This window comes from Strongylocentrotus purpuratus, unplaced genomic scaffold, assembly GCF_000002235.5.
Source record: "Strongylocentrotus purpuratus isolate Spur 01 unplaced genomic scaffold, Spur_5.0 spur5_scaffold_17, whole genome shotgun sequence".
Lineage (NCBI taxonomy): Eukaryota > Metazoa > Echinodermata > Echinoidea > Camarodonta > Strongylocentrotidae > Strongylocentrotus > Strongylocentrotus purpuratus.
In genome coordinates, this window is record NW_022145602.1 from 6,358,769 (window position 1) to 6,417,901 (window position 59,133).

General features: G+C 37.4%; 2 protein-coding genes across 3 annotated transcripts; both read right to left on the reverse strand.

The window, feature by feature from the left end:
• Window positions 1–3,669: 3,669 nt before the first annotated feature.
• On the reverse strand, window positions 3,670–25,631 carry LOC763839 (solute carrier family 28 member 3). Its single transcript, XM_030988571.1, has 12 exons — window positions 25,469–25,631; window positions 16,433–16,588; window positions 14,483–14,575; window positions 12,538–12,821; window positions 11,725–11,866; window positions 10,423–10,614; window positions 9,833–9,994; window positions 8,157–8,413; window positions 7,541–7,709; window positions 6,903–7,079; window positions 5,764–5,944; window positions 3,670–5,358 (listed from the first exon to the last, which is right to left on the reverse strand). The coding sequence occupies exons 1-12, from the start codon at window positions 25,469–25,471 to the stop codon at window positions 5,285–5,287; spliced, it is 1,890 nt and encodes a 629-aa protein (XP_030844431.1). The 5' UTR covers window positions 25,472–25,631; the 3' UTR covers window positions 3,670–5,284.
• Window positions 25,632–30,202: 4,571 nt separating this feature from the next.
• On the reverse strand, window positions 30,203–51,760 carry LOC574602 (solute carrier family 28 member 3). 2 transcript variants are annotated; one of them, XM_001178521.4, is made up of 11 exons: window positions 51,515–51,760; window positions 41,086–41,232; window positions 40,422–40,705; window positions 38,756–38,897; window positions 38,072–38,263; window positions 37,292–37,453; window positions 36,573–36,829; window positions 36,171–36,339; window positions 35,297–35,470; window positions 33,988–34,168; window positions 30,203–33,395 (listed from the first exon to the last, which is right to left on the reverse strand). In XM_001178521.4, the coding sequence occupies exons 1-11, from the start codon at window positions 51,674–51,676 to the stop codon at window positions 33,277–33,279; spliced, it is 1,989 nt and encodes a 662-aa protein (XP_001178521.2). In that variant the 5' UTR covers window positions 51,677–51,760; the 3' UTR covers window positions 30,203–33,276. The 2 variants fall into 2 exon arrangements, with proteins under 2 accessions (XP_001178521.2, XP_003730931.1); XM_003730883.3 differs by lacking the exon at window positions 51,515–51,760 and adding an exon at window positions 44,547–44,987.
• Between the last annotated feature and the right edge of the window lie 7,373 nt (window positions 51,761–59,133).

Sequence of the window (59,133 nt, forward strand, 5' to 3'; positions counted from 1 at the left end):
TTCAAAACAAATTATACATCTCAAAGGCTAATGGAGCCAAACCCTACCAACTCCTTGTACCAGCTTGTTTTGAAAATGAAAGATGGTTTGGAAGGAAACTTGGGGTCTCAACTGATGGATGGAATTCATGGATATTTTTTTATATGAGAATGTAAATGAACAAGGAATATGTGTAACAGGCAAGTCCAGGGGGCTGTTTCACAAAGATTCTAAGTCAAACTTAACTCAAAGTTGGACTTAAATATTATAGAGAGCCATTTGTAGTCTGAAATATATTTTTAAGTATTTTAGACTTTTCATAAATTCCACATCTAGAACATGTAATCTCCCATGATTATAAAAAATATGAATGATTTGAATCAACATTTGATGCCATTTAAAATGAATGTTAAAAAATATTTTCATAGATACTAACGGCTTTCCATAATACACCAGTTTACGGTTATGTGCGCCATTTTAAACAAAGCCAATGACCTAGAGGTCATGTATTTACGCGTAAATTAAGGTTGCGCCCATGCAAATTATGATGATATCACTGCCTACGGGCAGCGTTTTGCGCGCACATCATCATTTGCATGGGCGCAATCTTAATTTACGCATAAATACCACTGACCTCGGGTCATTGGCTTTGTTTCAGGGCCAATGACCCGAGGTCAACTGTCTGCGCATGCGCACTGATACAACCGTAAACCGGTGTATTGTTAAGTCCAACTTAGAGTTAAGTTCGACTTAGGATCTTTGTGAAACACCCACTGGTATTGTGCATGGTAGATACACCATCAGCTGGCCCTCTACAGTCAAGATGCACACAAACATTACTGCGGAATGTCCTTTAAAACAATCATCAAATAAGTCTAAGACATCCATGGCCCCGTCCTTTAAAAAGCTACAATTGATTTGAATCAATTGCAACTCTTTATAATACAGGGCCCTGGTTGGTCATTTATGGGACGAAACACCCAGGGACCCATTTCACAAAGCTGTTTTTCAATGACAAATTACAAAATTCAGTGACAAATTTGCTGATAACCAATCAGAAGCAAGGATTTCAGTTGCTTATAACACAAATTGTCATTTGTCACTGATGACAAGTTTTGTGAAACGCCCCCCTGGACTTGCCTGGAATCCTTCAATGACACTGCCTATTTGTGATATTAAGAGTAAATTATGAATGTCTTTCTTGTGCTATTTTATTGCATAAAAGTTATACCTGAATGTACTTAATTATCAAAACTCTTTGCATGACAGAGAATGAAATATATATTAAATAGTAAGACAGTAAATAAATAGAATAAAATTAAGGAGTAATGGTAAATGAATTACTGATGTGTATTATCGAAACTCTTTGCATTACAGTGAATGAAATGTATATTAAAAAGCATGACAGTAAATAAATAGAATACAATTAAGGAGTAATGGTAAATTAAATACTGATGTGTATTTATGATGTTCTAATGTTAGGCAAGTCTATGTGTAGGTTATCAGCATGAAAATGTATTTTACAAGTACATGTACTTTACTATTGCTAGTAGTGTAATGTCTGAATTAACCAACTTTTAATCATATTGCCTGCATGAGTGTAAACGTGCGATGACAATCATCAATTTTGAATTTTAATTTTAGGTACATTATTGTCTAGAAATGTCATTATACATGTATAATATATTAAACATCATGATATAGTACGGATTCCTAAATTGAAGATGTTAGAGGATTTATTGTTTGAAACCTTAAGCCTGGTCACAAATGCCATTACGAACGCCGTACGACAATTTTTAGACAATGGAAATTCAGGAAGACAATGAAAAAAACGGAGATTCGTACGAAATAATCGTTCGAAACCTTTGTGACCGTAGCTTTACTGACCCAAACATAGAATGGCAAACAATTACAATTTTGGTCAAAAATATTTGAATTTATTGTGCATTTTTAGTTGAAAAGCAGTGTTTTGTCAGTAAATTCTTTACAAAGTGAGAAGAAATTGTTATCAATATAGTATCATAACAATATCATTCACCAGAAATAATCATTGATGAAAATGTAATAATTGTACTATTTGATAATAGAGGATTTATGTAGAGGATTATGCACAAGATTAAAGCACATTTAGTGACAATCAAATCAGTTGGAAATCATGTACTAGATCCTTAAAATATTAATTGTTATCATGCCACAGGGCTAATCCCTATCGTGCCAAGCCCCAAATCCCCCAGTGCCAAGTTTATTTTGAGATAATCTGATTAACGCGATGGTTCTATGAATAGCGCGTGCGAAACACACAGCACAGTCAGTGAGCATGAACAATAACTGCTATTACGAATGCATGCATGCATGCACAAGGCAGCGAAGCAATGGTTTGCTCGCATGTACAAAGCACTTTAACAGTAGCATGCGTGCAGCCTTGTGGTAGGCTATGAGTTAAAAGTAGCTTTATATGAATTCCTGTTATTATTTAATATCTTTCAGCCTTTGACATATGCTCCGATAACGTCGGCTCACCTCAATATCAGTGCGATCCGTTTGCAAATTCTATTTCATATCCTATTCTGCGTGAAACTATATTTTTGGTTAAAACTATATTTTATGTAATCTGTTAATCCTAATGATATTGCTATTCTACAATCTGCTGTACTAAAAAATTGTGTGGCCTGTGCGATTCGTTTGCAAATTCTATTTTATATCATATTCTGTGTGAAACTATATTTTGTGTTAAACTATATTTTATGTAATCTGTTAATCCTAACGATATTGCTATTCTATAATCTGCTGTACTAAAAAATTGTGTGGCCTGTGTGTGCATTATAAAAGCTAAAAAAAACTGCTCTCAGCACTGTTTATTTTTGTGGTGTTAAAATCATGTATTTTAATCCTTGTATAATAAGCAAAAGGATGTGTAAATATTAAATCGACGATTGTAACATATTGGTAAGGGATTGGAGATTAAAGCTCATGAATGATAGTATGGGCTGATGGAGATTATGAAAGTTCAGAATTTATGAGGTAAGACATTGACAGTTACTAGTGTATTTCTGGTCTGTATATGTATATACATGTTAACATTGGAACATATCATGTATCAGAATTAAATTAAACAATCAGTGCTCAAAATAATTAGTTTTATTCTGTTTCATTCCTTTGTTTGTGTGTACTTTCCTTGTTGTGTTTAAAAAAAAAAAAATCCTGTTTCTTGGCAGCACACAATGGATCATTCTAATGTTTCTATTTTTGTTCACTCCCTCTCTTCTCCCTCTCTCTCTCTCTCTCTCTCTTCTATATTTTCTTCTCCCTCGCTCTTGTCTTCTCTCTCTCTCTCTCTCTCTCTCTCTCTATCTTCTCTTCTCCCTCGCTCTTCTTGTCTCTCTCTCTCTCTATCTCTCCCTCTCTATCTATCTTCTCTTCTCCCTCGCTCTTCTTATCTCTCTCTCTCTCTCTCCCTCTCTATCTTCTCTTCTCCCTCGCTCTTCTTATCTCTCTCTCTCTCTCTCTCTCTCTCTCTCTTCTATCTTCTTTTCTCCCTCTCGCTCTCTTTTTCTCACCTGCTCACTTATATTAATTTTCCCATTTTCCCATTTTTTCCTTTCCTTACATCTTTTCCCTTAATCTTTTTGGGGATGAATATTCATTGCATATTACTTTCTAACATATTACTTTCCCAACATTGATAACATTTTTTTTACAGAATATATTCCATCATTTAATTGTTTAAAATATCACATTATACAAACATAAATTGCCATTGCGTTGCACAAACCTTGTTCATCTAATTTATTATGGTTGCTTATTCCTCATAAATTTAGAAAATACAAATTAGAAACTCCTCTACTCAAAGCAAGCAGTTTGGTTCGATTATCCCATGATCTATTTGCATTTGCCCAGTGTTTATCTCAGTAACTATGGTTACTGAGATAAACATCGGGTATTCTTTGGTATTGTTTTCCTCCAAATTGTGTTGCAATGTTCTATTAACCACAGTCTCACTTTCGACATGATTTTGATTCAAAGAAACTCAAAAATTTGCAAGAGAGAACAAAACGTAGTTCATAAACAATAATATAGATCGTTAACAACAAAAAAGAAGAACGGGAGTAAAGAGAAATGCCCGAAAATTGCTTACCTACAAAACGAATTTGGGACTGATGTCGGACCTCTTAATTGACCAAAATGGGATCCCCCAACAAAACAACGATTATAAACCCTTAAAAAAAAAACTTGTTGTGTTTTTCTTTCTCAAAAGAAACGGCCCATAGCCCCCTCCCCCGAATCTCCATTTGCGCATTTTATTTATAAACTGAGGGCAACAAAATGTATTACTTTTTTGTTTACATTCTCCAGGGCACGAAACCTTGCGAATGGTAATTTTTAAAAAAAAACTTACAAAATTTGGAATGTAATAGTAAAAGATGAAGGGGAAAAAAGATGTCTTCTTATAATAAATAACGATCTGCAAATGACATTCTCTGATTACAGATGGAAGCTCGCAGGATTATAAAGTATAAACCATGATCATCAAACATCTAGTTCCAATGAATCAATATCACCACTTATGCACAAAGTCTTTATAATATAATATATATATATTTGGTTGTTGTTGCTTGGAACACATTTCGTTTGTAAAACATGATGATTGCATCTCTTCATAAATACAGTCCTACACAGAGCTATCTGTACACAGAGTTTGGCCAACTTGGTTTCACTGGGTCACAACATAGCGTATATTCTGTTATTTTGTGCTTGCCCAACAAAGCAGTAGTCGTCATATTGTATCCAACTCTGTGTATAGATAGCTCCGGTCCTACATATATTTTGGCAGTGACAATTTTGTGTAGGCGGACAGGCAGTGAGTTGCAATATTGCGCACTTCCTTTAAGGCAGTTAGGTGGATAAGAATGATGTTTGTCGTTTTTTAATAATTACTCTAAATTTTCCTCAACCCAACGCTATTATGTATAACATTATAATGCAAAACATTAGTATTAGCATTATTATTAATACTCCTCTTTTCTTTTCTCTCTCTCTCTCTCTCTCTCTCTCTCTCTCCCTCTCTCTCTCTGTACTTCCTCATACACTTGGCAGAAACACAGGATCATCATTATGATACCACATTTCGTTATATGTATTCACATTTTATATCTACACGAGTACTTGGAAGTAATATATAGTACTTAAAAATACTAGTATTAGAGCAGTACACTTAACACTTAACTTCACTTCAAAGTACACAAAGGGTCAAAGTTCATGAGGTACTATTTGGCGCCAAACGGAAGTGGACTTGAATTTTCATTGGCTAGTAGATGGTTGTCATGGGGATGGGAGTAGTGACGTTCCCTGATACAACCTCTTCTGGTACAAACAATATTCCTGCAGGAGATAGAAAAATGATGAATGAGAAGGTGTTACTTTTTGACAAATTGGAAAGTTTGATAGAGGATCTTTCTATAATATTCTCTTTCATTGTTTTATTTATTTATTTTTCGTTTGTTTATATTTTTGTGTTTAGGGTAGGACTAGGATTGTAGGGGTGCTACTTAGCTGTACGTAATATATTTATTTCTACATGAATGTTGTTGTTGTTTTTTGTCCTATTTATGTCGTTGCTAGTTTGCTTGCTTGTGGAAGAATTCAATCTACAGAGACTCCCATCTCCGCCCCCCCCCCCCCCCGTCCCCGTCCCCGTCCCCGTCCCCTCCTCCTCAATTCCAAATTATCTAGTGACACTGGTAATTATTGTCTCTTTTTAATTCCAATATTGAATACTGAACATACCTGCTATACAAGCTGTCATGAAGCAGGCAGTTGTCCCTGCTATTAATGCCCTGATTACCACGGCTGCTAGGTCGGGTTTCCTGCTGGGTGCTAGGGGCGCTAACCCTCCCAGCTGAACACCTATTGATGAAATGTTGGCGAAACCGCAGAGGGCGTATGTTGCGATGACCTCAGACCGTTCCTGTAGAAGATATCAACAGGACAAATTGTTACACGTTACAACCAGGAGGGGGGGATACACGGGGGCTCGGGGCGAATTAGCCCCCGAAAGTCATAAAAAGAGCCCCCAAAATTGGCATAGAGTTCAATGCAAAACAAATTAAAGAGTGTTGTTTTCATGCAAGCAAGCTTGAAAAGTAGCCCCCGAAATATTTTGTTTAATAATTTTCCCTGCTGGGAAGTGTCGTAACCACGTTGTCCTGGGGGTGGGAGAGGGAGAACTTGAAGGAACGTGCCCCATTCAATTGAGGGTAAAAAAGGGAGTATGTATGAAAGAGAAATAAAGAAAAGAGGACATTTCATTTGTTATGTAAAGCGCTTAGAAACTGTATTTGTATACCAGCGCTTTACAAATCTTAGATATTATATCATTACTATTATTAAAGGGAGAAAGGGTGAAAAGATCATTAAAACTAACCGTTCCGATCCCTTCCTTAACTCACTAACCCCCTCCCCCTAATCAAAAGCCTTAGTAATCCACTTTTCATCCGTTAGCATGATTTTTTTTTTTTTTTAAATTTATATAAAAAATTACAAAAAAACAAAGGTGGGGTTTTCCTCAAAAATGCACACATAAAACAAAAAATGAAGTTTTATTACCCCCCCCCCCCTCCCTGCATATGCGTATAGCTATGGGCGTAACTACATCACAGGCATGATATCCCTTCGCTCAAACATCAATTTAAGTTTCCAGTTTCAATATTATAAAAATTTAAAAAATATAGGAAATATGAATCACCACTTTATGCCTTTTAAAATAACTATTACAAAATATTTCCAAAGATACTAACGGCTTTCCATAATATTGAAGTCCAACTTAGAGATAAGTTCAACTTAAGATCTCTGTGACCCCCCCCCCCCCCCCCCCCCCCCCCCCCCCCAGGATGGTGAGAAGGATCTATCCGGCTATCCGGTCTTACCGATAGCGTTGGTCCGGCACCGGTCTCCCTGTTGTCAATAAACGTAGCAAGTTTATCGTAAGCAACGAACTCGTTGACGAACGTCTTGATGCCGATGAGTTCGGCGACGAGCCGGCAGTCGGCCCACTCGACACCCATGATGAAAGCAACTGGCATGAAGACGTATGAGCAGATCAACTGAGAGAGAGAGAGAGGGAGAGAGTGCGCTTTCATTAATGATATAATTTAACGTTATGATTATGCCATATTGAGAAATAAAATAATTGATTGATGTAATTTTGTATCCGCGCTCACTCCAAACAAACTTTTTACACCTCAACCGATAGGGATCTCAGCAAAATGTATTTATGCGGCCCGTTACCCGGGGCAACGGCAACCTTAAAAAAAAACTATTGACCGGTAGGCGAGCATGCGGGCATCTTTAAAAAAGCTATTGACCGGTAGGCGGGCATGGCTAAAATCACGATTCCAATTTCGACCAATCAGATGACTAGATTTATTCAACATACTAAAGAGAGGTATATGATTTTTGTTAAATTTAAAAATAATGTTTAATTCATTTATTTACTTATGTATTTATTTATTTATTCATTATTATTTATAAATTATCATCATTCATTTAAATTACATTTACTCACTTCAAAGGTAAGTTCAGGATATCCCACTAAACCTCCGAAATAGCTGAGAAGTGCATTGACCAGAGCGAGAAGGGAGATGAAGGCGACGAGGTTGGCAGCAATGTTGAGTACTAGAGGAATAGCAGTAGATGCCCCGGATGCCGCGGCTTCTATAAAGTTTCTCTCGGTCCTGTAAAAGGTGATATCATCATTGACAGTTGTTATAAAGCGGATGCAAATTGTGGGTTCAAAAAACATAAGGGGGGGGGGAATACTTCTTATTGATTATTAATCCCTTTTCTCGAGCAGGACTTCATGACGATTCCATAAGCACTTGAGACACGTGCTCCCCCCCCCCCCCCCCCCCCCCCCAGCCACCAATTTATTTCTTCAGTATTAATATTTTCTTATGTCTGTTTGGTTGTTTGTTGTGACTGTGTGTATGTTTGTTTTTCGGGGGTTTCCATTGTGCTCTCTCTCTCTCTCTCTCTCTCTCACACTCTCTCTTCTCTCTCGCTCTCTCTCTCTCTCTCTCTCTTTCTCCCTCCCAACGGGAGTTAATTCTGCAGTGCTTCAACCCCCCGACCTATCCCATTTTGTTGTTGTAAATACCTGCAAGTTAACATATATATCTCACCCTTTCTCAATGACCAAGTTGTCTGAATTCGCCGTCTTGGATTTTTCAGTCTCCGGATAGAAGAGCTTTGACACCGCCAGAGCTGCAGGCGCGGACATGACCGAGGCGGAGACCAGATGAGCCGCGCTTATACCGCTCAGTACGTACGCACCCAGTACGCTACCGGCGATGGTCGCGAAGCCTCCGGTCATGACCGCGTGTATTTCTGACCGCGTCATGTCTTTCAAGAACGGCCGAATGAGCAATGGTGCTTCGGTCTGAATATGAAAAGGAAATTTTTGCGGTTTCATGAGAATGTTGATAATGAATGACAATATGATATCGGAAATAGCAGTTGTCGAAAATATCCACTGCTACCCCAAAAGTTGAAATAAAGTTCGTTTTAACTTTTTTCATACAATGAGTGTGATAATATGATTTATTCTCGATAGAGAAAGGTCATTATTATCTTTTCAGAACTTTACTCATCAAAAAACTATGATTAATATTGTCACAGTCATTTCATGAAAAGAAGTGGGCAACATTATCGTTTAGTAGCAGTTTATATTACAAAACCACCACCACAACAAAAGAGTATAACACCCAAAGTCAATCGAGCGAACAGAACGGGTCGATGAACTCGAATGATTTTGTGTCCGAAAATCATGACTGATGATCCTTGTCAAAAACCACAAGCGTAGAGACCTCGGCCTCAGAATTACAGTCATGTGAACACCACTGTCACCGTTGCACAGAAGGACAGGGGCGTATCCCGAAATATATGAACATGGGGAGGGGTAGGCCAAATTTTACCTAGACCATACCGGCGGGGCAAGGAAGGAATGGAACTGGGTTGCAGCACTAATGGGCCTTAGAAGAAAGCCCAAACAAAGGTTGTAGGCTTTGACTTTAGGGGTTCCTCTCTTCAAATTGTTTTTAATCACCCATGCGTGAAATATGCATCATTATGAGTTGCATCAAATGAAAGAGGAGGATCTCAGAGCTTTACAAATTATGTGTCATTAATTAATTATAATTGTGATTAAGTTATGATAAAACATCGATAATTATACGTCTCGTTTTTTTTCTGGGACGCACTATACCAGAACGGCATATTAGTATTTGTTTGTATGTTTGATTGTTTCACCTGATTGCTAAGAAAGCACGAGTATGCTTGTAAAGCAATTAGGGGACCGACGAATTTACGTCTTCTCTGAGGGACTTGGTAATGAGGATTTAAGCCTTACCAAAGAGCACGAGCGCATTGACCTGGTTTCGAACCCAGAGGACTTCCCGGTTACAACTGATTTAATAGCAATTTCTTAACAATGCAAAATCTGAGATGCATGGCCATACGTGTTATCAGCGTCTGTGATATGATGTAATATTGAGACCCTAAAAAATTACACTTCAAAATGATCATGAATTGCCTCAAGAAAGTAAAAATATTTAAGTGACCGGTTTTACCATACTCATTTTTCATAATAAGATGTAGTGTAATACCGTTTGAAAAACGCTTTTTGAAAGTTCGAATTCCAATCATAAATATCTTGACAATCAGATGAGCAATCGGTTTGTAAACGTCATGGGGTTCCTAACTGACCTAAAGGTTTATAATTATGATTGCAGCATGAGATAAATCCAGGATTTTGTTTCAGGATCTGAGACAAAGATACCCAATCCATCTAAGTGTTTACCTGTCCGATGAAGATGTTACCAGCGGCGTTGAGCGACTCCGAGGCGGAGGTCTTCATCGTTCGCTGCATCACCCATGCCAGCTTCCTGATCACGAACTGCATGGCGCCGATGTAGTAGAGGATCGAGATGGCACTGCTGAAGTAGATGATGATCGGTAGAACCTGATCATAAGGAATGGATGAAGGAAAGGAAGTTTGTAAAGACGTTGTTGATTATCAATTTTAGTGCCCATTTTTTGGCTTCCAAAATGTTTCTTCCAATAAAATGTCATGATGGGAGGGATTGTCGAGGGTACATTGTACTCACTTACTGTCCCTTCCCCCTCTCTTTCTCTCTTTCTCTTCCTCTATCGTTCTCTCTCTCTCTCTCTCTCTCTCTCCATCTTTCTCTCTCTTTCTCCCTTTCCCCCTCTCTCTCTCTCTCTCTCCTATCTTTTTTCTCCCTCTCTTTCTCTCCATCTGTCTTTCTCTCTCTCTCTCTCTCTCTCTCTCTCTCTTTCTCTCTCTCTCTTTCTGTCTTTCTTTCTTTCTTTCCCTTTGTCGTTTAAAATATTGAAATTAAATCAAACAAACTAACTAATTCAACTTACAGCAAAAGCAAAATAATGTTCGTTGTAATTCTCTCCGAAGAGGAATAAGGAGCCGGCCCTTGAGAAGCCAAGGAAGGCCTGGACCACGTTACCGATCCACTGGAAGAGTACGTAGCCGGGGTAGGTCCGCAGGATCAGGATCCCAAAGATGAATTGCAGGACCAGGCCCCAAATCACAGGCCTCCATTTTACCTAATTAAGTATAGGGCATTCAAAGAAAACAAGAGCAAGAAGCCACTATTATCATAATTATTATTGCAATTACTAAAATGTTTAAACGATAGATTAATGTTAAATTCAAGACTTCTTTTGAAAACAACATAAAGTAATCAGTAATCAGGTTATTGACCAACACTTTGGGACTGCTCTATTTGTGAAGGAAAAGTCGTAATATTGTAGTGATAAGTCAAGATTTTGTTAATAAATGCCATAATTAATTAAAGCAGTTTTATCGCGCATCTAGATTGGCACGGATTTCTCGTTCATTTTTGTTCAGCATCTTCTTGTGTTCATCACATTTCTAAATTAAATTTTGTTTGATATTTGTCCCTTACATTACATCATAGACGTACAGACTTTTTTAGGGAGGGAGGGGGGGGGGGGGCTGACGACTCGTTCTTTTCCCAGTTTCCAAACACACCAACTTCTTTCGGTTTCCTAAATTTGGCGAATAAATGGGAGTTTTCACCCTCGGTGCTGATGCTGACATCCACTATTGGTGCTCTGTGTAGTCATTTGTATTGCTTTTTAAGGAGTCATACTCTTTCTAGATACTTATAGAGAAGACAAGCATCACTTTGTCAACTGCATTCGGTAATAAATTGCCCAATGGGAAGGTAAGTACACTGTTGCCTATAAACAGAAAAAGTTTCAATAATATTTTGTTATCTCTCTTCATGAAATGATTGTGACAATAATGGTTTATTTGTGATAGATAAAGTTTGTGATCTCAGGACTTAATTGATCAAACTCTAAGGAAACAACTTTTCCTACATCATGTAGTATCTAGATGGGCATGGCTGGTATTTAAAGTGGGCAAGAAAAATTATGACGGAAGCTTGTCTGCATCAAATTTCCATTAAAGGCCCACTGCACTATTTGTAGCTACTTGCGCCCTCTATATAAAAAAATGCCTAATCGGTGACCATTGGTCCCCCATGATCCTCTTTTTCTTATGTTAACTGAGAGCTGAGGTGATGAGATAACCACCTGTCCAGTGACCTTGCAGGGCGGTCTAATCCCTCCTGTAAACTAGTACTGATAAGCTTTAAGGTTTACTTATTCATTTCGCTGGTGTCTTACCTTCTCTGGATACTTGGAGAAGACATACAGGAGGACAGTGAAGATGACGAGACCGCCGAAAGACACCAGTTGGATGGGATTTTCCCGTGTTAAGAAGAAGAGGATGACGCCGAACCCTACAACTGCTAGGACCGCCAGAATCCTGCAAAAATCATTCAAGAAAGGTCAATTTCACTGTTATCACCACCCTTTTTTGCCCTTTTACAATCACATTTTTATTTTAGAAGGTCCCTTTGTTCTAAGCCCTAGAGACTTCGGTAGTAAGCGCTTTATAAGTAACGTTTTTTTTTTATTCATTTTTTTATAAGTTGCCACGGGCCATTGTTCTATCCTCTTCTAGTTTTCCTTTTCAAAAGTTTTGTTTCCATCATATCATTTTTATTTTATTAATTTAATTTTATGTCATAACTTTTTTGTTAAATGTCATTCATTCCAATACCGTTCATTGTTCATGTCATTTCAAAGGTATCTTAGGGCAAAAAAATCTTAAACTCTTCTTACGTGACAACAAATTATAACAGTAGTCTAGGTGAACACCCTCTCCCCCCCCCCCCCCCCCCAGGGATGTTTAGATATTATATCGGCATATTTAACACTCTTTCAGCAGATTAAAAACGGTGTAAACATATGAATATGTGAGTTGTTTTGGGGGCTTTTTTGCTTTTAGGGTCGAAACATACTTTTCATCACCCCCCCCCCCCCCCCTTCACTCTCTCTCTCTCTCTCTCACTACGTCCGAAAATTAGGAAGCTGCATGGCTACGCCAATGACCAAAAAATGTCATCTAAAACAAATTTGATGTCAATAAATTACCACTTTGTCTTCTCTACTCCTCGGACTGCCATCTGCCACATAGGGTAGAGGCATTTCTCGAAGATGACGTCACCCTTCGTATTCCTGACGAGGGCGTACGTGGCGCCCAAGGCCGCGAGTGAGGTAAAGATGAGAACGACGAAAGCCTCTTCGAAGTCGTAGATGCACGCGTAGATGAGGTAGGCGGCGAAGAGAAGCAGAAAGACCGTTTTGATGACGTTGACGATGACGGTTTTGTTCTTTGTGAGTTCGAGAGAGACCTTATCGGTGACCCGGTAAATATGCTGTGGGAAGGAATCATGGAACAAACAAAGCGATCAGTTTTGAAATCGTATTTTCGTATTGTTGTTATCACTGATGTTGTCGTTAATGTTGTTTGTTTTGACGATGATGATGGTGGTGATTAAACAAGGCGATCACAAAGGAAGAACGTGTTTATCGCTACAAGTAGAAGTTCAACATTGGAAATGAAAACTACGAGATGAATAAGAGTATTTTGAAGCAAAACGTAAGCCAAAACGAAAATGACAACATAATTCCCTTTCTCTATATTTGTTTATTGGAATGAACATTTTAAGATCCGCCTGCCAATTACATCATGTAGAAACTAACGTAAAGCTTAACTGAAAGAATGATTATTATAACCGATAAACCTCATGAGTACATGTATTTTACTCCTTTAGAAACAACTACTACCTTTTAATAGGAGCTTGAAATTTAGAAAGGTAGAGCGAGGGTGTGGCGGGTGTAGGGTGAAGTTTAAAGTTGGTTGATGGATTGGCAAGAGGTAAGAACGTAGAAAGGGTTAGATCGTCATGGCAGTTCCGATCTGTAATGTTGGTTGATTGGTAGGTTCGGTTGGGTCCTCGATTGGTTGGTTGGGCTGTCTGATCGGCGGGTTGGGCGTTGGCGAACTTTAAGGCTGGGTTGACGGATTGGTGGTAGTTGATTGGTAGGTGATTACGGATCGGTAGATGATTGATGATTGGTAGTTGATTAAGGACAGGCTATGAAGCCTCGGATCTGTCCTCCAAAACACATCAAAATAGTCTGGTCACACTTCTGTACTGCGATGTTAGTTGAACGCCACCACCCGATGTGCAAAACCTGTTAGAAATACAGTCCCGTACCGTGCACCCCTCCCCTCTAAGCTACTTTCCTTACTATGCCTTCAAATGATTGTATCCTTTCAAAATACCAAAGAGTGACAGTTTCCGTGGGGGTGTTTCATCAACTAAAATTGATTTCGATTTCTTAAAACTGATACTTGTGAACTATTTTATCAAATCGATTTTATTTATTACATGAAACCGCTCCTCAAATCAAAATCAATTATAGGCCCTTAAAATCGATCGGATCGATTTTGTGATCGATTAAGGGTTTAGTGACATACCCCCATGATCTGCTTGATGATTATACTAATGAAAACTATGTTACGACATCAGGAATGTTGGTCAACAGCGACGATTTAACACCAAACGTATAATATTAATAATATTAGATATTGATATAGCGCACATATCCACTATGCATGGTGCTCAAGGCGCTCCAACTATTACCCCGGCTATATAGGCAGCCGATTTCGGCGCTCGCAGCATTCAAGGAATTCTTTCCTACCGGTACCCATTTAACACCTGGGTGGAGAGTGGCAAATGTAGATGAATATCTTGCCAACGGACATTAGTGCCGTGGCGGGACTCAAACCGCGGACCCTGTGATCCACAGTCCAACGACTTATCCACTAGACCACAACACCTCTATACCCATGACCTTTTCCTTTTCATGACCTGAGAAAAATAGACCTACATTATTTGATGGACTAAAATAAAATAATCAAAATTAAACAACAATGAGACCCTCTTAATTGTCCCTCACACTAAGCGTTACATTTCGGATGAGAATGGTCAGCAGTGTTCAGATACTTTATGGGAAACAGAAAGTTTACCTTCCACAATGTCATCTGAAAATTTACATTCTCTTCATGGTCATTTGACTTGCCATCTTCTATGTCGAGGTCCAGTTTGCTCTTCTTCGTCTCCTGCAGGCAAATATTTAAAAAATAATAAGATATAGAAATTAGAAAACAGGACGAAACATCGAAAATAATATCGCTAGATATATTCGTTTGTCTCGCAATGTATGGTCAACAACAAGGTATCTAAAATATCACAACGTTTCGTGCGCCGCTGCAACACTTCGTCAGGTGATAAATATATTGTAAGCAAGCGTGCTTTATACTCTACTTGTTGACCATACATTGCGAGACAAACGAATATCACTAGCGATATTATTTTCGATACTTCATCCGCACTGAGTAATAGCATTAGGATGAAACATTGTGGTTGCAATTTAATTATACTGGTATAATGATGAGGTAAAAGGGAAATTCCCTAAACAGTAACTAACTGGACATTGTTTAAATCCACCCTTGAGTCTGAATGGAAACAACCAAGGCCTGTATTTTCGAGGTATCACAATCGTTGGACCTGATTGATGGAGAATTTCTCAGCCACCAACATTGATAAGTCACCCAATCATGAAGATAGGAGTCCAAGGGCGCTGTTGGGGGCTGCGATCCACCCCCACCTCCCACCCCCCTCCCCCTGAGAATCTTGAAATACCAATATTCATTAAGGCAACCGCCACCTAATATCAGGCAGCGGGAGATGCCGAAATATTTCATTTTCAATGTGTATTTTGATGACAGAATGCCATTTTATACCATTAACCATATTTGGTTGATCACAAAATTTAGAAACTGAGACCTTCTTCAAAGTAAAAATCTCCTAAGCCTACGATAATAAACATCTCACGAATAAAGGTACTGCATTGTATTTCATGATAACCCTAAAAGAAAAAAATCCAAAAGCTTCAATCATTTAAATGTATTCGTAAAATGGAAAATTGAAGATCTTAAAATGCCCTCGTTTCCTTACAAAGTGCCCTTATAAATAGAGCCGTGCGAAATCAGGAAATGCAGGATATAATTATAAGTGAGTTCAGCTGCAGAAATCATTTCTTTTGAAACGAGTGAAGTTCAAATAACAGGGTTGCTCAAAACAAACATTCCATTTCCAAGGCCCTTGTGATTAATTATCCTTGTTTTAAAAGGGAAATGTAATTATCCGGGCTTTATTTTCCTTTAGAGTAGCCGATTGACGATCTAAGCTTACACCGCGAATGGAATTCTAACCAAAAAAAAGCAGCAAGTATATTTTTTTCTTCCATTCAGTTGTGAAATGACACATCCGTATTAAAACATTTGCGAGCTCACTCCTTGGTCTAATTTCAGGACCCAAATGCAAATTATTTACAACGGAGAAGAAATATTTTCATGGAATATAACAAAGGAATGAATCATAACGATTCTAGAGGTTACGTACCTTTAAATGAAAAGACATTTAGTTATTATTCTCATGATTTGAAACTGACTAAACGTTTAGTATTTTCGTGATAGATTATTCTAAACTGAAAAAAAGGACACTGATGAAAAACATTGGATAACTTCAGTTCCATGCACAAATAGTATCTATGAGCATATTTAATATATCACGAACGCTTTTTTGGGGGTTCTTTTCTTTAACTTATTCTGCTTCTAATTCTTCTTTTTCTTTTTCTACTACTTCTTCTTCTTCTTCTTCTTCTTCTTCTTCTTCTTCTTCTTCTTCTTCTTCTTCTCCTTCTTCTTTGTCTTCTTTTCCTTCTTCTTCTCCTTCTTCTTCTTCTTCTTCTTCTTCTTCTTCTTCTTCTTCTTCTTCTTCTTCTTCTTCTTCTTCTTCTTTTTCTTTTTCTTCTTCGTCTTCTTCTTCTTCTTCTTCTTTTGATAAATCAATTACAATCATGGCAATACGAAAATAGTATCTAAGCTCATTTCATTGTATTCATTGATTCTTACCGGTTCGATCACGTCTTCGACTTCCTTTGATTCCGGTTCCTTGGCCGAGATGCCGTTGAAAGCGCCTCCGTTTTCCTTCATTGTGCCGACGTCGAGAGCGTCGAAGCCTTCGTTGTCGAAGGTTTGAGTATTGGTTGAACCGTCGTCCGCTTTTACCTGATAAAAATAACAACAATTGAAAAAATGCTCTGAAAAGAAATTTCTTTTTTGTCGTACCAGTGATTTTATATCCTTTGCAAGTGGTGAACTATTACGTTTTATTTGAAGTCTTATGTTTAATATTTCAACTCAAAGACGTAAGTAGCTTGCACCTACTTCAAATATTATTTTTTATTTTTTTAAGCAAAGAAGTCTGAAAAATATGTTTGGGACCTTACCAACACTATCAGAAGGCTTTAAAGCCCGTCTGCACTAGTTTGGCCAGGGGGATTATACCTCCCTGCAAGGTATATCTCATCAAATCAGCTCTCAATTAACATAAGAAAAAGGGGATCATGGGGGACCAACAGGCACCGATTGGAAATTATTTGCTGTATAGAGGGCGCAAGTAGCTACTAGTAGTGCAGTGGGGACTTAAATAAACGATTCAAAAAGAGATCACGTAGACCTAATATTGTTAGACCCCTTTACACCCAATGTTTTACTTGTCATAATCGTATGTACCCAGGAAAGTTTTTTTTCCTAAAGAGGCACTGACATTAATCCCATAGGCAGCCCTTTTATACACACGGGTGGAGAGGAACAAACCTGGATGAATCCCCTCGTCCAAGGGCAATAAGGGTATAAGCAGCGCATCGAACCCGGGACCTCTCACATAAGTCTATATAGTCTTCAACAATACACCACAGTGCCCCACTTATGTGATATCTAGCTATTGCCTAATATCATTTGAAACCTTTATAGAGAATGATAGCTTTGCGACATTGAGGACAATCATACCAAACTTGGAAAGTAAACTTGATAATAATTGTTTCCTCCCCATGTCACTTTTCAACTGCGTGCCTACTCGAACGGATCACACAGTTAACTTTTCACCTCTGAATACGAATAATAGACATTAAGTAAACTTCACACTATCTGAAATTAACGTCTTACGTCAAAGGAAACAAGGACAGTTAATGTCACTTTTGTAATTTCAGCTCATCGTTTCAGGCAATTAAAAGTCCACTCTGGGTCACCATATAAACACATATTGTAAAGAGGAAACAGATCTAGGGACTCTTGGAGACAGTCCACCCTTGACACTGCTGTCTGAAATTAACGTCTTACGTCAAACAAAACAAGGACAATTAAATGTCACTTTTGTGATTTCAGGGCAGGGCAGGACACCGTTTCAGGCAATTAAAAGTCCACTCTGGGTGACCATATAAACACAGTATTGCAAAGAGGAAACAGATACCGGGACTCTTGGAGACAGTTCTGACTCCGATTCTAAGTTCAATTTGAATTTAATTATTGTGGGAAATGGGACGAAAGTATTTAAATGGTCACGCAAAAAAAAGGGTTACTCTAAGGTCATATGCGTGCTTGGTCGCAGTGACCTTGTGAATGAAGCGTCACTTTCATGAAATGATGGAGTGAAGGATTAACAACATAATGTAGAGGTGTCGTAGTCGAGTGGTTTAAGCACTCAAAGGTCAAAGGTCGTGGGTTCGATCCCCGACACGGCACTAGCGTCTTTTGGCAAGGCAGTATTCTACATTCGCCACTCTATACCCACTCCATAAAGGGGACCTGGTAGGAAAACGACATCCTTTGTGTTAGTAATTATCATATGCCCTCATGGTGACCATTATGGTAGGAATGCTCCCCAGGGAGTGGAGTGGAGATGGTGCACATTTTGCGTGAATGAATGCGATGAGCGGGATAGCAATGTCTGTAAAGCGCTTACAGACGTCATTAAGTATTAAGTGCTATATTAAATTCAGATTAAATTCAGATTATGATTAGTATCAATAATTCATTAGATTAGACAGCATACGTGTACACCTGCAAGACAATGCAAAGTATTGAGAAAAGTTATAGAAGTTGTTTCAAATACTAGACGCAAATCTTTATATACAGGATTTCAAATTTTTCTCCAAAACATTGTCTGCATTTAAACAAATTTTCATGGTATAAAGCATTGACGTTTTGGTTCAATATGACTAAGGGCTGATGTCACCGGCCTGAATATGAAATTTCCCCAAGTTTTCCTTAGATATTTTAAAACTTTTATGAGACAGAAAATACACAATACAGAGTAATGACAATGTAATTCTTGAAGAAGAAAAAATATTATAAAAGACCTCCTCGCTCCCCGAATAATTAATGGCTATATTGCCTGAATAATGAGGATGTAGTTTCATATTCTCAGTCCCCCCCCCCCCCCCGGGGTAAAAGCAACTTCTTGTGAGGATCTTTTTTTTTTTTTTTTTTTTCCTCATTACCAGAGGATTTGCAAGTAGGCCTATATACATATTTCGTTTTACGTATCTTTCAGTTTTTCAGTTTATTTCATATTTCACATTCACATCACATTAAATAAATCATTAGCACTTAGCAATAAGAATGACAAGAATTGTTCTTTCAATAGGCGTACAAATAATTATATACAGTAATATCAGGTCATGAAAGTAATAATACATTCGAAATAACATACGGAGATATAAATGCAATTGCATGGTATCTAAACTGAGATGAGACAAATATATTTGTAGTAAAATATGGGGGAATCTAGTAAAAAGCTGAGCTTGTAAACTATAGATTCCCTTGTATTACGTACGTACTTAAGCAATGAATAAAGCAATTGTATCAATTTTTCATTTGATACATACTCAATTTGTCATTGAATACACCACGTATTATTTAATGGTAATCGAACCGTGAATAAACAAAAGGTATCAATGTTTTATTTGATGCGGGTTTAGTTCAAAATTTATCCAGGCAAGTTATCCAAGCTGAATTTGATATGACTTTAATTAAAGGGCTGAATGGATGTTGAGGTGCAAAATAGATCGAGTTAGCATATCAAGAGATGAACAATATAGAATCAGATTTCGGCCTATGATCCGAAAAGGGGTAAACTCTACAACTAGTCCGAATGAAAGGTTTTCTTTTCAAAAAAGCATAGACGCAGTATTCAACACAATAGCAGCTATTTGTACAGTGCGTCCCAGAAAAAAAAACGAAACCGAGAATTATCGATGTTTTATCATAAGTTAGTCACATTTATAATTAATAAATGACACATATTTTGAAAGCTTAGCTTCCCTTCTTTCATTTGATGCAACTCATAATGATGCATATTTCACGCATAAGTGATTAAAATCAATTTGAAGAGAGGAAACCAAAAAGTCTTTCGTCTTCGGCTGATTGTCAACGAAACGGAATTAAGTCTTTTGTTAATTCCGTTTGTTGCTACGGCAGACAACCAGTGAAAACGAACTCGTTTAATTAAATTATGGAAATGCAAGCACTACTTTAAACAACAGAACTTTGTTATTCCTAGCTCATTTTTCCTGATTGAGGTGTCATATGAAAGGGCAGAAACTCAACTTTCTGGAAATGTGATTTTCTCTTTGAAATTTAGATACCGCCCGCCAAATGACCTTTTGGTTTCCTCTCTTCAAATTGATTTTAATCACCTATGCGTGACATATGCATTAATATAAGTTGCATCAAATGAAAGAGGAGGATCTAAGCTTTACAGATATGTGTTATTTATTATTTATAACTGTGATTAAGTTATGATAAAACATCGATAATTCTCGGTTTCGTTTTTTTTCTGGGACGCACTGTATAATGTGCGAACGTGACGATTGCGTATTGCGTAATCCTGCATGGTTTCTGTGGGACATACAATAGGATATAGGATGTTGAAATTGCCCTTGAGTGGATTTTTCAAAATAGGTGCGATCTTGGTTTTTTTTTTTCGTTTCCTTTTCATGAATAGTACAATAATTATGTCAGAATGTAATATAGTAAGGGGGCGAAAAACCTCAAAAAGTGAAGCTTTTGGGGATCGCCAAAAACTAATTAGCATAGAAAATGTTTAAGAACCACATTACATGAATACGTTATAGGACGGTGATGGTAGGAACGAAAGTGTAGCCAAACATGAAAACCCGAGAAAAAAAAGGTATTTGAGGAGCTGATTCAAATTAAGAGGTAAATTGGTTGAAATAAATGTTCGTCTATACATCACTTCTGAACATGAGGAAGTTAAAAGGAAATCCGACCTTGATAGCAAAATGCTCTACAAGAAAGAATGCAGATCTTTTTTTTTTTTAGAATGGTGAAAGTTTTAATGAAATCGGACTAAAAATGAGAAAGTTCTGAATTGTTGAAAGTTTTGATCACTGTAGGTACGGGCTCTTCAAATTGGCTGAATCGCTGAATCGCTAACGTCTCTGTGATGTAATGGCGGACAACTAATTTCCCATTTGTTCCAAATCACAAAATGACAAAAAAAATGCATTAACAAAACAGATATGGCTCGATAAGGTCTATTCAGTAGATAGGACCTATAACAAATGCTATCCATAATATATTTCGGGTAATGCCCCAAGGAAGAAAGTACTTAGGAAAAAACACAAATTGATAATATTGTTTGTGCATGACAAACGGGAGAGTTATCAGCGACTACGTCACAATCCACTTACCAAACTGCCAATTTGAGATTCGCAAAGACTTAGTGATCTTATATTTCAAGCATTCATAACTTTCTTATTATTGGTCCGATTTATTTCAGACTTTCGCCATTCTGTGTATCCTATTGTTCTGCTTCCATACAAATGAACTTATTACAACGATTGGGTCGCCCTTAAAGGTAGTATGTCCCATTTGCAGGCCAACAAATGAAACGGTTAAATTCCAACGGCATTTGAAAGATAATACTAATTTAGAACTTCCTTGAAAATGTCTTTAGGTGGGAAAATAACAACTAGTAGTTGTCAAATCGACTTAGGAGCTATAGAGCCAATAAGTAATAGTCTTGATTTTCAGACCATTGTACTGAATTGTCATACTTTTTATGCTGCGCAAAGATTCAATCAGTTTAAGTTTGGCCATCCCAAGAAGCGGGTTATTGATGTACCAAATGCTCATGTACCTTTATACAGCTCATTTTATGTATGTTATTATCAATGAAGAAAAAAAGCCAGTCAGTCACTCAGAGTCTGATGGTGAAGTCTAGCAAGTAAACAGGTTTCCTTGCATAATTTGAATGTTAGGACACTGCTAACATTTAAATTTCACAGATAGGACATACATGACATATTCATGATTCCTGCAAAGTTCTACAGAATTTGAGGTTGGCTGCAAAAGGGACATAGTATCTTAAAATGATTAACACTTTAAACACAGCGTAACGTGCTAAATGGTTAGATTTGAACCCAAGAAATCGAGGCCAAATAATGTCTAACAGGCTCCTAGCTTCCTTAGTCAGGAAACAAGGCAAACTTCAGATTAAACGTTGATATATATATTAACCTTCCCAACCTTCCCAACCTTATCAAGTTTAAAGACAACGACTACCCCCCCCCCCCCCCCAACCAAACAAATTCATTGGAGTATTTAATGAAAACAACGACGACCGCCAACGTAATATCGTCTGCGTTACTAGGGACTTTTAGATTTGCGTGGACTGATACGTGTGACGTCCATTCAAGGCAGTGCATGAAAAGGACGTCGATCGTAGTAACCCACGTTGTCGTTGTGCAAATCTAAAAGTCCCTATTATGAACAGACGAACCCGTCATTATCTGTCGCCCATAAAGTTGGAATACTTTTTTTTCTTACCTCTAATTCATAGAATGATTGGGGTTTTCAGTGTAGTTATGTGTGCGGGGGGGGGGGGGGGCGAAATGAGATAAGTTTGTTAGAAGAACGTGTCTGAGAGTGTGTAAGAGCAAAGGGCCTGCTTGCTCATCCTTTGACCCACTCTAGTGTCACCTCCCAACCTATAATCATAATCTCATTTGCCCCTTTTCTCTGTCTTTTATCTTTTGTCTGTTATCGCCTTAGTCATGTTCATTATGAATTTGTTATATATATCATACTTTGTGCAAATATCAAACCACATTTGAATGTAACTATTATTGCCAATGTATTTGACACATACACCTGTAATTCAGTCATTTGGCTGCAAAGTGCAATCATAATAAAACCTTTTCAATCAATCAATCAAACATGGTTTATTCTTGATAGATATATCCCTAGATCTCGATTAACTGATAAGCCCCGTTAGATTAATCAATAAACTTCTGAGAGGATATAAACTTTATCTATCAAGAAATAGATCTTATTGTAACAACCATTTCATAGACAGAGGTACACCAACACCTAATATTCCAACTTAAGGGCAACATTGTCAGCGTACACAGTTTAAAACTAAATTATTCATACCCTTACCAATTTTTGCATTTTTGAAGTATATGCTAACAATTGATTTGTTCTGCATGATTTACATCTCTGAAGTTTACATCAAAAAGTATTCAACAAATGCCCTGATTCAACCGCTCCACCTTTCATTGTTGAGTTACGAAAAAACACAAAAACATCAAATTTACAATGGGTTTGAATAATTTAGTTGTTTATTGTATATACAGATTAATGTATGGATTCGACGGATCATAATCATGATGATACCGATAACGAAATAAATCAGTGCTGTATTTATTGTTCTTCCATTTATTCCTCTATCTTTCTCTTTCTCTGATTAATACCTGTCTCTACTTGTTTGATTCCCTTTAAATTTTCCACTCAGTAGGCGGTGTCACACAGAGGCCAAAAAAATTCGGATTTTAGTTATCCTCTTAATTGCTGTCTGTCATCAATAATATTTATCCCATTAAAAATCCTCTAACGAAGCAAGAAAATTCTCCCTTGAAAGGATTTTTCGAGGTTTTTTTTTAATGGATTTTTCTGTGTGACACCGCCTAGTGTGAAAATCTAGTACTGTGTACGAATGACTACCGTGTGATTACATTTACTCAAAGCATTTGTTACTCAGCATGCACATTGTACCCAACAGATTATTTATTTTTATTAAGTGGTCAGATACAAAGATAAAGGGTGTCATAAAAGGTACCTTTCAATACGAATGGATTAGATGTTTGTCTCCCTTTGTTTTAGTCTTTTCGAGAGTACATGCAGTGAGGTATAGGTAGTATAGGGACGCGACGGGTGCAGTGTAGTGGTTCAAGAAGTGCTGTTGTTTGTAGCTTTGTCTTTCAGTCAAAATTTACTATTGGCGCCTATTTTGTTTCAATTGGGAAAAACAGTCTAATCATAGACTACCGTCTAAGATAGTGAATCCTAGCTTGGAAACGATTTGCCTCTGTGCTTTCGCGGGGAATGAGAAGAGGAGGAAGAAGAAGAAGAAGAAGAAGAAGAAGAAGAAGAAGAAGAAGAAGAAGAAGAAGAAGAAGATAACGAAGAAGAAGAAAAAGAAGTCATGCAAATAGTATGATATAACATAGGTAAATATAATATAATGACATTCAGTAGAGAAATTGATATAAAAGGAGTAAAAAGAAGAAGCAGAAAAAGAAGAAGAGAAAAAAAGGAAGGAAAGAAAGAGAGAAACATGGTTGATAGTAAAAGAAGTGTTTACAATCGCTTTTTATTTTTCTAAAAAAAACAGCGATAAACATTTAACATACAAGTTTTAATACAAGTCAGTAATGAAAACCGTCTCTGGCCAGTGTAACAGATTTAGATAACTTTTTTTTAATTAATAAAATAGGCTTGTCAATAAAGCTTTAAAATGAATTATATTTACATAGTAAATAGAGTTCCTCATTATTATACACTGTATTTACGTCCAATGTCCAAACAAAATCTACCAATATATGAATTATGTCTGATAATTCTTAATATATCTGAGCTTTGGTCTGCACAGTGCATGGGCTTTAAATAAAACAAACTAACAATGGGTCACAAAATGGCTTGTCGCCAAACGCGTACATTTTAACGAATTCATCGGAAACTAAAATCTTTTACCCAAACAGTATTAGTTGTAGAATAATTAGCTTTGACACACACACGTGGTTTGGTTTTCAGAAATACTTTGAACTATGACCGCTAAATGGCAATGCTCTCTTCCACTTTTCGATGATTTGGAACAAATTAAAGAACATAAATAATTACCATACAAATAAACCGTGATGAATTATTAATGATTGAAAGTGATAACAAGTGATAAGGGAGAACATGATATCGTAATTTTCAATTTTCCAATTCAATTAAGTTTTGGTTATTATCATTATATTAACACAATATATGACAAAGTCCGAAGATTAACATTGTCATATTTACAGTAAACTACAACAACAAGAAATAACATCAAACAAGATTATAAAAATGAACATAGTTCAATAATAACTACAAACAGAAAGGGCGTGACAAATGTCATTAAAAACATAATATTAAATAGCAACTATTACCTTTAATGATAATTGATAGATTTCACGAGATTATTGATACAGCGAATCCCAGTAGTTCACATATTACTTGCGTTAATGAAACAAGGGTCTGGGCTCTGTATCATGAAACTTGTTACCAATAACAAGTTACCATGACTGTTATAAGCTACTGAAATCGTGGTATTTGATTGGCTGAGAGCAAATTTGTCATAGAAATTTAGCATGTGTTATTGATAACAATTTTTATGAAACAGGGCCTAGGTTTGGTCTGGTTTGTTTTTATTTTCCGATGAAAAAACACAATATAGATATTTTCTACTGCGGTATGAGCATCACTATCGCGATGGAAACCGGCGCATTATAAGTGTTCAAAGTATTACATAGCCTAATGATAAGTATGTTCAAAGGACCACAGTAAGAAGGTATTTAGGCCTACCTAAATAAATCTTAAAAATGAGTGAAACATATGAAAGTCAAATGAAATAAGCAATTACTTAGTATATAATTTGAATTATACACCCCCCCCCCCCCCCATATATGCACACACACAAACATGCACACACTTTAGCACTTAACACCTTATTGTATAGACTGGGTATGCTATCTGAGACATGTAAAATGCACTTACCATGATTTAATCCTTCGCAGAATTCTCTTAAAAGTATGAAATGGAAACTGCTCAGAAGATGAGAGCTAGCGGTAGTCAGTCAGGTCTACAAAGAGTGAGTGAACTGCCACTTTTTGACATTTCCTGTCAGAATCTGTCCAAAACTTCAAAGCAATCAACAACGTTCTCAGCTCCCTGCCAAAGTCCGAAATGTTTCTAAGAGTTGGACTCGTTTCCTAAAGTACTATAGGGCCTGACGATCAGTTTCAACACGCGCGCGTTCGGTAAAACCAAAACAATTACAAATCTAGTTCGTCTATTTGTTTTACGCTATGTAAGAGGTGATAAAATCAACCTCTTTTGCACACAGTCGCTTAAGGTATGTTTTCATTAGCTCGAGATTTGCCAAATAGCCCGCTATTTTTGATTTGGGAAATGAGCCTGAAGTTACAAATCGCGCCTCATTAGCTCGAGACCCCGGCCTCGAGACTCGATATCGGAACTCGAGCTCGAGAAATTAGCTTGAGATATTTTGCTCAGCGTTTGCGCATAATAAGATGCAAGTCTTCGGCCTGGTGAGGACGCACCGGACAAATAGCGGAAAATTTTGCAAACTAGCCAAAGATATCTTGGGATGATTAGCTCGACCAAATATCCCGCTAATTGCAACTGAGGTCTGATGAAGACGTAAATTAACTGGATAATTTGCGATCGGGTTAGTTAAAAAAGCGGGTTATTTGGCAATCTCGAGCTGATGATAAGTTACCACAGAAATATATACACGAAGGAGCAGGAATGTGTGAGAAATTTGCAAATAACACATTTCGTCTGAGCACTTGCAAAGACCGAACATGTTCAAAATTAGACGTGCTAATAAACATTTCTTTTCGTGTACGATGAAGTTACATTCGCGCATGGTATCGTGCGATGATTCCGTTGGGCTTAGCTTTTGTAAATTGAAGCAATTTTGAAAAAATAAGGAGCTAAACATTTTTTTAAAAATTCCTGTTACAAAGATTTTAGGCCTACATGCACTTTAAATTGATCGAAAAGCCAAAGGCCTATTCACAATTGGGAAAATAACGTACATTGCTCCGACACTTGGTTATGGCATTAACCTTATTCTGAGCATAGCAATTATGTATTATATCATTTCTTTCGAACAGAGACATACAGTTACCTGATTGAAGATCATAATGTATCTTATTGAAGAAATAAGGAGCTAAACATTCGATTTGTTTCTTCTTTTTTTTCTTACAAAGATTGTACATGTATACTTTAAATTGGTCGAAAAGCTAAAGGCCTATTCACAATTGGGAAAATCATATTGTGTTTTTTCCTGACATTTGTCATGTCGTTAACCTTACAGTCTGAGCAAAGTATATTGTATATAATTTCTTTTCGAACAGAGACATACAGAAGATCTTAATGCATTTCTAGAAAATACATACACTTTTAGAGGGAGGGAGAGAGAGAGAGAGGGAAAGAGATGGAGAAAGAGAGAGGGAGAGGGGGAGAGAGAGAGAGAAAGAGAAAGGGAAAGGGAGAGAGAGAGAGAGAGAGAGAGAGAGAGAGAGAGAGAGAGAAAGCATGCTAACGCTCACGTAATTCTTAGACTAGTCGAAGCTCAGCTACGAGTGAAAAAAGGTGAATCTTTGTGAATAACAACCCCTCTTTTAAAAAAAAAATTACACAGCCTATGTATGTAATTGCTAGGGGCTTTGCTAGAGGGTGTGATGTGAGAGACCACGCCCTCTCCCACCCTCACCCCCATTCCTTCAATTATTTTCACTCGGCGAAATCTGAATTCTCCTTCAACTTCAAGGCTTCTAGTCAGATCTCAAAAATTATGATTTACTTATTGTTGTTTTATTTGACTATTTTGATATTGTGAATCATTCTACTTAATCATCCATAATTTTGATTTAATTTTTTTTTTTTTTTTTTTTTAAATCGATTCTCTATTCTTTTCTTGAATACTGCTGTTGCTATACGGCTGAATTGTACTGTCAAAATGGTTCCCCCCCCCCTTTTTTTTTAAATTTCAAAATGGCCCTGCGATGCCTATCTGGTAAGTAATGAATTTAATTGCGGGGTAGCCTATATATTTGAGCTGTTTTCCTGTTGTTGTCTCTGTATACAACTGCTCTTGATAAGTGGGATATGAGGTGAGGTTTATATCCGGCCTGCTTTAAGTTTTTGCCAAAATCAGTCTGTCCTAATGGTCTCATGCGAAAAATAAATAGTATCTGGGATATCTGATAGCACTGTTTAATGGTGCTGGGGGTGGCTTTGGGGAGGAGGTGCTTCTTTCATTTATTTAAGTGCCTAGCGAAAATTTGGTGGGGGGGGGGGGGCTTAATGAAATTTGGGGATGGCTTGAGCCTCTACCCCCCCCCTCCTCCTCTCAGAACCGCTAGTGATCTTATATACTATTTTGTTCAGCCTATACTATAGTAAGTGATCACAAAGCCCCCCCCCCCCCTCCCCCGCTTATTCGGCCTTGAGTCGCCACTAACAGTACTACTTTCTCAAATTGGGCCCCCTTCCTCGCCGCCGGCTGGATGTGCCCCTGCTAATGACTTTATATATTAATGATATTATATTGGTTAGAACAATATTAATGTATGAAAATCCTGTTTTTACGTGTTTTTCTTTTTCATTAATAAAATCTCTACATACAATGAATAACTAAAATATCATGTTGGTTATTAATTATAGATAATCGTGATGCGTGGGTAAACTTAAAGGGAAATGGACAAAACATTTGCGTGTAAAATGACCTTGCACTGACCATTATATGTTATGATTAGTCTATGACCCCATTGTTTTTTCCGTTATCGTTTTTTTTTATTTTTTCAACTCAAATTTGGCAAAATAGGGTCAAAGCGTTTATTATAATGGTTTTGCAACGAAAAGATGAGAGGTAATTTCTAGGAGCATATACAAAGGGCGTCGTCGCCCCCTATTATCCCCTCCTCCTTCGTCTCCGCTTCTGTATACACTGTATTATAATTGTCACGAATTAAAAGTGCTAAATTAATAAGTTGCTATTTGTACTCTAATTTACTCGAGATACTGTTATTTAATAGAACACTAAATACTCTAAGCACTTTACAGATATAATACCCCGGCCATCAGATTCAGGCTTGCCCGCATTAGCTCAGTCGGTAGAGCAGTGGTCTCGTTATCCGACGACCCGGGTTCGAAACCTTTGGTAAGATATTAATCCTCATTACCAGGTCCCTCGGAGAGAACCTAAAGCCGTCAGTTGCTGACTTACAAGCATTTATGCTTTCTTAGCAGTCAGGTACAATAAACACTATCCTGTGTAAATGTTACCTCTTTGTGTATGACAACCTATTTGTCAATGAAGTCTTTGATGATCTAGGTAACTTTGAGGGATGAAGTCAAGGCTAGAATGCGGTGACTGTCAGGGTCATGCACGTTCCGAGGGCTGAGTGGCGGATCCAGGGGAAGAAAAAAACGTGTAAAAACACGTGATTTTTACCTTTTTTGGAGGTTGGGCCATATATTCAGGTTGGGGGGGGGGGGGGGGGGGGTGCAAATTTTTAAATTTTCGAGGGCCAAAAAAAAAAAATGTGCTCACTACCACCAACCCCCCCCCCCCCCCCCCCTCCCCCACTGAGCGAATTTTCGGCCAGCGCGATTTTCAAATTTTCGGGAGCAAAAAAAAAAAAAAAAAAATGGGCCCCCTCCCTTAAGAAATCCTGGATCCGCGCTTGCCCAGGTTATAATATCAAAAGGCACATTATAATAATCCGCTTTTTTTATAGCGCTATTATACGGGGTAACCTACGTGATCGCTCTATATTATGATTACAACTATGAAAGTCACCAGTACCAAAATGCGTCGAAGGTATTGCAGCATGAAGGAAATTATATCAATACAAATGCAGAGAGTCGGTACAGGAAATGGCGCAATCTGGCCCGAAGATAGGGGTGGACAAAAAAAACTCTTGTTCAGGAGATCTAGGAAATCATTAGTTTTGGAAATGGTTATATAGCAAATGTGTAAAGATTAAGATAGACAGGGTAAACTAATTTAGCGAGGATAATTGTGTTTTTGTTGAAAGAAAGAAAGTGGCCAAGGTTTCAATATATAAACATGCATATCAGTGTGAGGAAGAGAGATTAAAACAACTTGGAGAGAAAAAAAGGAACAAATTAATGACCCGATGGTAATTAGAACGTTCTGTATGTTGATTCATGATTGGATCGTCCCGAATGTGGATGTGTCTTTATTTATCTCTACCATTTTACAATATCCTCCCCTCTCTCTCTCTCGATCTGTCTTGTCTCTGTCTCTCTATCTGTCTCTGTATGTCTGTCTGTCTGTCTGTCTGTCTCTCTCTATCTGTTCACGTATGTCTCTCTCTCTGTGTCTGTTTCTCTCTCTCTCTCTCTCTCTCTCTCTATCTGTCTCTCTCTCTATCTGTCCGTCTCTCCCTCTCTCTCTCTACATCTGTCTGTCTGTCTCTCGCTCTCTCTCTCTCTATCTGTCTCTGTCTGTCTCTTTATCCGTCTCTCGCTCTCTCTCTCTCTCTCTCTGTCTCTGTCTGTCTCTCTATCTGTCCGTCTCTCTCTCTCTCTCTCTACATCTGTCTGTCTCTCGCTCTCTCTCTATCTGTCTCTGTCTGTCTCTTTATCCGTCTCTCTCTCTCTCTCTCTATTTAACTTCACACTCGTTGCCTCACCAGCATTCCTGAATAAACAAATATCTTTCAAAGCAACTTTATCTTTATTTTAATCAACAGATACATCTGTTTCCTTTTATTTACATCAAACACAGAGACAAAAAACAATTACAAATTTCTGAGAAATTCATTTTGTAAGCCATTTCATCCAAAAAATAATATTAAGGATTAAATAGTTACAAAAATATGGACACAATCATATCTTACATATTTTACACAATGCCACAATATGTCTTCAGAAGTTAAATACATCTTTGAATCGTAACTAATTTCATTAATCAATAATTCAATGCAATTAAAATGTGACCCCTCGCTTTATTCCCAGTATCCAAAATATTCAGCAATCCGAATTTATTATTTAATATATGGTTCTTTATTGTTATTTAGATTAAAGGGGCATAAAGGTATCATCAATATGATGAAAATAGAAATGATATTGAAATTCCCATGCGCCTCCATCTACAATTACTCCGCAATACCTCATTTCATATTTAGAATGAAAGGATCGAGCTGCACTCAATTTAATCTTTTTTTTAAGGCCAAATAGTGCTGAATTTAATGAAACTAGAAATAAACGGGAGGGACATCACTAAAACCAGTAACTTATATCATATTCGCATAGCACCTTGAATACGTATAAAAGTCTACTCTTACTTTTTTATTTAGGGGGTTGGAGGGAAGAATGGGGTTGCCAATCGACACAAACAGGCAAGTGGACAGTACTTTGTGTATACAACCATGTGAAGTTTTGTATTAATCCATGTATTTCCTTGCATAAATAGACTATTTACAGGTAGCTCTGAAAAGAGCTTTTGGGGTCACCCCCTGGCGGGTCAGAGGTTGGGTCACAACCTTTGACCTCGGCAGAGGGTAGTTCTGAAAAGAACTGTTGGGGTTATCATACCTAACCAGGCAGCTACTGCCCATAGTTATAGATATGAATGTTGCAAAGAAACGACAGGATTTTTTTCTTCACATGGTTTATAAACATACAATGGATTTGCATCTTATTACTGACCCCCCCCCCCCCCTCCCTGCCCCCCAAAAGAATTTAATCTCCAACAAATATAACTTATTGCATTATTCACTCAGCGCTACCACACACTGATGTATACATGTATCTGATTATTTACTTAAATTTTTTTTTAAATAGAGGATACTTTACAACTCAACAGTTTCTTGCTTGTAATAGTATTGAGTTTTACGCCTGGGCCTTGTTTCATGAAACTTGTTATCTTTAACAAATGCTAAAATCCTATGACAAATTAGCTCTCAGCCAATCAGATGCCACGATTTCAGTAGCTTATAACAGTTATTGTTACTTGTTATTGATAAGAAGTTTTGTGAAACGGGACCCTGTTTCATGTAATGCATGAATTTAAGTTGCCTCTAAATCACAATCCTTTAAAAAAAAAATTGAATATCATGCTCATTACATTAAACTCATCATTAGTAGCATTACAAATGCAGAAAATATGTATTCTGATCTATAATTTCTTTTTCAAACCCATCTTTTCTATTTTATTACAATTAAAAATTGTAAGGGGACAAACTTTGCGAGTGAGCAAAGAGACATAGCAGACATATTTCCAAGACACAATGATCAACTAGACATGTCTATTACTTGATAATAAATACACATTTAGCTCATTTTTTCAAGGTAAAGGCACGTAACATCAGCAGGGGTCCAGGGTGGCGTTTCACAAAACTTGATATCAGTGACAAATGACAGTTTCTGTTATACGTTACTGAAATCCTTGCTGCTGATTGGTTGTCAGCAGATTTGTCACTGATTTTTGTCATTTGTCGTTGAAAAAAGGTTTTGTGAAACAGGTCCAAAGTCTTCTTCATGAATCGTGTCTGTTTTGTCCAGAGACCGAGTCACATGTTTATAGACATAAATGAATAAATAAATCACCAAACGCTTGTTACTTTTTGAAGATTATCAGCAATACACGGAGGGTTATGATCAATAACAGACCATTCTTTTTTAAAACGTGAAGTATCAGTTGCCTAAGGAACAATAAAAATCTAAAAATAGCTATAATTCTCTATACTCTGTTAAAAATGTAAAATGTCTAAAATTGTCCATGCTCTACCTCTTCCTACAAAATAACACCTTTCATAACATATGATAAGTGTGAAAAAAAAAGCTGGTGTTAAAAACAAAATCAAATGAGAGCTCGAAGTAAAGTTTATTATAAAAAAAGTCTAAAATTACTGAGAAACTTCTCGTGGCTAGTCTACGAACGCAAGACCACCACGTTTTAAACCCACTGTAGCAGGATCACACACTAAAACAGTGATAAAAATCAAGATTTTCAATTGATTATATTTTCCTAGCAAAAGGAATGACCACGTTTTTTTAATAAAATGGAGTTGATTATTGTTTAAATCATTAAGTCATAAAATTAAAGAAGGGTAAAGGATGGAGAATAAATACAGAAGAAAATAGTTATATACAGGGTAGCCTCAGATGCTTAAATACAAGGATTTGTATAAAAAGTTCAATAAATTAGCACTATGCATAGAATTTCACTATCTTTACAGGCGATAAAAATGATTGGAATTTGCAGGATTAAAATCTTGCGGAATTTTTTGCTCGCTTTACTGCGAAATGGACCATTAGGATTAGTCCGACCTGAGAAATAGACATTAAAAAAACAAACCTCTTTTCCCTACTCCTGTTGGGGAGTAAATAAAATAATTTCAGTTATGATGTCAGGATCAAAGGACATCGGTGACATATTAACAGCAATAAAATTGTCATACAGAACATACAACATTTGCAGTTTTACGTCTTATCGGGGCATGTCAGCTCAAAGAAAAGAACAGGTCAGGAGTCACTGAGGCAAATATTCTAATCCTTTCAAGGAATTCAATCAATCGCATATTTGAGCTCGTTATTCCGCCGAATAACTTCTACTATTGCTTCATTTGGTTTGTTATTACTTCGACGCAAGCTTCGTATAACATTAAAATTCATCTCTTGTTCCGTTTCCAGAACCACTCCCACACACCCTACACACACTCAACTCGATATAAAAAATGATTACGCTCTATGGAAAGGCTAAATGTACAGGTTCACCGACGAAGGTCGATCCTTTCTCATCATAACGTTGTGAGGGCGGCAGTCGTTGCCTCTATTGCGGCTGTGACGTTGCTGCTCATGGTGGCGTTGATGGCAGCTGTTGTCATTACGTATGTTTCCCCGGGAACAAATAGGATACCTGGATGGGAGGTGTAAGAAAAGGGGAAAATATTAAGAATAACAGCAAAATATAAGTTTATAGAGCAAAAGAATGCTTTATAATAAAATTTGGAGTTGAGTGTAAACCATGGTGCAATACAAATGGTGGGTTGGTTGTTTTTAGGTGTGTATCATTCAATTATGAATATAAACGCCATTGAGGATTGATATCTGTCTTGTTATCATACTTGAATTTGGTATTTTTAATGAAAAGCCTGTTTTTCCCCCTCAACAATTACAATTATGGAAGCAAGGAATGTGCACGCAGGGGGCTTGATGCGAGAACCAACAGTGCAGCTAGGGAAGCAGTGAGTTACGGGACCATACTGCTACAGCTGACCTGAGATGGTGCTGGAGGGGACATTGTGGTATTGCTTTTAGTACCCTAGAGCTTTAAAGCCTGTCTGCACTTGTTTGGCCAGGGGGAATTAGACCTCCCTGCAAGGTCACTGACAGGTGGTTATCTCATCAAATCAGCTCTCTATTAACTTAAGAAAATCATGGGGGACCAACGGGCACCGATTAGGCATCGTTAGCTATATCGAGGGTAGTGCAGAGGAACTTCAACTTACCTGCTATACAGGCAGTCATGAAGCAGGCTACTGTTCCTGCGATGAGGGCACGGACGGCTACAGCGGCCAGATCCTTGGCCTTGGACGGCGCCATGGGCGTTAGACCGCCAATCTGGATCCCGATGGACCCGATGTTGGCGAAACCACAGAGGGCGTACGTCGCGATTACTTCCGATCGCTCCTGTGAGGGGGAAAAGGAGAGAATGGACAAAATGAATAAATATTCCTAACCTGAACTTCTTCCTGTCTACATTTCTCATCTATTTCTCTTTCAGAACTCTTAAACTTGTTCTGCTTACATGTACAGTCAAACCTGTCTATAGCGACCGCCCAAGGGAAACAAAAAATGTGGTCTTTGTAGACAGGTGGACTTTGAAGACAGGTTCCTTTAGTACATGTTTCAATGAGAAACCATTTTCAAGGAAAACAAAAAAAGTGGTCTTTGAAGACAGGTTTATTTGGTACATGTTTCAACGAGAATCCATTTTCAAGGGAAACAAAAATTGTGGTCTTTGTAGACAGGTGGTCACTAAAGCAGGTTTGACTGTACTTATCTGAGCTCTCTCTCTCTCTCTCTCTCTCTTCCAGATTTGTTTCAAACGTTTTCTGCATTACCTACAGTACTAACCATACTTATTTCTTCCTGCCCTGCAAGTTCATATACCTAAGGCTATGTTAAACAAGTTAAGTTCATACACCTTTAATTATATTCAGTGGAAAGGTTACATGCTTCTTCTTTTCAATGGGATGCCATTCGAACAGAATTCTTACTTAAAAGTGACTGATTCAGTTTGTATATCATTGACATCCAAATTTCATTTCAATTGTATCTGACTTATGGGTCCGTCCAGAAAGTTGGGGCAATTTTTGTGACATACCAGAAGTGAGAGACTGTCTCCTATCAACTGTAACACTGTTTACTCAAATTGAGTTTTGCATAAAAAAGCATAGCCAACTATCTTTAGATTAAGTACTCAAGCTTCATTGTGAATCTATATTATGGACCCAAAGTAGATATGTAATGTTATATGAATATTGTGTCCATGTAAAGCAAAGATTTTGAAGAAAATCAACTGAAGCAGGAACAATTCTGGCAGGGCACTACTACATATATTCATTGCACAAAAATCTTCAACAGACAATTTCATCTTCCATGTGTAGTAGAAGATCTCATACCTACGTTACATGGACACCATCATAATTTTTGCCCCAACATTATGGAATGACCCTTATACCTCTCTCATATGTATGTTATATCCAACTTTATTCATATCTACCTTAACTTATATCTCAGTTACGTCTAGCTTACCGAAAATATCCTGGCACCAGCGGCCCTTTCCTTGAGGATGACGGCGAGCTCGTCGTAGGCTACAAACTCGTTGATGAAGGTCTTGAGCCCGATGAGGGTCGCGACCTGCTCACATTCTGCCCATGGGACCCCCATGATGAAAGCAATGGGCCTGAAGGCGTACCCACAGATCAGCTGCGGGGAGGAAAGCACAGAGAGGAAAAGTTAACAGTTAGTCTGTTATATTTTGTGTGCCATTACTTTATAGAGTCAACCCTGTTTATAGCGACCGCCCAAGGGAAACACAAAAAGTGGTCTTTGGGGACAGAAACCATTTTCAAGGGAAACACGTTGAAAAAGGTGTAGAATCACCAAGAGGGTGTTTCACAAAGATCCTAAGTTGAACTAAACAATTATGGAAAGCCATTAGCATCTTTGAAAATATTTTGTAAAAGTTATTATAAAAGGCATAAAATGTTGATACAAATCATTCATATTTTATGTTATCAAGGAGATTTCATGTTCTTGATGTGGAACTTATGAAAAGTCTAAAATACTTGAATTTTTGCTTTTGAAGATATTTTTTTTAAGGGCTACAAGTGGCTCTCTATAATTTTTAAGACCAACTTTGACTTAGTTTGACTTAGGATCTTTGTGAAACACCCCCCCCCCCCCCCTCCTGGTCTATACATAACCCTACATCTTATATGAAATAAAGATCGGGGTAAATGTAAAATCACCCGGGGCGTTTAAAAAAACTTGTCATCAGTGACAAATGACAGTTTTTGTTATAAGCTACTGAAATCCTTGCTTCTAATTGGTTATCAGCAGATTTGTCATTGAAAAAAGGCTTTGTGAAACAAGTCCCTGGTTGGGACAAGAAAAGTACACTCACCCTGAAGGAGAGTTCACTGTAGCCGACCCTGCCTCCAAGGTACCCCAGGACTCCGTCCAGGAAGGCCACGAGCGCCAAGAAGGTCACCAGGTTGGCGGCGATGTTAAGAACCAGAGGAATGGCCTGGGAGGCACCCTTCGATGCAGCCTCGATGATGTTCCTCTCGTCCCTGAGGGCAGCAGACAGGATAGAAAGGAATTTATGTCTTAGATAGACTAATTGAACTCTTATCAAGTGGCGTAGATATTCATTATTAAATGCTCATGTGAATCACGATAATGATTTTTTTAAAATGATTTTCATCCTTTGTTTTGTTTGATTTGTTCTTCTATGTAATTTTTTGTATACACTTTGTTTTGCTGAATAAATCATAATAAATAAAAATAATGTTTCTACTCTTACCCTTTAGGTAACTTCACGTCTTCTTCCGTAACGGTTCTCGACTTCTCTGTCTCGGGGTACATGAGCTTCGAGACCGCGAGGGCAGCAGGCGCCGACATGACGGAGGCGGAGATCAAATGGGTCGCGCTGATGCCGTTGGCGACGAAGGCACCGAGCACACTCCCAGCGATGGTGGCGAAACCTCCAGTCATGACGGCGTGGATCTCCGAGCGGGTCATTTGAGGGAGGTAGGGACGGATTAGGAGGGGTGCCTCGGTCTGGAGGATGAAGTCATAGAAAATCAATTCAAAGTTAGTATTTAGTCATATTGACGCAAGGAACAAAATACACGGGGGCTTGGGGCAAATTTGCCCCCAAAATGCCAAAAAGAGCCCCGCCAAAATGGCATAGAGTTCATTGCAAAGCGAATTAAAGTGTTATTTCATGCAAGCAAGCTTGAAAAGTAGCCCTCAAAATTGTTTCAATGTATTAAGTCATATTGACGATATGGAAGTAAAAAAGGGAAATCAACCGTTAAATTGGAATCATGAAATAAACAAAGATGGTAAAAGAAACTAAGAGAAGCGAGAAACAAGGACATTTTTAGCCAAACTTTCAAAGTTTATTGTTGCGTTTATAAATACCAAAGTTCTAATCAAGTTTCACAGAGCTCTTTTAGAACTTTCCAGAGCTAAGTCACTCATGGGCACCACATTTTTTTTGCTAAATACTAAACTTACCTGTCCGATGAAGATGTTTCCAGCTGCGTTGAGGGACTCTGAGGCGGACGTCTTCATGGTGCGCTGCATGATCCAGGCGATCTTCTTGACGACGACCTGCATGACACCGAGGTAGTAGAGGATGGAGATGGCGCTGCTGAAGTAGATCACGATCGGCAACACCTGTCAAAGAGAGATGGTGTATATAATGATTACAATTGATATACAGTCAGAGGGAGATGGTGAAAATAATGATTAAAATTGAAATACAGTCTGAGGGAGATGGTGCACATAATGATTAAAATTGATATACAGTCTGAGGGAGATGGTGCACATAATGATTAAAATTGAAATACAGTCAGAGGGAGATGGTGCACATAATGATTACAATTGAAATACAGTCAGAGGGAGATGGTGCACATAATGATTAAAATTTGAATACAGTCAGAGGGAGATGGTGCACATAATGATTAAAATTCGAATACATTCAGAGGGAGATGGTGCATATAATGATTACAATTGAAATACAGTCAGAGGGAGATGGTGCACATAATGATTAAAATTCGAATACTTTCAGAGGGAGATGGTGCACATAATGATTAAAATTCAAACACAGTCAGAGTGATCGAGGGAGACACTATGGCCTTTTTTATTGATCGATCAACATTACCAACAAGAACAAAAAGTGAAAAGAAAATCAATCGCTGCCGGCTCTACTGTATCAGACTGTGACGAGCACATTTCATTCGGCAGCGATGTAACATAAAACTTCCACTTTTTTAAAAGAAAGGTTTCACTTACCGCAAAGGCGAAGAAATGTTGGTAGTAGAGATCTCCGAAGAGGAAAATGGAACCGGCTGTGGAGTAGCTGAGGAAGGTCTGGACCAGGTTACCCATCCAGTTGAAGATGGCGAAGCCGATGCTGGTCCTGAGGATGAACAGCCCCAGAAGGAACTGAAGGGCCAACCCCCAGATCACAGGCCGCCATTTCACCTGTAGGGTCAGAGGGCAAAGATCAAACATGAGTTGATTTTTCAATCATTTTCGCACTAAGAAAAAATGCCTCCAATCAGACATTCATCTGTCTTACAAAATTTCCTTTCCATATAGAGGGTAGAAAATACACAAATAATACACAGCAGTGAGGGCATTACTAAGAATTACCCACACAAGGTACCTTTGGAACAGTCTAACACGCCCAAGGCGGTAGCCAAGGGTGTTTGGACTGTCTTGAAGGTACAGAGTGTGGGCAATTTTACTAATGCCCCAACAAAATGATGTGTATTATTTGTTATTATGATTTATTTGTTTTATAAAATGGTGTTTTATAACATTATTTTTAATAACGACCAGTCATTAGCATTTGAATATGACCAGTCATTATCAAAATTTTGGCAAAATAAATAATGCCTGGTCATGTGTACGCTCTCAACCAATCATTTCAATAGGATCCACGTCATCATCTTATAACACAAAATAACTCACATGTCTAGGATGCTTGGAGCAGATGAAAGAGAATAAGATGAAGATGACCAGGCCGGAGAAGGAGATGAGCTGATCGGGGTTGTCACGGGTCAGGAAGTAGAGGATGACCGCCAGGCCAGCGATGAGAACAAGGAAGAAAGGCCTGAGGAAAAACAAGAGGACATATTGATACAGTCAAATCGGCTTTAACGACCTGTATAGACTAGAAAGATCACTGGTTTTCTTTCCCATGTAACAGTTTCACATTGAAACATGTATTTTAAGTTCACCTGTTTATAAAGACCATTCTATGTGGGTTTCTTTGGGGCAGTCTTTCTACACCGGTTTCACTGTAAAAGTTAGTAGAAAGTTTAATTTTCAAGTGCCTTTTCCCAAGTATACAGATTACTTTCCACTGAACATTTAAGTTATTACCCAGCTATAGCCAACCTTTCATGGCGATCAAACATTCAAGATTTGTTTTGCTTCCAAGTACCAGGTACTCATTTATGTTACTTCACTTGGGTTGAGAGATTAGGTCAAGATTAATACCTTGCCCCAGGTCATAAGAGCTGTGGCAGGGATTCAATGATCATGAAAGAGAATTATGGGACATTTGATCTCAAAATAAAACTAGATGGAATTTTGACTGCGCGCAGTCGAAAATGATGCCTCCGCCATAGAGCAATTTAAACAAGTTTGGAGTTTAAATCTCCAGTGGTTCTTGAGATATCATGATAACAATCTCAATGTATGGAATTTCATAAGTTGACCTCTGTGACCCTTGACCTTTGACCTACGTGCTCCAAAATCTAATCAGATTGTCTTCCTATGGTGATACACACTATCATTAAGTTTGAAGTTTAAATCTCCAGTGGTTCTTGAGATATTATGATAACAATCTCAATGTATGGAATTTCATAAGTTGACCTCTGTGACCCTTGACCTTTGACCTACGTGCTCCAAAATCTACTCAGATCGTCTTCCTATGGTGATACATACTATCCTTAAGTTTGAAGTTTTTACATCTCCAGTGGTTCTTGAGATATCATGATAATAATCTCAATGTATGGAATTTCATAAGTTGACCTCTATGACCCTTGACCTTTGACCTACGTGCTCCAAAATGTAATCAGATTGTTTTCCTATAGTGATACACACTATCACTAAGTTTGAAGTTTAAATCTCCAGTGGTTCTTGAGATATCATGATAACAATCTCAATGTATGGAATTTCATAAGTTGACCTCTGTGACCCTTGACCTTTGACATACGTGCTCCAAAATCTAATCAGATCGTCTTCCTATGGTGATACATACTATCCTTAAGTTTGAAGTTTAAATCTCACATGGTTCTTGAGATATCGCGCTAACAAACTCAATACAAGGAATTTCATAAGTTGACCTTTGTGACCTGTGACCTTTGACCTACGTACTCCAAAATCTAATCAGATCGTCTTCCTATGGTGATAAATACTATTCCCGAGTCTTAAGTTTAAATCTTAAATGGTTCTTGAGATATTGTGATAACGGTCAAACGGGACGGACGTACGGACGGACGGACGGACGGACGGACGGACGTACGGACGGACGGACGTACGGACGGACGGACGTACGGACGGACAACCCGAAAACATGATGCCTCCGGCACCACCTTCGGTGGCGGAGGCATAAAAACAAAATATTTACCATTTGATGTAGCGCCAGCTCTTGTTCATGGCGTTTTCTACGGGTTTGATGGCAGCCTCATAGATCTGCTGACCCCAGAGGTTCTGGACGACGTTGTACACGTACAGCACGATCGCAATTCCTGTGATGACGAGCAGGGTTGTAGCGCCCTCTAAGTCGTAGATGCACGAGAAGACGAGGTAGATCAGGTAGAGGACGAGAGCCACGACGCCAAAGGCGTAGTGGAAGTACTTCTTGTGGTCGCCGTAGAACTCCTTGACGACATCGAAAACGCCGTCCAGGTGCTGGAGAATAAAGAGAAGGCAGGAAAGGGGACTTAGCATCAAGCTAACGACTTGGCATTCAGCATCAAGTTTATGGCTGCCTATATCTACTTAGTAAAGATATATTTGCTAATAGCTTATGAATCATTATTTGCCAACCATGCCAACTTAAGCCTAATATTTGCACATGTAGGTTATAAACTTGCTTGTTGCAGTGTTATTGTATTAAATATATGTACATCGATCAAAATCCTTGTTAAAATTACAAATTGATTTATACATTTAATGTAAACTTATGATGCAGGGAGTGAAGAAATATATTTGTAAAGTGCTTAGAGATTACCAATATTAACTCGAAATAGTATTATTATTATTATTCATATCGTCATTTGGACACTTACAGTCCAGCATTGTCCGACATTTTGGCCCTTCCCTTCCTCTGGTATATCGAGAGTGTTGTTGAGCGTATCGTCAACATCGTAGCCAGGTTTTCTTGGGGTACTTGCGGGTAGGGTATCCTTCAACTCAATGTCGTTGTACTCATCACTCTGTAGAGATAGAAAGACAAACAGAAATTCAATGCGTTGTTAATTTGTTCGGGAAAAGCAAGATGAGATACAAATCGTAAAACTTTAGGCTAGATGAGGAAATTCCTGTTGTACTCATCGCTCTGTGGAGATGAAAAGATGGACAGAAAATCAATGCGTTGTTACTTTGTTCGGGAAAAGCAAGATGAGATACAAATCGTAAAACTTTAGGCTAGATGAGGAAATTCCTGTTGTACTCATCGCTCTGTGGAGATGAAAAGATGGACAGAAATTCAATGCGTTGTTAATTTGTTCAGGAAAAGCAAGATGAGATCATAAACTTTAGGCTAGATGAGAGAGTTCCTTGAGCATGACATCCGTTTATCAATTGGGGCTTTTCGATTGTCACGTCGACGTAGTGAACTGCGACATGGTGACATTACCATCTGCGAAAGTGGCACGTTGTCTACCTTGTCCCACTACCAGAATCAAAACGTTATGAATATCGCGTAATTCATGCTTTCAACGTGAACACACCCACACACACAAAAAAAAGCTCACAGATTTTAATCCTCCAGAATCACTCCTGGGCCCCTTTGGCAACTACCATGGTAACAGGGCTCAACAGCCAATCAAAAATCAAGGTTTTCATGGTAGTTACCATTGATGGCAAAGTTATTATCAATGGTAAGTTATGTGGAACTTAGCCCTGGGAATAAATAAAAGTAAGCCCTTGCACAGTCACACCGGGTCATGCGTGACTGCATGTATTATTCCATATAATTCGGTGTGACTTACAAAGGGTAACAGATCCCTGGAGAACAGATTGGTTGGAATTTGAAAATATCACCAGGCTTTGGTATTCTCTATTGTTAAAGAGGCAAAAGAGCATTAGTTCTGCATCAATTGATTTCATTCAACAACATCCACGCACTTACATGTCGCAGATAACACCAAACATACAACTTGTTTTGATGATTACAACAAAAGACAATTCTCCTGCGACGGTGCTACCTACTTTCTGGCTGTTAAAGGGATCGTTTAACATTGTTAAATCTGAGATACACGGTCCTACATGTTACCAATGTCTGTGAGATGGTGTAATATTGAAGCCCTAAAAAAATCGCGCTTCAAAATGATCAAGAAATGCCTCAAAAAAAGTAAAAATCTTTGAGTGACCGGTTTTACCACACTCATTTCCCCAATAGACTGTAGTGTTATGAAAACCATTCGGCGAACGGTTTTCAAAATTTGTAATTCCAATCATTAATATCTTGATAATCAGACAGGCGATCGGCTTGTAAAAGTTATGGAGTTCCTGACTGACATAAAGGTTTATAATTATCATTGCAGCATGAGCTAAATCAAGGATTATTTTTAAAGGTTCTAAGACAAAGTTACCGGAACCCTTTCAACGACCCGTACACTGCAGCAGTGCAGCTACAGGTGTACAGTGTAGATGTCCTTGTTTAACTTTAACCGCGGAATGCTCTTTTCGTTTTGTTACCGCTTCTTGGCGGAGAACAATACGTCCATGTATCCGTGCAGTGGTGCACCCTTTTTAATTGTTCATTCACCTACAGGCTTACTACATTGTACAAGTGTGCACTTTGACTGAAGAGGAGGGGATTTTGTCAAAATCACATTTTTTTTAAAGGTAAAGACCAGTATTGGAAACGCCCCAATTTCAAAAAATGAAATGGAAGCTCTCATTGCCAATCATGTGAAAGAATATGTTTTGACTAATACATGATAAAAAATTTGCCGGGAAACCGCCAACTAATTGATATATTTGGTAAATTTATTTCTTTCATGGTCTGTGAGAGATATAGGGTAGTTCCATATACATCTTTCTGTGTATAGTGCTTGTAACTTTACGAAGAATGGGCCAAATTTCTTATCATTTTGATGATTCCAGAACCTTGCAGGTGCTAGATGCTAGATGATCAACCTTTTCTGATCGATTCCACGTTTCTTTCACAATGCAATCGCATGACCATAACTGGTCTTTACCTTTAAACATAGGAAATCTGTAAAATGATATTCATGAGCAGAAAGCCAATGCAACGTGAAATGCAGACTATCATTATCAACCGTTATTTTCTTAAATCAGAATCTAAGACGAGTTACATGTACTGTATATACCACAATGTTCTCCCTTAAGGAAATTCTATCATTACAATGAGGGTTAAAATTTAATAACTCAAATCAAGAAACTTGCATGAGTGAATAACTACATTTAAAAAATCCCAAGTCCTCTTCCCCTTTCCCTTCTCTCTCTCTCTCTCATCCCATTTCTTTTTATAAATCCACTATTCCTCTCCCTTTTCCTTCTCTCTCATCCTATCTCGTTTTATAAATCCAGTGATATCCACTAATCTTCTCCCTTTTCCTTCTCTCTCATCCTATCTCATTTTATAAATCCACTAGAATCCGCAAGATGTCCCCTGGGGCGAGTTACATGTAGCCCGGATTCCTCTCATCCTATCTCTTTTTATAAATCCACTATTCGTTAATTCCTCTTCCCTTTTCCTTCTCTCTCTCTCTCTCTCTCTCTCTCTCTCTCATCATACATTGTATCTCTTTATATTAATCCTCTTTCCCTTCTCTCTCTCTCTCTCTCTCTCATCCTACATGTATCTCATTTTATAAATCCACTATTCCTCTCCCTTGTCCTTCTCTATCTCTTTTTATAAATCCCCTTCCCCCCCCCCCCTCCTTTCCTTTTCCTTCTCTCTCTCTCATCCTATCTCTTTGTATTAAATCCCCTTTCCCTTTTCTTTCCTCTCTCTCTCTCATCCTATCTCTTTGTATAAATCCCCTTTCCCTTTTCTTTCCTCTCTCTCTCTCTCTCTCTCTCTCTCTCATCCTATCTCTTTGTATAAATCCCCTTTCCCTTTTCTTTCCTCTCTCTCTCTCTCTCTCATCAATCTCTTTGTATAAATCCCCTTTCCCTTTTCTTTCCTCTCTCTCTCTCTCTCTCTCTCATCAATCTCTTTGTATAAATCCCCTTTCCCTTTTCTTTCCTCTCTCTCTCTCTCTCTCTCTCTCTCATCAATCTCTTTGTATAAATCCCCTTTCCGTTTTCTTTCTTCTCTCTCTCTCTCTCTCTCTCTCTCTGATTTCTTCAGCAACAATATCTCTCTCAGATTTTTCAAATATCCATTAGTAATTGCAAAGCAACATCTTTACAATGTACATCCTTCTACAATACCAATAGCTACATGTAAGAAACACAAGAGGAAAGCATTCTACCATTAACAAGCCTCTCACAAATCCTTCAAACTTTCACCAAATCTCCCAACTTTTCGGACAACGCAAATCCAAAGTCTTACCTTTTTCGTCCCATTACCACTGGTGACCGGTCCCTCGTCAGGAGGACTGAACGCTACATTATCGGTACTCATCTTGAGATCACAACTCTCTCAAAACTTCTCCTAAAGAAACGAAGATGTCTTCAACAAGCTCCCAGTCAAGAGTAACGGATTAGTCCGAAATCAAAGATTAGTCCAAAATCACTGATGGAGCGAGAGATCTGAAGTGTCTTGAACAAGTCAGCCTTGAGAAACTATATGTTCACAACATGTGGTTCGATTTAAATGAAAGTTTGGAATTTCTTCGGTGAAATAGCAGTAACTTCACATCCAGAGGAGACAACAGTAGACCCACATACATGTACAAACTATTTCTGAAGTTGGTGAACTTGCAGAATAGATGCTTTTTCTAAAAAGTTTTGTCAAGATAGGCTTTCCGGTTGAAACTAGACGAAACTAGACAAAACTAGACTAGATCTACAAACTGCACCCAATGAAACAACCAGGTGAATCTGCTATCTCCTGTGTTGTAAACTTGTAATGGTACTGTGTACTGAACTGAACACCAAGCCAAAATAGGGATGGGCGCACCCATTGTACTTGGTAAACTTCTGTCTCCCTGCGTTCTGATTGGCTAGATATCACGGGTGTGTGTTTTGGAAGAGTTAAAGGGGTATTATCTATGTGCGTGGGCTGATTTACCTATCACAATACACATGTGTATTCTGACCCAATTCATTACACAATGAAGCGAACAAGCAACACAATGGGTTGCTTCTGGAATTGGTGTGGTCGTGAAAGGAATACCAAAAGTCCAATTCTATGGAGGAGGATTCCTGAGCTATTACAAAGCTCAAGCCAAGCTATGACTATATGTGGAGTTGTGCTTGGTCATCGGACCATGATGACGCTGGTTGCTTTCTTGTATGGGGTTCGAAAAAGACATTGTGCGGTCAAAATGGATGTCCTTTAATACAACTTTATCTGTAGATACTGTAGGTGTATTATAACATAGTCTACCATTTGAAACAAAATCTGGCTTTAATCAGTGAAACCTGTCTATAAAGACCACCCAATGGAGCCAAGAAAAGTTGTCTTTTAAAGGCAGGTGGTCTTTATGTACTGTACAGGTTCCTTTATTCATGTTTCAATGAGAATCCATTTTCAAGGGAAACAAAAAATGCAGTCTTTGAAGACAGGCGGTCTTGTATAATTCATGACCAAAATGTTTCTTTCAAAATATACAGGGCAAAAACAAAAACCATAAAATGAACAGTTCATGGCACAGGTAGAATTCCACATACAGACTACAGGTATAGTGAATTCAAATATTAGTGACACAAGTTCTCTCCTATAATACAAGTCGCTTGATAGCGCAAGGATAGCATTTTTTATCGCTGTGTTATGTTATCAAATTTAGGCCCAATAATTCAATAAAACAGCTTTGGCTGATTGTCATCCTGTATAAATATTTTTAAATCAATAAATGAGGAAATAAAAAGTCTGTAAACCAAGATTAGATGAAATGGGGGCGTTTCTCTGCTATACATGTAGCAATCATTTTGAAGTCTAGAAACCAGAATAACACTCCATTATCAAACCTTCAAGTACATCCCATAATATTCAACTACGGTATTTGAAAGAGATCAGATCAATCATCGAAGAAATATTGGCATCAATTCAGCCCACGTCGTCTATTTTCTACAATTGCTAGCGGAAAGGAAGCCGAAATGTATGATGTACGCCAGAGTGCACCTCAAAAATGATCATTCAACTTTCCACTAGAAAATATTGCAAAGGCTAGCGGAAAATGAAGCCGAAATGTATGTTTATTGTTTGCTCATGTGCATTCCTTGCCACTAGATAATGTTGCAAGGCCAAAGGCTTCTTTAGAAATGTGATTTTCTACAGAAAAACAACATTATTGCAGCAATGCAAAGATGTTGTCATCCTGCCAAATGTTCAAAAAGTTAAAGGGCAACTTCTGCTCCAGAGTTCTCTTTTTGTTTTTTCAATAAACTAAATAATTAATGTTATACATGTACTACGAATTGAAAATGCTCGTGAGTTGTGACTGCTTTTAAGTACAATTCTTTTCTTTGAAGTTAATTTTGTATCCAAAACTTTGACAAGGAATCCCACAAACCTTTCTCATACCAGTACTTTACATGCCTACATTCTAGTAATACAGGGCAATTCCACGGTAACGGAAGGACACTCAGACAAGATTTTTGAACTTCAGGTTCATACTAAAAGAAATGTTTTATTAGTATGTATTAAACTATGGGGAACAAAATGTGTTTCAGTCAAGTGGAAAGCTTCATCAACTTCACAAAGTTTGGATAAACACTAATTAACTGGAAAAACCATGTCCATTTTTATGTCCTTCCGTTACCGAGATAATTAATACGCACATTCTTAAACTACTTAACTATAATGACAATTTTTTGGGGGAGAATTAAAGGCACTTATATAGGTATTATATCTGTACTGTTTCACATCTTATACTAATAAAACAGTTCTTTTAGTATGAACCTGAAGTTCAAAAATCTTGTCTGAGTGTCCTTCCGTTACCGTGGAATTGCCCTACATGTACATTTACAGCATGTCACTGAATGCACATCACATACACTTACATGTACACACAAGGTCTTGTAATTTTATAGTTGGTTGCATACAATGACAAAAAAGTTCTGTTCAATGAGGCTCTACATTTAACATCTTAAACAGAAAAGTTACTGTACAGGTATACATGGACTGGGCACCTGTATGTACAGTAACTGTAGATGGCGCTAGACCACTCAATGGAAAGGTATGCATTCATTGTTACATGCAATCATTGGGTAGGTGCTGGTACATGTTAGATAACTGATGAAATTGAAAACATGTGTGTGAGGTGTTGATGTGCTTTTTTTCCATCACCTTACAGTAGTTTAGGACAGGAATTATTTAAAGGGTTAAATTGACCACAATTGTTCTTAAAATTGGCAAAAACTTTGTTTTCTTTTACTGCTACATTGCTGTAATAAAATGAAAACAAATACACTGGTACAGTAGTTGTAGGAGCTTGGTTAAAAAGTTTTAAATGGCTGATTATTATGGTAATGTAATGATTTTGAACCTTCAACATTTGCCAATCTAAGGATTTTAAATATCAATTTTCCTTTTTCTTTTTAATTCCTAGGATCAAATAAAATATGGTCATGCTACATTTATGATCGCTGATCACTTGGTTAAAAAAAAAATTGGAGCAGAGATTTTTGTAATCCAAATCCAGGATTCAAATGGAAAGCTCTAAATTTAATGGGCTCTGTAAAAGTGAAAGCCTCCATGAAAAACAGAAAATTAATAATATACTAAGAGAGAAGAGGAATTTTGTATGACAAAATCCAAAAGAGCTTCTAGCAACAAGCATGTATTATAAACAAGGGTTGCCTCTTTAGATTTGTACAGAGTCTGGAAGCATGTAGTATAATGTCTTAAACTAGAGAGGGAGCTAGACTGTTTTTGCTTGGATTCAATGTTTGACATCAACAGCTAGTACATGCGCATTGGATATGGTGCACTGTGAGCAGTGAGACAAATTTTCTCTTGTTTTTTGTTTCTTAATTTGTTTGGAGGAGAGGGGGGTTGTCTTTTTTTCCCCTTCTTCTTGAGATTCTTCTAGATTTCCTGCACAAAGTATGACATTTTTTTCCTTTGAACTGTTGATTTCTATGTATACTTCTAGGTCTACTCTCTTGTTTTTTTAACAGATCTATTTTTCAGGTTACTACTGAAGAATTCTCCAGAAAAGAATCCCTCCCAAGTCCCATGCACTTCATTTAATCATTCCATTACTTTGTTTTTCTGCTTATTATTATTTTTTTTAATTGTTTTACAATCAACAATCAATAATCAACAAATACAACTCAAAGTAAATCATTATGTCTTTCTAAATACTTTCACTTGCAAACAAAATAAACACACGTGTGCGCAGGTATCTTTACATAGAGTACAAATGGAAATGGTTAACCATATTAATTAATCATTAATACATTTTCTGATGGTGAAAAGTGGAGAGATGAGAATTTGCTTCATAAAAATATCTTTCTCTGAGCGTTAGAGTCACAGTGTTATTTTTGTTTTTTGAAATGTATTTCTACAGTGTATGTATCTGTAGACATGTACAACATGTGAATTTGAGCATTACTACATGTACATTTCTATTATGAGAAAATAGTTACATGTAAATGTACTTCAGAATCAGAATGTATTAAAAAATGTATTAAAAGGGTAATTTTATAGATGCCTTGGCTTTAAACAAGTGCAATTTTTAAAAATATTACTTGTTGGTTGGTAGGATTAGTGAAGAATATTGTCTTAGATCTAATACTAATACCAAAATCATTTTATGAGGCAAACTATCGACTCTATCGAGTCCAGACACCACAAACCCAGGGCAGCATTTGGCAACAATAATCAAGTAGACCTACATGTACGACTAATTGCCAAATTATTATATTGAAAAAAGAAGAATGCAAGAAGCAATATTTTCTAAAGTAAATATTTTCCTCTTGTCTTTTTTTTTTTCTTTCTTTGTGAGGCAATTTTTATGTAATATTACTTCCTTACTGTTGACAGACTTAAAATCTGGTCGTTTTTCAAACAAAATGTTTGAATTCCTTTTTTACTTTTTAAAATACATTTTCCTCTTTTTTTTTTTTTACCCGACTGCTTAAAGAAAGCAGGTCACAGGTGTAGGGGGTCTATGCTGTAATGTATGTATTTTATGTAAGCAACCATTCTGTCAGATGGCTCACAAATGACAATTCTTCTCCGAGGGACTTGGTAATTTGGATTAATGCCTTACCGAAGGGCATGGCACTAGCGCATCAACTTGGTTCAAACCCATGATCTCCTGGTCATACATGTACCAATACTAGTCTATTTAAACTAAGCCATTAATTGCCCCTGCTTTTTCGTGTTTTTCAGCAACCAACGTTCACTAGAATCTAGCATTGCTGGACTAAAATAAAAACCTCATTTTGACATTAGACTACCTCAAACATGCAAATCTGTGTTTTGAACTTGAAAGAGGAGGAAGAAGGGCTTTGATTTTAAGCTTCTTTTTTTTTAAAGCTTTGTTATACAGCCAAAAACACCTATGCTGTCGAGAAAGTTCAACGTCAGGCTGCACGTTTTGTCACCAATAATTACGGATGGGACACCAATGTTACCAAGCTACTCAACCAACTCAACTGCTGGGGATCTCTTAAAGACAGAAGGGAAGCACACCGTCTTACCTGCCTCTTCAAATGATCAAGGGACAACTCGACATCCACTACCAATCTCACACCAACCCTAAGCCAGACAGACGTAGACGAGGACACTCCAACCAATTTGAAATTCGCCACACCAACTCGGACGTCTATGCCAACTCATATTTCCCAAGGACTGTAAAGACATGGAACAACCTACAACAAGCAACCATCGACCAAACACAACTCCAGCACAAAGATTCTTCTCCCACCCAAATACGGAATTAAGAGGGCATTCTATTTCTAGAAGAGTGTTTCAAAGACGTTCCAGAACTCAACTGGCTGGCCACTTTTATACTAACAGAGTGGTCCAACCTTGGAACAACCTACCAGAAAAAGTAGTGTCTGCACCTACAGTGGCGACTTTTAAGATTCAATTGAGAGCCCTTCCCTTAGCCTAGGAAAAAAAGCCTAATCTATCAAGTATAGGCTACCAAGACCAAGTAAGTAAGTAGATAAACCTCCCCGGACCCCGCTCTCATTTAAAAATGCAGTTAGATGATAGATCTACTAATATTACTAGGACTAAAGAACTTTATTCCAAAATGTAATCGTCCACCCTCCGGCTCCACCAACTCCAGTCAAAACTCTTCTTCGGAGTATTTAGGAGGAAAAGTGTTCCAAAGACGTTCCAGAACTCAACTGACTGGCCACTTTTACACTAACAGAGTGGTCCAACCTTGGAACAACCTACCAGAAAAAGTAGTGTCTGCACCTACAGTGGCGACTTTTAAAAGTCAACTGAGAGCCCTTCCCTTAGGAAAAGAGGGCTAATCTACCAAGTATACCAAGTAAGTAAGTAAGTAAGTAAAAGAATCCAAGATCCAAGATCGAAATTGGAAATACAATCGACCCCCATTCTCAGAATTCAGTTTTTATTTTCAAATTCAACATCAACTTTAAAAAGTTCAAGTTAAAACTCTCATTTTGATTGACTTTCACTTTTGTATTAAATATCAGAATAAGTTTTTAAAATAGACTGAAAGATATGCAAAGGCAGATTGGTTGAAAAATTGCCCTCTTTGTATGACAAAATCAAACATCGAAAATTGGATTCGACGATACAAATACCGCGCCAACAGAATTCGGCTTTGTTTTGATTTTGGTAGGCCTACCATCATTTTCGCGCTAGATCAATTCACCCGTTCAAATGTGGCGCGCAGTTACGGTGCAAATCTACGTTGCCAATCTAGACTTGCACTGGTCGGAATACTGATCAAAAATCATGATAATTGCTCAATTTTCATTACTGTGTTGTGCAGAAGTCAGAAATAATCTTAAGATATTAGATATAATTAAATTAGTTCAATTATCACATGACTATCCATTAGCCGCAGTTTTTACTGACTTTTCATGCACGTTCACAAAATACAAATTGGCAACACCAGGCAATGCACACACAACACACACAGTCAATACGAGACTGCATAACCAAGCCCTAAAATTTTTCAAGGAAACCGCGTGCCAGCATGGCCATGGGCGATGAAAATTGAATGATAAAATGGGAATGAATGAAAAAAAAGATTGTCCAAAGTGGTAAATTAAATGCATTATCACTACTTACCATGCTTAAGATATTATGTACGTAAAAATACAACTAGAACATGTAATTCATAACTGGAACACACAACAAAATGTGAAAAAAGGTGGATCAGTTTTCGCCACATGGTCGGAAAAAACGAGGCTTACCAAAGTCCTTATTACCGGCTTTCTTTCTCGTTCTGTTCCTAAAATATATCCTGATGAATCCGAATGTGAATTGGAAAAGTCTAAACACACAGAAAATTTCCCTGAATCAGGGCTATCAGCAATTTTATGATCCATATTGCACTCAAATCTTTCCTCGATCATCGCGTAGGTTCTGTTCGCTCTAGTCGCACTGAATAGAATGTACCGGTGTATTTGGCGCGTTGCCTAAACCGTACCGGCCAAATTTTATCGATAGATACGGTTAATGCACGCGACATCAACAGTAGTAGTATAGCGTACCTACGTGTCCATTTTTGTGAATGAAGTCACCAGGAAATCATGAATATTCATCAGCTTCGACGATCTTTTGTATTTGAAGGGGAATCTATACCAAAAAGGACGAGCGATTTAGGATCTTACATTTTAATTTTCCCAAAACTGAATATAATTATTCTACTAATATTAACTATTTATCCAATTATTGATACAATAGTATCTATCATCGTAAAAATATGAATATAGGAGCATTAGTTACAATGCAACCCCTATATTTAATGGACGTGTCCGTCAGTGCTTTTTGAGTTGTAAGTTGTGTAGTCCTTAGATACAGACCTCTCTTAGATTAGGTAGTTAATATTGATGATTTTGGGGGTAAGTTAAGAATTAAATGAACACTATTTTAATTGTTAAATCTGAATAAGTATTACATATTATACATTATATTCCTACAGTTATTTCATCACCAGTGTTTTACTTTAAAAAAAAATAGAATTAAATTTACGGTCTCAACTCAGACTAACACCTTGTGTTGATATTTCGCGAGAAAAGTGCGTCACTCTTTTGAATGGTGAAAACGGTGGTATTTTTTAGGCGGTCTTGGATATGTCAACACTGCAGCATACTACGTAGTAAAGGTACCCGACTCTTTGTTTTTAACGCGCCTAAAATTAGCCGTTTGTTTACATTTTGAATCGCGGCTGTATAATCTGTAAGAGAGATATTCCAGATCCTTTTTATACATGTATATACTTTGAAATAATATCTGTTATTTCATTCTGAAAATTGTTGAAATTTCATGCAATAAATGTAGAGAAGGGATAGTTGTTTATGTTGACATTATGAAGACCTAAGGCAAAACAATTATTAAATTGTAAAAAGGCCAAAAATGTGGTAAAACCATAACTGAAAACTGTATTCAGAATATTAGAAATATGACATTCACTTTTCTTTTCAAATTTGAATTATGCAAGTGGCAAGTGTTTTATTCAGACCATTGGCTATGCATTAATGCAATATTTTAAATAAATAAGTCTCAATATAAAAATTGTATGACAAGTGTTTCGCTACATAAGGAACGATTGCAAGTAAAATATTTACAATCATTATCTGCATACTGTTTACTTGTATCATAATAATTGTGTATAGGCCTAGTGGATTTTGCATCATGTATATATTTTTGTAAAAATATTGTACAATTCAACCCCTGGGCTGCGATGGATATTTCTTGAATAAATAAACCATGTCATTAAGTAAATAAGAAAAGAATATGATTATTGCGAATCGTCAGCTGTTGATTTTCAATATGACGACTTTCGTGAAGCATATTGTGTGACGGCAATCTAACCTTAAAAATATGATGTTGCATTGTTATTTGTTTTTGTGACGTGTATTATGAAAACGGGCGGTAATAGTAATGTTTCAACTCAGTGGTTTATTTGTTGTTTTTTGTGATGGATTCGCAGTGTGTTGGATTCGATTCATTAATCATGAAAAGTCGCCAAGAGTCGTATGCACACGGAGATTGTGTACACGGTACTGTGATAACAAGCCTATATAACACATGTACTAAATATTGATAATCATGTACGTTTACTCTGCTGCTGCTACTTCTACTATAATACTGCTACTCCTGCTAATAATAATAATATTTATAATAATAATTAATTATGATGATGATAATGTTTACGATGATGATGGCGATAATGATGGTGATCCGGGTGATGATGATGTTGTTGTTGTTGTACAGCAATTACATTATAATCCTGCGAAGTACATGAATTATATATAGTCTGTGGTTATTCCATCAAGTCCTGCATTGAACATGTAAGGCATCCAGAATTTCATGAACGATCGAAGGGGAGGGGGGGGGGGGGGGGTAGGGGGCAGATTAAACTGAGCATCAACGAGCGTTGTACAAATACCATTAATTTGACAAGCAACACTTAAAGAGCTTCCGAAACCTTCGCCCCATGCTAGCTGCCCCCTGACGCCGCTTTTTAACCCTTTTTACTCACTTTTGAAATCCCGGTGTCACAGCTAAATGCAGCTTTTAATTCGTTTTTACCTAATTACACTGCTTTGACCGAGGAAAAGCTGCATTAAACAGAAAGAGTAGATTTGTCATGTTAGTTGTAATTTTGTCAAAAATGAATTTCCTGGCCGTCTCTCTCGAGACTGAGCAATATAATAAAAAAAAAGCAACAATTAAAACTAAATTGAAACAGAATTCAAATATTATGATGTTACAAAACCTATTCGGATAGAAGTCGACCTGCAAAGACAGATTGGTATAGAAAAATTGCCCTCTTTGTATTATGACGTAATCAAATATCGGAAGTTGGATTCGACGATAAAACTGCCCCGCCCAACAATTCATTTTTTAAAGCCACTCAAAGACAAAGGACGTAGAGCGGGAAGGAACGGTAACAAGCTCGTTACGGTTCTCCCGCGGAAACTGAAACTGAAAGTCAAATTTCCCGCCACAGCAAATTAGGGGAGCTGCCCAAGCGCTTATAGGGCGGTAGATTTTTTATTGTATGCCCCCGGCCTCCAGACACAATAGAAACTCGACATGAGAGGTTGAGAGGCACAGATATCCTGACATGGGGTCCACTACACGTATCGACCAATGGTCAAAGAACAAAGAGAGTACAAGACCACAGACAATGCAAGGACGGAGGAATCTTCTTAAGGGAATTAGTATCCTTTTGGAATTTGGCAAAATCAATGTAGTCTGATTCTGGAGACAGGAGAATAAGGAGAATAAGGGGTCAGGATAAGTCAGAAATGAGGAAACGATCTCCGAAAGATATCTTACAATAATATTTTGAGAAAGGCATTATTAACTAAAATTAATATCTCATCTCCTTGATGATAGACATTATAAAGCCTATGCAATGGAATTTTATACACTCTGCGAAACTCAATGTAGTCTAATTCCAGAGACGGGAAAATAAGAGTCTGGATAAGTCGTAAATGACGAAACAATTTTTTTAAAATTTTAATTAAACAAGTAGAACTTATAAGACATTCATTGATTAATTAAAAACCTACTTAATGGAAAATGCATATTCAACCTAGTTCTTAAATTGTTACCTTACCTTGTTATCTTATGTTTGATAATTTCACTTTTAATTTGTCTCTTGTCATTACTCTGTTTAGTTTTACTTGTATCAATATTGTAAAGCGCTTTGATATAAATGTCTTTTGAAAAAAGCTTCATAAGCAAAATGTATTATTATTATTATTATTATTATTAATGATACCCAGTAATCATATGCCATGGGATTTCATGCAGTGTATGAATAGAAAATATTATATTCATGTTTAAATACTATCAAGATCGACATTTTAAACATAATGAAGAAGTTTGACGCTTGCCAAGAGTTGTTCAGGGATTGAAAGGTTACACTATTGTTTCGTCTCTACACAAGGGTTGAAATAATCAATCCTTAATGCCTTATGTGACATGTGAAATGTCTATAGATGCAGCCAATCGATTCGAAATTGTATCTTTATTACCTTTATTACTTTGGTACAGGATGAATAAAATGAATTAAATTAATAAAGTTCATGACATTTTTGACCTCTTAAACTTATATTAATCACGCTCACTTAAGATTTTGCGTGAAGAAAGGTCATGTCATTATACTGCTAAGTATATTTACTTTCAAAATGTACCGCGAAAAGCAACGCTGTAATTCAAATCAAAACAATCCAGCCAGTTATACATACTTTCATTTATAACACGTTTCATTTTCAGAGAATCCCTAGACCACTTAATTTGTGGTTTTTAGCTTAATACTTCCCTGTTTCACTATTATCCCTATCCCGGATATGAAAGCACTATTAATGTCTCATAATTCCGAATGAAAATGTCAAAAGTCTGTAAACTCTGAAGGCAACGGCGTGTTATCTGAGTTATGATTTATGGGTCCGACGATATACAATACATCAATAAATATGAATGCCTTATAAATAGAAAGATAGATATCAATTTTCAGAGCAAGTCTTTAGCGGCTAGTTCGCGTGTACGTCCGGGAGCGAGCCCTGTTGCTATTAAAAATAAATAAATTAAAAAAAAATATGAATGGAAAAGGAACCATAAATATTGTGTGGGATTGTCTAAAAATAGTACTTCAAGGGTAGTTTCGTGATAGGAGTCAGGAATGTAAAACACGACTACGTTTCCAAAACTGACATTATAAATCATTTTCAAGAGGACTGTGGGGTAAGTTTCGCATGTGGTGCATGGCTGGCGTGTGCTTTTTGAGGACTTGGTTGTTAATATGACTGCTAAGAAAGCACGTGTAACATGCTTGTTTAAGCAAACAGGGGATCTGGTAATGAGGATTGATGCCTTTCCAAAGGGCACTAGCAAATTCACTTGGTTTCGAACCCAGGCCCTCCCAATGACGAGACCACTACTCTACCACTGAGCCATCTCACCTCTTCTTTTTATTGATTCTTTGGACCTAATGGAACCATCGCTAAGACAAAAAGAAGAATTAATTTATAAAGAATCGAGACAACTCAATTCTACGAAAGTAAGAGATAATCCCGAAATGTGAAATACCAACACAGCATAATTGATTAAATACATAGACAGTTGAATGAATTACAATGAATATCCTCGTGGTATAGGCCCCTTTGCATAACTTAGCATTGATGGCAAATTAAGCAATGGTGCCATGGCAGTTAATATTGATTTCATTCAAAGTTACCGTCAGCGATATACGCAACAAGGCAAAGAAAAACCATTCTAATTAACTCTACCTGGACGAAAAAGGGCGTACAAAAAAACACGATTGGGCGCATCGTAGTAATTTGGATTTGAATAAAGCATTCTAATTGTATACATGCATACTTTGGCCTGAGATTATGAAGACACAAAGGTATATTACAGAAGATAGTTATGTAACTTTTCATTTTCGGAGAAGGTGGTTATTCAATCGGCGACGTAACAATACAAAGAAAGTGAGATTTCTTATTGTGACGTAACAATGCAACGAGAAGCGCGATTGTACGCAGTATTATAGTTCAGACCCTGTTTGCGTGTAACTGTACAAACCGCACTACCCGGAATCACCACAAATCAACATCGGCGAATATTATCTAAAAACAAACTCTGTTCTAAGACTAAGGATTAAGCTGATTACGGGGAAGAGGAAATGCAGGAAAGGGAGTGACCCCTTTTCAAAAATGCTATACTATTCAGAACAACCACGTGTAAGCCTCCTTGACTCACGTGGCCAGGTGTGATGTACAAATCACAGACCAATTATTATTGCATGGGTATAGGCAAAATAATCTATTTAACAGAATATGTCTCCTGATTACACATAATAACCATAGGGACACAAATATTGCTGTATTTAAATTGTTGATTTCATTTCATTCAATATTTCGTTAAGTTTTCAGTGTTTTGAAATGACAGATATTAAGAGATGTCATTGGTCCTATAAACCTGAATTGAGGATGGCGAGTATCGAATATAATAATAAGATAATAATATTTATTATAATAACAATAATAATAATTAATATCAATAATAATAATAATTAATATCAATAATAATAATAATTGTAAAGAAATAATAATGCTAATGATGATATAATAATTATAATGATAATAATTAATCATAATAATTATAATGATAATAATTAATCATAATAATAAATAAATAAGGAGATAAGACAATATAAATAATGGATGAATTAAAGGTAAAGACCAGTTATGGTCATGCGATTGCTTTGTGAAAGAAACGTTGTGGAATCGATCAGAAAAGGTTGATCATCTAGCATAATTGGTGTGTACTGCAAGTCTGGAATCATCAAAATGATAAGAAATTTGGCCCAGTCTTCGTAAATTTACAAGCACTGTACACAGAAAGATGTATATGGGACTATACGCACACGAGCATTTATCTCTCACAGACCATGTAGATAAACTAATTTACCAAATATATCAATTAGAAGGCGGTTTCCCGGCAAAATTGTTATCATCATGTATTAGGCAAAACATATTCTTTCACAATGATTGGTAATAAGAGCTTCCATTTCATTTTTTGAAATTGGGGCGTTTCCAATATACTGGTCTTTACCTGAATAGAATAGCCAGCACTTGCCCTCATGAAACAGATCCAGAGCGGACAATCTGCCATCCCGAAGACCGTCACCTAACACCTCTTGCTGTTACTAGATCCCGTCGTTCCTCAACCAGCAATAGCCAACATTTGAAACAGACGATACAGGACAGACCTCTTCAAGTTCTTCTATTTCCCTCGTACGTGCAAGGACTGGAATAAGTTACCTGATAGCGTTATCAATACGGGAACAATAATTAATTATTGATTCCTTTAGGTCCCATGCGTTACAATTCCTAAAGATTGCTCTATTCCATGACCGCGTGCTTCGTTTCCGTGTCTGGACTAACAAGTCTGTCGACATGTACAGAAGAAGAAGAAGAAGAAGAAGAAGAAGAAGAAGAAGAAGAAGAAGAAGAAGAAGAAGAAGAAGAAGAAGAAGAAGAAGAAGAAGAAGAAGAAGAAGAAGAAGAAGAAGAAGAAAAAGACGAAGAAGAAGAAAGGTAAAGACCGGTAGTAGTAAAATTGCGGTTCAAGGGTTTTGGGTGCAAAATATCCATTCAATATTGTTTAAATATTGCCTTCAGAGGTTTAGATGGCGATACTTCAACCTAAATTCGCAAAAAAACTGAAATATATACCCACATGTTCACTGTTGAAGTGCATTCGCGAAATCTATCCTGGCTGAATCGATATGATAATTTACCAAAAATTAATGTATCAATTAGTAGGCGGTTTCCCGGCAAAGTTTGTAGTATTAGTCAAAACATATTCTTCCATAATTATGATTGGTAATAAGAGCTTCAATTTCATTTTTTGAGAGGGGGCGTTTCCATGCAAAACTAGTTATACCTTTAATATTAGTAGTCGTAAAATACATCTGAATGAAAAAGCGATAAATTAGAATACATTCTTAGAATATGACCATTTCGAGGGTCATGATATCACCCATCTGTATTTCAGCTGCCTCTGCTATTCTCTTTCTTGCTATAAAGCTGTAAACCTCGAAACCGCAAAGCGCTATTCGGGCTGAACTGCGCAAATACAGGGCCGAAGCTCTGCGGTGGGCGAACGAGAAAAACGCGCGTAAAGATAAGATCTGAACAAAGAACGTTTTCGGATGAGCTGTGCTGACAATGGTTTAGATACAGTAGTTATGATAATGCATAATCAAGCGTGAATACATTACAAGTTAGTTCGCGGCTTGAATAATACCATAACGTATATTTTGACTGAGAGCGTAAATGCGCTAAAA

What these genes read in the sequence shown, in the direction of transcription:
- LOC763839 (XM_030988571.1), bottom strand. An exon ending in GGAGTAGAGAAGACAAAGTG is followed by an intron (nt 11,867 to 12,537) that starts GTAATTTATTGA and finishes TGATTTTTGCAG; the next exon opens with GATTCTGGCGGTCCTAGCAG. An exon ending in ATCCTGAACTTACCTTTGAA is followed by an intron (nt 7,080 to 7,540) that starts GTGAGTAAATGT and finishes TCTCTCTCTCAG; the next exon opens with TTGATCTGCTCATACGTCTT.
- LOC574602 (XM_001178521.4), bottom strand. Translation starts at nt 51,676, where the DNA reads ATGATCGAGGAAAGATTTGAGTGCAATATGGATCATAAAATTGCTGAT. An exon ending in ATGTCGGACAATGCTGGACT is followed by an intron (nt 40,706 to 41,085) that starts GTAAGTGTCCAA and finishes TTTATTCTCCAG; the next exon opens with CACCTGGACGGCGTTTTCGA. An exon ending in GAAACATCTTCATCGGACAG is followed by an intron (nt 36,830 to 37,291) that starts GTAAGTTTAGTA and finishes TTCATCCTCCAG; the next exon opens with ACCGAGGCACCCCTCCTAAT.